At 38.8% G+C, this 71643-nt stretch overlaps 4 protein-coding genes across 5 annotated transcripts; 3 read left to right on the top strand and 1 right to left on the bottom strand.

Moving 5' to 3' along the window:
• Positions 1-33171: 33171 nt before the first annotated feature.
• Positions 33172-37933, top strand: LOC141586159 (zinc finger CCCH domain-containing protein 1-like). Its single transcript, XM_074407290.1, has 5 exons — positions 33172-33371; positions 33937-33998; positions 34102-34919; positions 35691-35797; positions 37481-37933. Exons 2-4 carry the CDS (start codon positions 33938-33940, stop codon positions 35793-35795), a joined length of 984 nt encoding a protein of 327 aa, XP_074263391.1. The 5' UTR covers positions 33172-33371; position 33937; the 3' UTR covers positions 35796-35797; positions 37481-37933.
• A 405-nt stretch (positions 37934-38338) lies between these two features.
• Positions 38339-44896, bottom strand: LOC141586158 (phospholipase A1 PLIP1, chloroplastic). The gene is made up of 6 exons (XM_074407289.1): positions 44717-44896; positions 41617-42245; positions 40898-41344; positions 39949-40008; positions 39462-39878; positions 38339-39282 (listed from the first exon to the last, which is right to left on the bottom strand). The coding sequence occupies exons 2-6, from the start codon at positions 42238-42240 to the stop codon at positions 38866-38868; spliced, it is 1965 nt and encodes a 654-aa protein (XP_074263390.1). The 5' UTR covers positions 42241-42245; positions 44717-44896; the 3' UTR covers positions 38339-38865.
• Positions 44897-51440: 6544 nt separating this feature from the next.
• On the top strand, positions 51441-56378 carry LOC141586157 (abscisic acid receptor PYL9-like). Of its 2 annotated transcripts, XM_074407288.1 has the most exons (4): positions 51441-51576; positions 51670-51826; positions 52725-52940; positions 55866-56378. In XM_074407288.1, exons 2-4 carry the CDS (start codon positions 51728-51730, stop codon positions 56052-56054), a joined length of 504 nt encoding a protein of 167 aa, XP_074263389.1. In that variant the 5' UTR covers positions 51441-51576; positions 51670-51727; the 3' UTR covers positions 56055-56378. The 2 variants fall into 2 exon arrangements, with proteins under 2 accessions (XP_074263389.1, XP_074263388.1); XM_074407287.1 differs by having other exon boundaries at positions 51441-51826.
• A 4093-nt stretch (positions 56379-60471) lies between these two features.
• On the top strand, positions 60472-67206 carry LOC141586156 (cullin-1-like). Its single transcript, XM_074407286.1, has 20 exons — positions 60472-60682; positions 61478-61635; positions 61722-61821; positions 62378-62563; positions 62697-62744; positions 62837-63040; positions 63123-63200; positions 63493-63582; positions 63675-63755; positions 63841-63900; positions 64018-64047; positions 64123-64209; positions 64295-64444; positions 64518-64573; positions 64668-64788; positions 64874-65035; positions 65140-65283; positions 65361-65579; positions 65696-65863; positions 66819-67206. The coding sequence occupies exons 2-20, from the start codon at positions 61502-61504 to the stop codon at positions 66918-66920; spliced, it is 2220 nt and encodes a 739-aa protein (XP_074263387.1). The 5' UTR covers positions 60472-60682; positions 61478-61501; the 3' UTR covers positions 66921-67206.
• Positions 67207-71643: the final 4437 nt, after the last annotated feature.

The following is a 71643-nucleotide window of genomic DNA, read 5'->3' as shown; positions in this document are numbered from 1 at the left end:
AATTCCCACCGATTTTGTTGTTCTCGATATTCCGGAAGATAGCCACACTCCCATCATCCTCGGTAGGCCATTCTTGGCTACCGGGGGAGTTATCATTGATGTGAAGAATGGGCGGCTAACCTTCCAAATTGAGGGCAACAATGTCGAGTTTAACCTTCCAAATTTGATGAAAGGTCCAAGTGTAGAAAGGTTGAGCACGATTGAGGTAATTGATGAAGTAGTGCACGAAGTATCCCGAGAGGAAATGGAAATGGAAGAGGTTTTTCAAATCTCTTTGCATGACGAGGCAATGAAGGAGGACCATGAAGTTGATGAGGAACTATTGAAGAAAGTGGAGGGCTTTCTCCCTCCAAAGGTACAACTCAAACCCTTGCCTCCCTCACTCAAGTATGTTTTCCTTGATGAGGGAGAGGCCTACCCGGTGATCGTTAATGCTAACCTAAGTGAGTCCCAAGAAAATAAGCTTTTGGAAATCTTGAAAACTCATAGAGGAGCATTTGGGTATAGCATTGATGACATCAAGGGCTTAAGTCCGAGTTTGTGCATGCATAGAATAGTTTTGGAAGAGGGGAGTCAACCCAAGGTTGACGGTCTTAGGCGGATTAACCCAAAGATGGCCGAGGTGGTGAAAAATGAAGTGTTGAAACTCCTAGAGGCCGGTATTATATACCAAATTACTGATAGCAAATGGGTTAGTCCGGTCCACGTGGTACCAAAGAAATGGGGGGTACAAATGGTTGAACAAGAGGATGGCACCACCCTACCTACTAGACCCGTGACCGGGTGGCGCATGTGTATTGACTACCGCAAGCTCAATGCTGCCACCCTAAAAGACCACTTCCCAATTCCCTTCATTGACCAAATGCTAGAGAGGCTCGCGGGCCATGCATACTATTGCTTCTTAGACGGTTATTCCGGGTTTTTCCAAATTCCCATCCACCCGGATGACCAAGAGAAGACGACCTTCACTTGTCCAATAGGAGTTTATGCCTACCGTAGGATGCCATTCGGGCTTTGTAATGCGCCCGGTATCTTTCAAAGGTGCATGATGGCAATCTTTTCGGACTTTCTAGAGAAAAGCATGGAGGTCTTCATGGACGACTTTAGTGTCCATGGAGACTCATTTGATCATGGTCTAGAGAACTTGACTAGTGTGTTGAAGAGATGTGAGGAGCACAACCTCGTCCTCAATTGGGAAAAATGCCATTTTATGGTAGAGGAAGGGGTTGTACTCGGTCACATTGTCTCTAGTAGGGGTATTGAGGTTGATGGTCCTAAGGTTGCCGTTATAGAGAACTTGTCACCTCCTTCCAATGTTAAGGGAGTGAGAAGTTTTCTCGGCCACGCCGGATTCTATAGGCGTTTCATCAAAGATTTTTCAAAGATAGCAAAACCATTAACCTCATTACTCCTCAAGGATGCCCCCTTTGTGTTTGATGAATCTTGTCTTGAGGCTTTTCATAGGTTGAAGAACGCATTGGTGACGGCTCCCATAATCCGGGCACCGGATTGGAGCCTTCCTTTTGAGATAATGTGTGATGCTTCGGACTTCGCGGTTGGAGCGGTTCTTGGGCAAGTTGTGGATAAGAAGCATCATGTAATTTATTACACAAGCAAGACTCTTGATCAAACACAATGTGGATATGCTACTACCGAAAAGGAAATGTTGGCAATTGTTCATGTCGTGGAGAAATTTCGACAATACTTTGTTGGGTCTAAGGTGGTGGTTTACTCCGATCACACCGCCTTGAGACAATTGATGGTAAAGAAAAATGCGAAGCCCCGACTCTTGAGATGGGTTCTACTTCTCCAAGAATTTGATTTAGAAATCAAGGATAAGGCCGGGTCGGAAAATGTTGTAGCCGATCACCTATCAAGATTGACCGTTGAAGATCATGGGATACAAGACAATAGTGGACCCATCAATGAATGGTTACGGGATGATGGACTCATGGAAGTTACCGCCAAAACCCCTTGGTTTGCGGATCTTGCAAACTACATTGTAAGTGGTTTCTTACCGGATGAAATGGAACCAAGAGAAAGGCGGAAGTTGAGAAATGATGTTAGGAGATACTTTTGGAATGACCCACATTTGTTTCGCAAGTGTGGGGATGGAATGTTCCGGAGATGTGTTTCAAGAGAGGAGGGCTTGGAGATTGTTGACCGGGTTCACAATTCCGCCTATGGGGGACACTTGGCCACCTCTAGAACAATTGCCAAGATCCTCCAAGGTGGGTTTTATTGGCCCTCCATGTTCAAAGACATCCACTACTTGGTTAAATCTTGTGATGCTTGCCAAAGGGTTGGGAACATTGGGAAGAGAAGTGAAATGCCCTTGACTAATATATTGGAGATCGAGCTTTTTGATTGTTGGGGCATAGACTTTATGGGACCCTTTCCCAACTCTTGTGGAAATGAATACATCTTGGTCGCGGTGGATTATGTATCCAAATGGATCGAAGCGGTTGCCGCCCCCACCAATGATAGCAAGGCTGTGATGAAGCTTTTCAAAGGCACAATTTTCCCAAGGTTCGGAACACCAAGGGTAGTCATAAGTGATGGCGGATCTCATTTCCGCAAGAGTACCTTCAAAGCTCTACTTGAATCACATGGAGTGCGGCACAAAACCGCCCTTGCCTACCACCCTCAAACTAGTGGGCAAGTGGAGGTTTCTAACCGCCAAATTAAAGCCATTTTGGAGAAAGTCACCAACAAGAGCCGGAAAGATTGGTCCCAAAAGCTCCCGGATGTCTTATGGGCATTGAGAACCGCCTTCAAGACACCCCTTGGCACCACCCCGTATAAGCTTGTGTACGGGAAAGCTTGCCATTTGCCGGTGGAGTTAGAGCACAAAGCTTGGTGGGCTCTTAAAGAAATGAATTTTGACTTTGATGCCGCCGGAGAAGTGCGCTTTCTCCAAATGAATGAGCTTGAGGAATTGAGATTGGAGGCTTATGAGAGCTCCAAAATTTACAAGGACCAAACGAAAAAATGGCATGATGGGAAAATCATGAAGAAAGAGATAAGTGTTGGAGACCTTGTTCTCCTTTTTAACTCCAAGATAAAGGTGTTTCCGGGCAAGCTCAAATCAAGATGGTCCGGACCCTTTAAAGTGATGAAAATATTTCCTTATGGTATTTTCGAGCTTTGGAGTGAAGAAGGAGGAACGTTTATGGTCAATGGTCAAAGAATCAAGCGCTACTATGACGGTGATAACAAAGGTCCCATTGAAGTGCTCTATCTCGGGGAACCCCTCTCCGAGGAAAGGGCAAATTGAAACTCTTGAAAGTAAATTAGTTTGGTGGTGTTCCACAAGAACCACCATTTGTAAATAGCATGCATATAGATAGAATTTGAGAAGTTTGGATTGAACATTCTTGATGAAGTTGAATTCGAGGGTGGAACCCCTAGCCTCGCCCAAGATCCCGACACGAGGCGTCGGTTTGAAAGTTGAAAACTCGAAAAAAAAATGGGCAAGAATAGGACATGGAAGTTTATTGTTGAGTATTAGAGGAAAAACGAGTTGAAAATAAAGTGATGCAACCCCCTGCCGGTGGACCGGCAGCCGGTGCCCTCCACCGGTAGCGCGTTGATATTTTTTGATAAAAATTTGAAGGAATTAAGCTGAGGAGAATTCCCTGCCGGCAGGCCGGCAGCCGGCCCACCGACAGGGAGATCCATACTTGTTGAAAAAGACGAAAAGTTGAAGGAGAAGAATCCTCTACCGGCAGGCCGGCAGCCGGCCCACCGGCAGAGGAATGCATACTGAGCCAAAAATGAAGGAAACATTGAGAGGAGGACTCCCTACCGGCAGGCCGGCAGCCGGCCCACAGGTAGAGGATCTCTTACATTGGTGAAAGTTGGAAAATTGAAGAAGAAGGAATCCCCTGCCGGCAGCCGGCTCACCGGTAGGGGAAGCACTGAACATCAAAAAGGGAGTATAGGGGAATCCTCTGCCGGTGGACCGGCAGCCGGTGCCCACCACCGGCAGCGCGTTGTATTTAATTTGACGAAATTTGATTTTCCAAAAAAAATTGGGCAAATTCCCTGCCGGCTGCCGGTTCGCCAACCGGCAGGGACTTTTTATAACGCACAAACATCAGCCCGTCTAACCCCATATCCTCCAATTACTTTCCCTTTCCTTCTTCACTCATCTCCCTCATTCCTCACCTCCATTAACCTAATCTCACCCAAATCCCCAACAACAAACCTCCTCACCTCATCCTACTTCATTCCTTCCCTCCTCCTTCCCTTGTAAACCTTCATTCCTTCTTCAAAAATGGCAAACAAGCGGACAAGGTCAGAAATGGCGGAAGCACAACGACTTTTGGTTGAAGCAGCGGCGAGTGACACTAATCCGGACCCCGACTTCCCGGATGTTGAGTTCGTCACACAAGAGCAAAAAGGTAAATTTATCTTGTTCAAAAATCGCCCCTTAACCCCGACTAAATTCATTTGTAGACCGGCTATGAGAAATATGGGATTAGATGGAGAAACCTTTGAATTGTTTAAGGGTGTTGGTATGAAAGGCTTGTATGATTTGCACGAGGAAACTTATCCCCGCCTCACATGGGAATTCCTTAGTAGTTTCCGTCTTGATAAGCACCGACAAACCCGTATGGTCGAGCAAATTCACTTCCGGTTGATGAACCGTGATCATTCCTTGTCCCTTGGTAGACTTTGCCGAATTTTCGGCCTCAACAATCCCCCTAAATTTAAGGCACCCGAGACCGCTCACTTTTCTCGGGTGTGGAAAGCCATTTCGGGATTAGATGACCAAACCGACGTGAAAAGGCCGGAGATTGCGTGCCACAATGCCCCCATTCGCATTTGGCATCGTTTTGTCGGAGGTTCAATTTTTGCAACCCATGAGCCGTGGGTTTTTCGGGTTACCGAATTGGAGATTTTGGGGTCTTACTTACTCACCACCCCGGCCCCCTATGAAATCAATGTGGGTCACCATTTGGCCCTCCACTTGCAAACGCTTTCTAAATCGCCGGGGCAAAAAGTCCCCCTTCATGTGGGTGGGATAATAACCCGAATTGCCAAGTGCCTTGACCGCCCGGTGAACTTGGACAACTTGAGGTGGATCCGGGGGGAGACCTACATCACCAAGCTTTGGTTAACAAAGAATCTAGAGTGGATTAAAACCAATCCTTTTGATGGGGTTGAATATTGGCAAGTGCAAAAGAAGAATTCCGTCCCAATTCCCAATGCCTCAAAATTCAAAATCAAGCCCGGAGAGGAATCCTACCTCCTAGAGATTGAGGAGGAGCCCGATGAGACCCGACCTCCCCCGACCAACACCATCACCTATGGTCGCGACAACCGGAGGGAAACTCCATCCACTCTCCACTACTCCATGCCCTCCTTTCGACCTCCTCCCACCTTCCAACCTCAACCTTGGGGGGGTAATTTCGGTGAGGGCTCCTCAAGCAACGTCCCTCCTACCCCGCCTCCTATGCATGCCGATTTGGTCACTTTCATGAGTGATATGCGGTTGGGTTTGCAAACCGCCGCTAGTGAGAGGCGGGGCATTGAACAAAGGTTGGATCGGATTTACTATGACACCTCCGTGGATCAATTTCCGATTTATGATGATTATATGAGAAGGAACTACGAGCACCCCTCCCATATCCACCCCTCTTACTACCTTGAGCCGGATGGTGGATACCACAAAGATGGGGGTTTTGTCTACGCCGACATCAATCTTCGGCCGGATTACTTTGCCGCCCCGATTTTTCCCCCTCCCGCTTCTCAAGAGGAGGGGCACGATGCTCAATGGTTCGGGGGTACACCCTCCATTTTCTCCAACCCCGAGGTTGGAAGTGCCTCCGGAGCGGTCACGGGCGGTTTCCTCTCATCCGACGTGGGTTTTGGCGATTCCACCGTTCCCATGAACACCGACGACTTCCTTCGGGAGTCCACATTTGGAGCGGTGGACGGGGATGATAATGATAATGATAATGATAATGATAATGATGATGATGACGGGGACCTTGAGTCCTAGGAGGCCTCCAGTTGGCCTATCTTTGCTCCCTTTTCAATCCAAAGCCTTTGGTATGCTCCTCATATTCAATCCAAATGTCAAGTATGTTCCCCAACAATCCAAACTTCTCATTCATATTTAAATTTTGTATGCATTTAGTTAGAAATTCATATAATTGCATTCATATAGGATTGCATTAGATTTCAATTTGTAATATATTGTCACATTTAGTTATTGCATTCATATAATATAGCTTGCATTGTATTTCAATATTGCATATAGGTTAGACCATGCATTGCATGCTTATTTGCAAAAACCACTAAAAATTTGAAAAATCAAAAATCACCAAAAACACGTATTTCATTTTCGAATTTCCTCCACACATTCTTTTCCAACGGAAATATGTAAATAAATAAGTGTGGGGAGGAAATTCCACCATTTTAAAAATACAAAAACATGTTATTTCTTTTCAAATATTCAAAACTCCAAAAACACGTTCTTTTAATTTCCCGACTTGCCCTCCCATGTAAATGAATAAGTGTGGGGAGGGCCCAAAAAAAAAAAAACCCAAAAATATGCATTTTAATTTCCGAAAACAAAAATACCAAAAATATGTTATTTTCATTTTCAAAAATTTCAAAACAACAAAAATATGTTCTTACTTTTTCAAAAATATTAAAAATACCAAAAATATGTTGTTTATTTTTCCTATTCTCTCCCTATACTTTGTTCCATTGAGGACAATGTAAATTTCAAGTGTAGGGAGGGAAATATCCACTTTGTGAATATTTGTTTATATTTGTATATACCTTTAAATTTGATAAAATTTCAAAAAATGCCTAAAAATTGAAAAATTTTCAAAAAAATCACAAAAACATTGCATTGTATATATATGTTGTTTGTTGGCTAACCTTTGGCATAGACATCAACCATTCAAGGCAAAAAGGAGTTCGAAGACGCTTGGTAAATTCGTTCTAACCTCTTACTCCTTTACCGTTCTTTCTTTTTGTATCTTGTATATTTGAAGGAGAATGGGATTTTGTGCCTTGGATGTTCCCTTGGGGAACTTGTGGATTGTTGGTGTTGATGTGTTGCTAGGATTAGTCAAAGTTGTTGCATGTTTACCTTACGTTCATTTCCAATTCTCGCATGCATATGTTCTTGTGTATACATGTTTTTCAATTTAAAGTTTTACATCCATTTGTATATAAATGTTTTGCATGAATGTGGTCTAGGAAGGGAACCAAGTACCCCCGGGATGAGTTATGCGTCCAATTGTGCCTTTCCCCTCCCCGTGACTCGCACCCGTGACCTCTTAGTTAGCCGAGGGAAGCGGGCTTGACCAATGAGTTTGGACTGACCTTGTGAGACCTAGGGCCGTAGGCTAGACCTAAGGCTCGACTTAGCTACTCAAAGGTAAGGGTAGAGCCTCCTAGAGTGGGTACATCCATACCTCGCCCTCATCTAGGTTTGAGAGTAGGCCTCCTCGCGAGGCGTGTCACATCAAGACGCATAAGTGTGTCATTTTGTCCTTAGACCGCGAAATTGCTTTACATTTTGTGCACGTGATATGAAGGAAAATCAGTTTATATGAACCTCACATAGCCAAGTAGCCTTGTTTTGTCCCTTGCATTATCTCCCTTTTTGTTTCACCCCCTTTGAGCTTTAGCCTTTTCATTTGGCAAACCCACCAAAATAGCTACATCCTATAACCACCCTTCCTTAATCAAGAATTGGTCGGTTTTGTAGTTGTGTCGTAGGAGGTGATTTGGGTCTTGATGGTGGATAGTGTACATGTCCATTTGGGTCGGAATTCGGTGTATATTTGACATCGTATATAAATAAGAGGTTTTGAAAAAGAAATGAAAAACAAAAATAGAAAAGTGAAAAAGTTGTGGAAAATCAAAGAAATTGAGTCATGCGTGTTGTATATATTTGTTGTGAAGAAAAGAAAAAGGCAAGCGACACCCCTCCTCATCATTAAACGGGGTAGAAAAAGCCGTTGCTAAAATAAAAGGGCAATTTGATGTTTTTCCAAAGTGAGTCGGGTTTACACAATTTTTGCATAATTTGGGAAACCGAGTTTTGTTAGGGTGTAGACGTTGCTCATTTGTTGAAATAAGAGGAGTATTTTCAAGTTTTTCCAATTTGAGTTGGGTTTTTGCAATTTTTGCACAGCTTGGGTGATCCTTGCTATGTTAGGGCATAGACGTGTCTCATGTGTTGCAATAAGAAATGGGTTTTTGGTGTGTCGGCTATTCTTGATTTGAACCCCACATATCCAAACGGTGCTTGCACCAATCCCGTTTTGACCTACTCCCTAGCCCCGTTACAACCCTTGCTTCATATCGTGTGCACTTTACTTTTGTTTGCATTTCGTTGGACATAGGACGATCTTACACATTAGATTGCGGGCACGTTTTCGCTAGTCGAGTTAGGAGAGTGATTTTGGTTACTTTTTGCACAAAAATCACCTTGTTCTTTCATTGAGTGACGAGTGAAAACCGCGAGGATGTCGTTGCCTGGGTCCTCTTAGTCGTGGGTCTTTATGGTTGAATCTCGTGTCGGTTCGGTAATTCTTTGCGGACTTGCCTGTTTCTCCTTTCCCCGCTCTTGAATGTGTTTCTTGAGCATTGGTCACACGAGGGTTGCTTGGGTCATGCTTAGGGGGTTGGCACCTACGTTGGAACTTCTGAGACGGTACTCCCGACCAAAACCATGTTCAGTTGCTTGAGAACTCGGCCACTTAGATGAGGAAAGTGGACATTTTGTTAGATGCATTCTATTGCTTGGTTACGTGCTTTCATGATAGTTGCATCGCATTTTTTGTAGCAAGACCCAACTTGCCTTGCAATAGGGCACTTTTTCCTCATGAGTGCCAAATTGTGAGTTGAAGGGGCGTTGAGTGCGCTAATACTCGATCGGCTTAGGTAGTAGCTTAGTTGAGTGATGCTTATATTGTGCACTCACTCTCCATATCTATTATAGTAGGGACTTGTGCATTGATTTTGGACTTACTCGAGGACGAGTAAGGTTTAAGTGTGGGGAGGTTGATATACGAATTATTTACACCTTATTTCCCTCTTTCTTTTATGCATTCCGGCTCATATCGAGACGGTTTCGTGTGCCTTTCCTTGCATTTTGTGCCCGATCCCCGTACTTGTTATTTTGTGTATCCTTTTGTTGGAACCGAGTCGAGTATGGAAGAATTGGGGCAAGAAAGGCATTCTAATGCCTTTACATGAAGAAAGGAGAGATGAAGGAGCTGAGGACAATCCTCTGCCGGCAGGCCGGCAGCCGGTCCACCGGCAGGGAATGGTGCTGTGAGGAGAAAAGAAGGAAAACAAGCTAGGAGATGTTCTCTGCCGGCAGCCGGCCCACCGGCAGAGGGCAGCTCTACATGAAGAAGTGGAAGAAAATCTCAAGAGAAGAATTCTCTGCCGGCAGGCCGGCAGCCGGCCCACCGGCAGGGAATTACGCAACATCTATTTATTTCAGTTTTTGAAGAACGCGCTGCCGGCACAGGAGGCCGGCAGCCGGCCCGCCGGCACAGGAGTACGCAGCACGCAATTGGGCTTTTTCCTCTTTTTCTCCCTTAATCCAATGATAGCCTATAAATACCCCCTCCTAAAACCCTCTTGCACATAACCCTAGATCTAAAAACTTTCCATATTTTGCTTTAATCTTTCCTTAATCAAGCCTTAATCTTTCCTTAATAATTAGCAATTACTTAGTGAAATTAGTGAGCATATTGTTACACTTGGTTTTGAAGATTGTATTTGGGATTTTGAAGGGTTTTCCTTCTTATTATTCAATCAAGCATTCATCTTTCCTTGTGTTGGTATAATTCATCTCCTTTCTTTTACTTGTTTATCATTTATTTACATTTCCCTTGTCTTTTATTATTGCCTTAACAATTATCATGTCTCTTCTTTGTGTTATTTGCTTTCCTTCTCTATTTAGCATAATTTCCCTTAATATGAGTGAGTAGAGACCTTCTAGGGTTTAGGGGGAGTGTTTATGGAATTTATGGGCATGATTGTTTGATTATTTTGGTCTTTGGTGAATTGTTTATCCTTCTTGTTCATGCACACAAGGTGTTTGTTGAATCGCTCAAGTGAAAGCTTTTGCCTTTCTTTCATTATTGCTTAATTCTCCCATCGAATGAAAGTTTGTGGGGGTCTTGTTGTTTGTTTAAGAGAAGGGTCATACTTAATGAGAATTAGTTGCCACCTTTAAGATAATCAAGACATTGATTTTATATCTTAGGATAAACTCTCACCATCGACCCCTTGATTTATCATGTTTGCCCTTGAACCATTTAGATGACCCCGAAAGCCCTAGCTTTTAATTAATCATATTCATTTTCATCAACTTGTTTGTTCAATTGCTCTAGTATTTAGAACCAAAACCTCTACTTTTAGTATTGATTAAACTTGACTCTTAATCAAACTTAGTAGCAACCCCCGCCGTTCTTGTGTTCGACCCCGACTAAATACTACGCTTTTTCGGGTTTTACAAATAGTTTTGATATAGGGAGTAGACGACAAATTTCCTACTATCACCTATCCTAATAAAAAGAACATAAAACAACTTTGGAATCCACCGTTGGACCCAAGAAGCTTGTCTTGATATTCCATCTTGATCCATGTAGCGGGAGTGAGCATCCGATTCTCCATCTTTGGTCTTCTCAAAATACAATTTAAAATTTACAAAATATAAACCTATTTACATTCTAAATAAAAACTGTAATTACAATTGAAAAATCCAAAACGGAGATACGAGATCTCAAAATACAACCAAGACCGTGTTCCATCATTACGGTAACACGTTCTACTAAGGCCACACTAAGTTACAATCGATTGTAAAAATTAAATACGTAATTAAAAGCATTCAAGGCATTCAAAATAACGATAAATAAAAAGCATCAACTAAAACTAAATTTATTCGTGACATAATTCCGTAATTATGTTAAATTTATCCAAACCACCTTTTTAACGATTAAAATTATGTGACAAAACCGCTTCTATCAGTTTAATTTTAATCCATTACAATCCGTTACTTTAAATTCGCTTTAAAATAACTATATGGTACGTGAGTGAACCGTTTCACTATCAAGCGAGTGTACAACATCCGTGTGATGTACATTTTATGGCCAAAAGAGAATTTAAAACAAAAAGAATAAAATTCAACGCTGCCAAAACGAAATCCCTCGATCCAGGGACAAAAGTTCTCGATTGAGGAACAAAAGAGCTCGATCGAATGATGCTGCCATTCGATCGAGAGGTTTGCCAAACAGTAAGTACTCGATCGACAGAACTCATGGTCGATCGAGGACTTATATTAGCAATACTGCTCGATCGAGTACGAGGACTTCTCGATCGAGCAGTGGGGTTTTAAAACAGGTCGATCGAGTAAAGCAAGTACTCGATCGAGCAAAGACAAGACAGAAAAGCTCTCGATCGAGTAGAAATCCACTCGATCGAGACGAAGCAAGTTCTGAAAACTTAAAACCCTCGTGAAAACAAATTTGACGAAACAAAACATATCAATATTTGATCAAAACCGCATCAAATCAATTCTACAATTGTCAAAACTTAACATATTGCTATAATCTCCGTATAAAATAACAATATGTAAAAAAAAAACAAATCGAAAGCAAAAGATCAGCCGTGTTGCCCGTGTGTAAGCATGACACGGTTTTCGAAAAAACAGAAAACAACCGAAATGAAAATTCCAGCCGCACGGTTTTCTAGACAAAACAAGATCGTCTCAAATTTTTTTTATGAAAAATCACAATGAAAATTTACGTGGCCTCGCTCTGATACCACTTGTAGGGTAATATCCGTATAAGACCCTTAAAATTTAGGACTATAACGTAAATTTAACATGCGATTTATGGTCATAAACGAAATTACAAGAGAAAACGATAAAGCATAAGAATCAACCTCGGGTCCTTGAGAATTCGGCCTAAGATCAGAAATCAACAGAGATTTCCTCCTAATCGTTGCACCCAAGACTGTCTGAGACTATGCCCTTGTACTAGAATGTCCTCTCTAATTGCCTTGCAATATTGAGAGAGGTTTTGCGGATTTTCGAGATGTGAGATCTAGGTTTTTCAGAGAGAAAATGCTCCTCAAAACCCTAATTTTCATGTAAATGAAAATGCTTAGGTCAAAAGGAGAAAGAGCCTCTCCTTTTGTTTGCCTCGGTCCGCGGGTCTCAAGAGGAGGGAGTGGGCTTTCCACTTTCTCCTCATTTAACTCGTGATCCGACTCGTAATTGCTAAAATGTATATGATGCGGTTTTATTATAAATTGTCATCGGTTATCGGTTATTAAGATATCAACTAGTAACATGACTCAGTCGATATATTAATACTTGTCCGACAAAGACAATATTGTATAATTAATAAATTCAATATACATTAATTAAATATAATTACTTATATTCAATTTACGAATTAACCGTTTAATTCGTCTTAGCCATTATTATTTAATCCGTATTAAATAATTATCTCAACATCGCGTTTGACTAATTACTAGTCAAAAACCCCGACTAACTGCTTAGTTATATTTGGCATCAATATGACTGTATTTTCATACCGTCACATCTCTCAAACGTATCCTATAGGTGTGACTTTTAGGAACCAGTTGATCACCGCCATCTGTATGACAATAACGTCAAACTTATCTAGCAAGCCAACCGTTATTGATAAACGTGGATCAACTGATAATAATACAAAAGTATGCCCTTTGATCCTTTTAGAGATTTATAAGTCCTTGCACTAACTGTAGAGGACACCAGCCCCAACAGAATCATACCTGGGTGGTATGGGGTTGGAACTCCATACCTCATTCCATGTGTTTGTTTCAATTCCGAGTGGTATGGGTTTGAAACTCAATTAAAGCCAAAATATGTAAAATATAATATTTTAAATATTATTTATTAATATTATAAAATCATGAAAATAAATATTTAATCTAATAACTATATAAAAGCTCATTTACAATATTGGCATAATTTTTATTTTCACATTTTTGTTTCTTTTAATTTGATACCTATGGGTATCAATCTCATACCCACCCGGCCACCCCCCTCCTTGGGTATGAGAAACCCATACCTCATGGGTTTGAGGTATGGGTATGAAACCCTTATGTTTGACAAACAAACACATGGTATGGGTTTGGCTCATTCCAAACCCATACCTCATACCTTTTGTGTTTGAATCAAACACCCCCTTAAAGAGTTCCTCTACTTTAATTAAGTTTAGTGTTCGATATTCACTCGCACATAAATTTATGTTGACCCATTTATATAAACAGATAGTCAAATTTCAATCTAAGCCCGTTAATTTTTTTAGGCATGTCAATGTTTGAAAGTGTAAATATATTTATGTGATGGAAGATTAAAAAAAATTATGGTTAATTTTAGGGGTGTTCATTCGCGGTTCGGTTCACCGAACCTCTAATTTAATTCGGTTCGCACACGGTTCGGTTCGGCAAAACTCCGAACCTAAACCGCACCGTTAGAAACGGTTATAAACGGTTCGGTTAACCACTTTAAACGGTTATTAGCGGTTCGATTACCGGTTAACCGATAATCGTTCTATATTACTTTTTTTTCAGTTTTCGTTAATTTTTGGAAATTTTTTCTAGTAGTTTACTTAAATTTTCATTATATATTATACCCAACAATAAAGTTAATAAGCTAAATTTTAGCAGTAATCAATTTAAGAAATTTTAAATTTAGATACACTAAGAAAATTAAACGAATTAACAGTTTTTTATATAATATTTTAATTTTTTGCTTACTTTTTTGTGAAACGGTTCGGTTCGCGGTTAACCGGTTATCTAAAATTGCGAACCTTAACCGAACCTTTTCCATAATAAAGTTAACGGTTCGGTTCAAAGAACCGCTTTGTCGAAACGGTTCGGTTAATCGAACCTTAAAAATGGAAGGTTTTTCGGTTTTGCGGTTCGGTTATTGCGGTTCGGTTTATTCTGAACACCCCTAGTTAATTTAGTAAATAGGCTATCCGTGTTTAGATAATTCGACCCAATTAAATCATGTGTAGTATTCATGTAAACCAAATACAATTATGGGTCATTGAATCTTAACCAAAGCCCGTGAATTTCGGGTTGTGTCATTGTTTGTCAATTCCAGTTTCTCCTCTATAACAAAAGTGTTAACTTTTTACAGAAAAAATGTTCAAGGTGCCCTCGTTATTCAAACCAATTCTTTATATTTATTTTCAGTAAAAAAACACAAGAACACAAGAAATTGACTGAATAGTGTGCATATAGTGGTGGAGCTAAGGGGGGCTAGCAGGGGCGGTCGCCCCCTCTAGCGGATGAAATTTTCGAAGTTTTTAGTTAAAATTTTCGAATTTTTTTTCGAGTGTACCTTTTAAAATTAGTCTCCCCCCCTCTCCCCAAAAAATTTCGCCCCCCTAAGTTCAAATTCTGGCTCCGCCACTATGTGCAAGTTGGCTTTAAAATAGTGTGTAGTAATTTACTATTGAAGTATGGTCACGTATTAATCTCTTTTTTTAACATTATGTTTGTTCCGGGTGTAATTCCAGAGCAAGTATCGTTACCACCCGTGGCTCGTAGAATAATGTCTTGAGTTGGATTCCTCGCGTCTCTATCGTTCCTCTCGGCCTCTCCTGCAACAATGAACGAACTGAGGGCTTGGCTTTGCGCCAAGCGTACTCACTCCGACGCTCAAGTCAGTAAACTCAAAGGATTAAGCTGTGTTACTTGGCTAGATATGTTGTAGAGAGATAAGGGAGATATTACCAGATGAATAGTGTATTTTGGTTCAGTTTCTTGGGTCCTTTCCTCAATGAAGGTTGAGGAGTATTTATAGGCTTTCACCTTTTGTCACGTAGTGGCCAAGTGGCCAAGTGGCTAGCAGTGGAAAGATCGATCTACCCCTCGGCCGAGGGACCTATGGCAGGCCGGTGGGCCATGTTGACTCACCGCCGAGGGGTCTTGGATATGAGTACGCGGATATGTGTCCCGGCGACTAGTTGTCACGCCGAGACCCGGGCTAACTGGCCGATGGGCTGCATCGGCTAGGCTGTATAAGTCGTTGACTTGTTGTGGACATCTTTGACCTTGCTCAGTATGTTGACTTGGTCAGCGGTGCGAGAATATGCCCCATCAATTTGCCCCAGCGTAGTCTATGCCGTGGTATGGGCTCCGATGTACTTTTGAGCGTATATTCTGCGCAAGTAACTTTCACAAATTTTCTGTATCGGCTTCTTCTTGTGTACCGGCGTGGCTCTTGTTAGGCCGTATTATACACCATAATCCCCCCTCCACATGGATGCATAAAGGGTATCCGATGTGGAAAAGAACATGACGCTGGCCGAGACCAGGGCTGAGAGTGCCGGTTGATTTTGATTGCCCCGCCGTGCTCCTAGCTTGGTTGATCGGGTGGCCGGCGGAGACTAGATACCTAGGAATTTGTTGAGGAAGATGATCAGTCGAAGAGATGTGAATAGGCGTGTTGAAGACGCTTGGTCACATTGCATTGATTGACGTTCGACTGTTGCAACGATTGACATCCCACGGTTGCATGTTTGACACGTGTATGTTCGCTGATTGGTTGACGCTTCATGGGCTGTGCCCTGATTGGTCCTTCTTCATGGGCTTTTCTCTATAAATAGGGCAGTTATTCCGTGATTTTGGCCTCCATTTTATTTTCGAAAATTTTTCTCCAAAATCTTCATCTCTCCAAACTTTCAAGGGTTGTCTTTGTCTTCTTAATCTTCGGAGTATTTGATCCGGCGAGTGTTTTTCTTTAAGGTAAACAAGCAAACTTTTTATTTTTCTTGCTAGTAATTTGTTGTGAATCATGTCTTCTGCTGATGTTGGACCTAGTAAACCTGCGTCGGGGGCCCTAGGTCTCCTTCTCTCGAAATTGATCCTCAAATTGCGGAGGAATGGGAGGATTCTGACTCTTTTGGCGATCTTGGTGATGATTTTGGTGATGATGTGGAAAGGTCTCGTCCTAGTAAGGGGAGACAGTACGTCATGGATCACGGCTATGTCTGTAAGATCCGTCTTGACCGTGCTTGGTCCCGTAAGCTTGCCCGTTGTTCCGGCGGGAAACTTTTCGAGGATCATTTTTTCTTTGGTAGGGGATACGAAATTGTTATCCCTGAGGAGGGTCAGGCCGTGTGTTGTCCTCCGCCGGGCTGTACTGGCGTATACATGCGGCATTTGGAGTACGGGCTCCGGTTTCCGCTGAATGGGTACGTTGTGGCCATAATTAAAGCTATGAACGTTGCCGTTGCCCAATCGCACCCGCTGCCATGAGGACCATAATTGGTTTTGTCTGGCTTTGTCTTTTTAAGGGAGAGGCTCCGACGGTGAATTTATTCCGCCGACTTCATCATCTTAAACCGTCACTCCCTGGCCGCGTCGGATGGTACAGTGTGCAGACGGAACAGGGTTATGTCTCTGTTGACAAACTTTCTTCTTGCAAGGACTGGCAAGGTCGGTGGGTGTACGTTAAAGTGCCGGATGACTATCCGCTGCCCCGCTCCTTCCAAAGACCAGGTTAATTTGCGGTGTGAGACTAGGGCGGAGCATGACAGATGGGTCACTCGGAAGCATCTTAAAATGGATGCCGGCAGGTCGTTCTCAAGGAGGACGAGAGGTCAAATGAGGCTCTTTGAGGTGGACAAGAGTGGGGTACCGAAAAGATGGATTCCCCCGACGCAGATCATTCTTCAGGATGAGCCGCTTTGCTATGTCGGCCTCATATCGGCCCTAGCACGGGGTGAGTGGGGTCGGTGTGAGGCCCATCGTCGCTCTCAATGTTCCTTTATTTTCGAACTTCGATTTATTTCCTTTACTTGATTCTTGCTTTGTTTCTTTCGCAGATCATTTTGGACCGGACCTATCCGAGGATCTTCTTCGGAGAATGGGGCTGCACAAAGATAAAACCGTTGCTAACTTGCATCCCAAAGCTCTAGCCAATGACCGCAGGACGTCGCCGAATGATCTTTTGGAACAGCGGCTGAAGGTCTTGAGCAAGGAGGAGGCGCAGGCGAGGGTTGTTAGCGGCGTAGTGCGTCGGACGCGGAAGACACCGGTTCCAACTCCCATTCCCTCCCCTAAGAAGGTGGAGATTGTTGATATTCCCGATGAGGGGGACTCTGACGCAGAGGGATCTCCCCTTATCCGTAAGAGAAAAGGGGCAACTTCTACCGCTGGCAAGGAAGTGCCTCCTCCGGTCAAGAAGGCCAAACATGGTACCTATCTAGCTTGTGGCTTAAATTTAGCCGTGCCATTAGGTGTTTCTGACAAGTCAATGTTGGTACTGATGTTTTAACTGAATTTCTGCAGACCAGCCGCCGTCGGCTATTGCTCACGTTGGGCAGCAGGCGGTGGGGTCCTCTGCGCAGGTTGGTGATCAAGGCGCCACCGTCAACCCTTCATCCCAGAAGGCTTTCGTCTCCCAGCCGCGGGCTAGTGGTCATATTGTGACCACCGTCCCTTCATCCCATAAGGCTTCCGTCTCCGAGCTTATAGAGGAGGGCACGAAGCTAATTAGGGAGCTGGCGAGGTGGAACGTGGCCACCGGTGCCCGTCTCATGGAGCAAGAGAAGGCCGTGGCTCGGGCTGTTCATGAGCGTAACGCCACTAAGCAGGTGGCCGCGTCGGCGAAGCTTGAGCTCCTCAATGAGCAGAGGCTTAGGGGAGAAGCCGAGAAGGCGCTCCTGGCTGAGAGAAAACTTAGGGAGGACGCTGAAAAGGAGGTCCTTGCTGAGAGAGCCAAGGCCGAGGCTGCGGCGGCCGAAGCTGCTAAGCTGCTGAGGAAATGTGACCTTGTTCAGGGGCGTGCCGACCTCTATCTTCAGCAGAGGAATGAGTCCATGGGCCTGTTTAAGGCTCAGGCGGAGGTGGTTCGGGGCAAAGAGGCCATCATCAAGCAAAAGGAGGTGGACATCGAGATGCTCCAAACCGTCATGCTTCCCAAACTGTGCGCCGAGTTCCGGGATTTGGCCGAAGATGCTGCTAGGGAAGTCATCGGGGAGCTTTTCCCTCTTGATGGTTCTTTCCCGTGGGGCAGGTTCGACGTGCTGCTTGATGATAGGCTCGAGGCTAAGGAGAAAGCCGCGGTGGAGAAGGCTAAGAAGGCGGTGAAGACGAAGATGGAGAGGGAGGCGGCCGCGGAGAAGGCAGCTCTTGCTGAGAAGGCCAGGGTGGCTAAGGAAGAAGCCGAAAGGATGAGGGCAGCTGAGGCTGCCGAGGCTAAAGCTGAGGCTGCTAGAAAGGCTGCTGGGTTGCCTACTGAAGAAGATGCGGCTACCGAATCGATGGCGGCGGAATAGGCTTAGGAGAGCAAGTTTACACAGATTCTGATTGACTCCTCACGTCCTACCATGTGCTGCTTGATGAGAACAAGTTTACAGCAGATCTGCTTCAGCTGTTCGGGGGCCAATTACTCAGCCCTTCCTCCCCGCTATCTCTTGGTACATGAACATAATTGTAACTTTTGTTTTTTCTTTTTTTTTTGTACACCTTTGGTAGGTTGTGTTTCGGCTCATCCCTGTGGGGACGGCCGTCGTCTGTATTCTTTTCACTTGTAATCTTACTTGTAACTTATCTTCTAATAATAGTGGCGCCAATTGTTCCGGGTCTGGCCAATTAGTTCGTTTCTTTCGCCTTCGGCCTGGCCGAGGTCTTTATCTCATCTTCCTTTCCCTTGTGCTAATAGTTGAGCATCTCAATCTGTACTTGGCATTTTTTGTTTTATTATGTTTTTTTTTTTTTTTTTTGCCTCTGTTTCCGCCTCGGCGTGGCCGAGGCGGTTTTAGAGTGTGTTCCTCAACTGTGCAACGCTTCTAAGGCGTTTTGATCACTTCGCGAGTATCGACTGCGCTGGTAGAGACCGTCGAGGTATTCATTTCTTGAGGATGATTGTCATTCTTGCCGGTGTGACGGTATCAGCCGGCGAGTTTTCTTCGTTATTGACTGCCGCTCTTGTCGATATGACAGTGAGCGCGTCGGTTTCTTGATAGCGTGTTACGTGGCGTCTACCACTTGGAGTGATCGCGACGGAGTCTACCTCTTGGGGTGACTGCCGTGGCGTCTACTACTTGGGGTGACTGCGACAGCGCCATGTATTTCTTCATTTTCCTGCAACGATCGCCGCTCTTGTCGGTATGACAATGTGAGCCGCGTCGGTTTTTTGATAGCGTGTTACGTGGCGTCTACCACTTGGAGTGATCGCGACGGAGTCTACCTCTTGGGGTGAGTGCCGTGGCGTCTACTACTTGGGGTGACTGCGACGGCCCGTGTTTTCTTCAACGATACCGCTCTTGTCGGTATGACAGTGTGGCGGCGTCGGTTTTTGATAGCGTGTTACGTGGCGTCTACCACTTGGAGTGACTGCGACCGAGTCTACCTCTTGGGGTGACTGCCGTGGCGTCTACTACTTGGGGTGACTGCGACGGCGCCAGTATTTCTTCGCAACGATGCGCCCGCTCTTGTCGGTATGACGGTGTGAGCGGCGTCGGTTTCTTGATAGCGTGTTACGTGGCGTCTACCACTTGGAGTGATCAAGACGGAGTCTACCTCTTGGGGTGACTGCCGTGGCGTCTACTACTTGGGGTGACTGCGACGGCGTGTATTTCTTCGCAACGACTGCGCTCTTGTCGGTATGACGGTGTGAGCCGGCGTCTGTTTTTGATAGCGTGTTACGTGGCGTCTACCACTTGGAGTATGCGACGAGTCTACCTCTTGGGGTGATCGCCGTGGCGTCTACTACTTGGGGTGACTGCTGACGGCGCTGTATTTCTTCGCAACGACCGCTCTTGTCGGTATGACGGTGTGAGCGGCGTCGGTTTTTGATAGCGTGTTACGTGGCGTCTACCACTTGGGTGAGCTGCGACGGAGTCTACCTCTTGGGGTGATCTGCAGTGGCGTCTACTACTTGGGGTGACTGCGGCGGTTGTATTTTTCGCAACATTGCCGCTCTTGTCGGTATGACAGTGTGAGCCGGCGTCGGTTTTTTGATAGCGTGTTACGTGGCGTCTACCACTTGGGTGATTTGCGACGGAGTCTACCTCTTGGGGTGACCGCCGTGGCGTCTACTACTTGGGGTGACTGCGACGGCATTTGTATTTCTTCCTTGATGCGCCGCTCTTGTCGGTATGACAGTGTGAGCCAGCGTCGGTTTTTGATAGCGTGTTACGTGGCGTCTACCACTTGGAGTATCTGCGACGGAGTCTACCTCTTGGGGTGACTGTCGTGGCGTCTACTACTTGGGGTGATCATGACGGCACAGATTGTATTTCTTCAACGACTGCCGCTCTTGTCGGTATGACAGTGTGAGCCGGCGTCGGTTTTTCTTGATAGATGACTGATGTGAAAATTTTGCTTTGATGGAAGGCTTGGATGGTTTTTCATTAGGTAAAAACATGCGTTGGGGTGTCCACAGCTATTTTGGGCACCTCCGTCGCTACATAAATTTTTACGAGATTATCAATGCCCTAATGGCTCATCACAGGTACCCCTCCCCAGTCAGCCACTAGTTGCATCCATGAGGTCGCCTTCCTGCTGTAAGGACGGGTTTTTTCCTTTCTCGGACTTCCTTGCCTCCTTGAGGGATTGCATGTTGCATCCTCGGGCAGCTATCTGGATGTTGATCACCTCATCCTTCTCGTCTTTGGAGACGAGCTTATGCGCTTCCCCCCGGTCCGAGACGTACAGCAGTGTTAGGGCCCGGATGGACATCACTGCGTCGGCCTCGCTCAGGGTGACTCGGCCTATGAGAACGTTGTAGGCGGACGAGCCGTCAATGACCACGAACTCGGCTAGGACGTTTTTAGCCGCGTTCTTTTCGCCGAACGTCACCGAGTCGATTGATCCCGTGGTACCAGGCCGGCCCCGGAGAAGTCGTATAGGGGGTTGGTGCGGGGGCTCAAGTCCTTGATCTTCGGTAGCCGAGGCCGAGAAAGCACTCTCTAAACATGATGTTCGTGTATGCGCCTGTGTCAATCGGGCACCTCTTGACCAGGTGGTTGGATATGTCCGATTGACTACAAGCGGGTCGTTGTGAGGGGCGATGACCCCTTCGTAGTCCTTTCTTCCGATAGTCATATCGGGGATGTTTGCGGAGGGGATCCCTGAGTTGGGCACAAAGTTGATGGCCTGGTATAGCTCGTTTAGGTGTCGTTTGTGCCCATGAGCGGATCCTCCGTTCTCGTTGCCCCCGATGACAACATGAATCACCCCTATCCGCTCGAAGACGGACTTCTTATCTGAATTGCCAGGCGTCGGTCTTTTGGCCTTTTACAACGTACTTGCCGAGACTTCCCTTTCGGATCGGTTCCTCTATGGCATTCTTGAGATGGCGGCGATCGTTGGTTAAATGGCGGTGTGGCCGTGGTACTCGCGATCTCGGCTCGTGTCACCGTCACTTTTTGGCTTGGGGGTCTCTCCCACTTCCGGCCCTCGTTTTTGCTCGGGAGAAGACCTCGGCGGGCGATACGACGAGAGGGGTTTTCTCACTATACCGCCTCTGGTGGTACGTTCCTGAGTTCCATCCGGCGCCCGCCGAGTCATGCCTCCGGTCGGATCTGTCCGACCGTGATCTGTTATTCTCACGGCGTCTTCCATCGGACCGCGAACCGTTGTTGTCGCGGCGTCCTTCGTCCTGACTGTCCTGCCTGTGACTCTTCTTTTCTGAGTGCTCGGCTTCGCTGGGGCCTACCCAGGTCTTGTGGTAGTCTTCTACTTTGATGGCTTGGTCAGCCAACTTCCTGGCGGCGTCCAAACCTAGGCCTCCGCACTTGATGAGCTCGTTTTTTAAATCTCCCCTTGGGAGGCCCTTCATCGCTGAAGGCTGCGCCGGATTGATTTCTCGAATCTGCTGGACCTTTCCGTTGAACCTCTTTACATAGTTTCGTAGAGACTCGTCTCCCTCCTGTCTGATAGTCAGGAGGTCAGATGTCTCTACGGCCCTTCTCTTATTGCAGGAGTACCGGGCTAGGAAAGCGCCCTTCAGGTCGGCGTAATAGTACACCGAGCCATCGGGAAGCCCTTTGTACCAGCTCTGAGCCATCCCATGCAAAGTTGTTGGGAAAATTCGGCACCAGACCTCATCGGGCTGCTCCCATACCGACATGTAAGACTCGAAAGCCTCAGCGTGGTCGGCTGGATCACTATCTCCCTTGTATGACAGAGGTGGCAACTTGAGCTTATGCGGCACCGGGACTTCAAGGACGTAGGCGTTGAGGGGCTGCCTAACCACGTGTCGAGCGACACGCGGCGATCGGCTCCTTCCATCCCTAACCTGGCTCCTCCCCCCGTAGCGGGAGGGGCTCCTTCTTCGACTCGGACTTCTTCTCCAACTCTGCTGAGTTGGACTCCTCTGGCTTCTTTGGGGTGAGCCTCGTTCGTGTGGCGGGGACGCTGTCCTCCCGCGAGTGCGGGAAGGACTTAGGTCTACCGCGCCCACTTTGGGCTCCCCCGGCGTCTTGGCTGGGTCAGCTTCTCCTAGTGCTCCGTTCAAATTTCTCGGAGTCACGTTTTGGGCTCTGGTCTCCTGGACGGTTTCCGCCGCTCTTGTCGGCGTGACAGTGTGAGCAGGCGTATTACTGATTAGGTCCAGGAGCACTTTCAGTTTCGCTACGTCAACCACCTGCCCCATGATGGTGACCTGGTTGGTTGGCTGCGGCGTGTCGGGAATAATTGGCATCCCGAACTCTGGTTGGATTACTCCGCCGGTGGAGGGCTGCACGACTCCAGAGTTGTTGAAAGCATCATCTTGGTAGAACGCGGTTTCGTCGGTCACGACTGCGTCTTGTTGTTTCGACATTTTCCTAGCTTTTTGGGTGGGTTTTTGTTTTCTTTTGTTTGGGAATGAATATGACTAGCTTCTAGTGTCTTTCCCCACAGACGGCGCCAATTGTTCCGGGTGTAATTCCAGAGCAAGTATCGTTACCACCCGTGGCTCGTAGAATAATGTCTTGAGTTGGATTCCTCGCGTCTCTATCGTTCCTCTCGGCCTCTCCTGCAACAATGAACGAACTGAGGGCTTGGCTTTGCGCCAAGCGTACTCACTCCGACGCTCAAGTCGATGAAACTCAAAGGATTAAGGCTGTGTTACTTGGCTAGATATGTTGTAGAGAGATAAGGGAGATATTACCAGATGAATAGTGTATTTTGGTTCAGTTTCTTGGGTCCTTTCCTCAATGAAGGTTGAGGAGTATTTATAGGCTTTCACCTTTTGTCACGTAGTGGCCAAGTGGCCAAGTGGCTAGCAGGTGGAAAGACTGATCTACCCCTCGGCCGAGGGACCTATGGCGGGCGGCGGCCATGTTGACTCACCGCCGAGGGGTCTTGGATATGAGTACGCGGATATGTGTCCCGGCGACTAGTTGTCACGCCGAGACCCGGGCTAACCGGCCGATGGGTCGACGGCTAGGGCCAGATAAGTCGTTGACTTGTTGTGGACATCTTTGACCTTGCTCAGTATGTTGACTTGGTCAGCGGTGCAGAATATGCCCCATCAATGTTATATTACCATTTAAACTGCTACCAGTCTACCACGTATAATCCAATTTTAAAAACTGCTATCAAAGTAATATTTATTTAAAAATTGCTACCAATGTTGCTGGTTCGGATTAAAACTTACTACCATATAACCACAAAACTTCTATATGCGCATAAGAAGACAATAATACTCTTATTTTACGCTCCCCTCATTCATATCATCCACTTACCCAACATATCCCCTCTTTAGCCTAATTTGTTTTTTACTTCACTCATTATTATTCAACATAAACCTAAAATACTTCCCAATTAAATTGGTGATTCTGAAAATCATCTCAATCTTTGAAACTTTTTCCCCAGATTGAATTTCATATTAGGGTTTACATCCAATCTAAATCCATAATAAGTTCAATCTCAGGTACGTTTTTACTTATTCCCTAAATTCAGTTGGTCGTTTTTAATTTTATTGTTTGCTGGATTCACCTTTTTTATTGTTTAATTTCATTGTTTTAACCACATTTCTTTATTAAATTGCATCTTTGTCTTATTGTTATATTCTTAAAGTTTTTTTGAACATACAATGGTTATTTAAAATAGAGAAAGTAAATTAAAGAGAATAAAAAGATTAATTACCTGAACTTGAAAAAATAAAGATAAAATAAAAAATGGGAATCAGATTAATGGAGTTGAGTAGAGGGGTAGAGTATGAGAGTTAAAATTGACGAAGTTGAAAATTAATGGAGGTGTTTATGAATGAATTAAATTAAAAGAACATACACGGAGAGAGTAAGGGTAATAAAGGAAGTAAAATACAACTTAAGATAACAATTTGAAATGGATGGTTGGGATCTTCTCATTTTGCTTCCTTACCCGAATTGATAGTTAGTTTTAATCCGAATCAACATTATTGGTAGCATTAAAGAAATATTATTTTGGTAGCACTTGGTAAAATTTGGATTATATGTGGCAGGAGTTTGTAAAAAAACCCTTAAAACTATATATATACTCTTAAATGCTAACAACGTGCTTTGATATGGTTACATTATATGCTCTCTTATGATCATAAAAATGTGACCGTCTTAGTCTGAAAATGTAATAACTTTTAATGGTGACCACCTTAGTCTTAAAATGTTAAGATATATGAATACAAATGGTGACATTTGTACTCTCTCATGGTACAAGAAAATGTGGCCACCTTAGTTTGGGAATGCAATATCCCCTTTGTCCCGGTCTTTTGTTGTCCTATTTCATTTTGGGTGTTTCAGTCAATTGTTGCCTTTTTTATTTTAAGAATAAACTTGATGCGCAATTTGATCATTCACACACAACTTGATCCACTTGCCATTTAGTAATTCACCCCCCTTCTATTTCGTTGGTCTTTTGGCCAAAACCCTAACAACAATTGATCGAGACAGAGGGAGTAACTTTTAATGTGACATGTTGACCACCTTAGTCTTAAAATGAAAACATATAGTCTGTTAAATGATAACGCTATACTCTCCTATGGTCACATAATTTAGAGATGAACAAAATTGTATATTTTTTTATAACCGAAGTATAGTCACATATTCGACAAAAATGGTAATATTTGTAAACGTTTATGGTGAGTTAGGTAGCACCAAAACGGACACATGACGGCTGGTTAGATTTTAGAAGGGGTGTCCGTGTTACCTAGATGGTGAGTTGGTGACAGGGGCGGAATCAGGGCTAGGCTACTTGGGCTAAAGCCCGAGTAGTTTCTGGGTCCAAAAATTATATATACTAAATGAAGTAGAAGGGAGACAGAAATAGTTGTATGGTTTGGTGGTCTTGTACTTAGTTTTCACACAACTTACCTGGGTTCGAATCTCCCTTTTAATATATTTTTTCTGTATTTAATGCTGCAGCGGCTAGTCATTGGTCATTGACTCATTTTGCTGTAGCTAATCTTTCTTTTATTTGTTTCCCATCTCTTTATGGCTAATAATTGATATACAATATAGAAAATATTATATAATTCATCCGGTATAATATATTGTAGGGAGCATTAATCAAAATTTATCTCATACTAGCTTTTAAACCCGGGGCACGGGCGATCTTCAAAATCGCATTATAAATAGTATTTAATTGTAATTGTCATAATTTATATATATGAACTCATTTATGTGCATTTAATCGAGTACAGACAAATAACTATTTGTATATCAAACATCAGATGATAGATAATATTTATATTATAATTGAGTCAATCGACCAAAGTGAACTAAATTGAATCTCTAAGAACTGAAATTAAATCCAAAAGACCAGGCCTAACTAACCATTACACCCCTTCTTATTCCATAAACCTGCAAACTCTAGCAGTCAACTACTCATATCCCAAATCGAATTTTCTCCTCCTCATCCACCAATCCCCCACTCACCCGTCACGGTTCACGGCCCACCATTCACCAAGTCACCATGCCGTGAGTCGAGTTTGAGTCATTATGGTTTTCTTTTAAATTCTTGGAAGTGACAGTTACCCCTTAACTTTGAACAATTGTGAAATTAGGCTTTGTAAGTTTCATTTATAGCAATTAACGCCCATAAATTTAACTAAGAGTAAAATGCAACCCAGTTTTTTTTCCTCATTAAACTATCGCAAAAATTATTTCAAAAGAGCAATATTTTTTTATAATTATTTCAACATTATTGATTACTATACAATATTATTCATCTGAGAACAACTTACATCCTTCCATAATAGACAAAATAAAAATCTGATTAATTTTCATGAAAAACTATTACATTGATGATAAATAGTCTACAAATTGTCAACATTATTAAAACCCTTTCTTATTAGTATATTATTACAAAAGACGTAAATTTGAATTTTTTTAATTTTTATATTGATTAATTTGGGTTAAATGATCATTGGGTGAAATATTTATATTTCTTGCGAACTTGAATTTTGATTCTGTGACAACTCTTACTCTTATTGGATTTCGCTTGCTTGAACGCATTATGACTATTCACTATCATTAATGAAAGACCGTATCTCTTAAAATTTTGTGATGACTATTACTCACTTCTATCCAAATTAAATGTTAATTCACTTTTTGAGAATCAAAATTCAAAAATTTGACCATAAATATTGTAAAAACATGAACTTTGAAAGACGGAACTTATAAATATACAGATTCTTTATGAAAAAAATATTTTATAAAATTTAAATATTTTGTAAGAAAAAAGAGTCGTGTATATTAGGATAGCGCGAAAGTAACGATTAGACCTCATTACTTTGGGAGTTGTGACATTAGCCCTCTTAAGTTTCAAATATAGTGAACTGGCCTCGTAACTTTGAGTTAAAGAAATTAAATCCATTTTTTTTATTTCAAACCAAAATTGCACCGAAAATCATTTCATTCATATATCATAGTCTATACTATAACTTATCACACATAATAAAAGGGCTCAAACCATTTTAATCACTAATTCAAGTATAACGACCCATAATGACCTATACCCATGGGAGTATGTTTGTTACCGTCTCATCTATACTTGATCAACACTTGAATGCCGCTTGATATAAAATGCAAAAAGTTGCATGATATTTTAATTGTCTTAGGGTTGAATAACAAAATGTTAAATTGCTTTTGCTATTATTTTGTTATAGATTGTTAGATCTGGAGGCTAATTTACGTAATGAATGATTCAACTAAACGTCTTTGTTATTTGATAACGTTTTATTTTAAGCAAGATTATAGGATTTAATTTTGGGGCGTTATCTGTTGTAATTTATAATGTCTTACATTAGTTGATTCAATTGTGCTAAGCGGGATTTTAGGATTCCATTTTGTTAATTGATAACATTTTATAATTGTCTCTTTTTAGTTTCTAAGATTTATTTGGACGGATGTTATGCCAATTTAGTATAATGCTATAATAATCTAGTAAAGTCAAATATAGTTGTATATAAATATTTCGTCTTATTTTAAAATTCGAATATCTTCTTTTAAAATTCGAATAATTCCAAATCCCAAAATGGGTTGATCAATTACTTAAAAATGGCAATTAAGAGATTTATTTTTACCCTAAAAATTCCATAATTAACTTGTTTCCGCGATTAACTTCGATCATTTCCTATAAACAAATTTATTTGATTTAATCACTAATTTTAGCAAATCAGTTTATATTTCCAAATTTGAAAAAAAAAAATACTCATATGGTATTGTCCGTGAATGATGGCTACTTGGTAGCGGTAGATGATGTTCGTTCGTAGTTTCTAAAGACATAAATATAACAATGACTATAAACGACATAAGTTTGTCACGCCTATTAGTGAAATTTGAGCGCGTACATCTTTTTTAGCTATTGACTTACTGAGTTAATCTCCTTTTATTATTATCAATCAGTAATACCGTAAAAATATGATTATATCTAATTAGCGTAAAATAATAAAACAGTTTAACAAATAAAAAAATATAAATGGATTTCATAAATTCTCCTAAAATATAAAATTACTCCATAAAAATCACCTAAAATCATATCAAAATTGTTTTCATGATTAGTTTAAAATGACTCCATAAATATCTCCTAAATATCTCTTAGACTTTTTCACACTTTTTTTGTCAAAATTTTTGTAAATTATATTAGGCATTTAAATATTTGAATGACACGTGACAAGAAATTTGGGTGTGACACGTGGCGATTAAAGGAATAGCTGGTTGTTGCTTTAATATAATATATGATTTGTACATTACTAGTTTGAATGCCCGTGCGTTGCAACGGGGTAATTAACTTATTTATAATGCAAAAAAAAAAACTTTATAAGGGTTTAATATTTACATTCTATGTCTTATGACTTGTTTACATATTATTAAAATATCTCTTTCAAAAAAAAAAAAGATTAATATATACGTGAGTTAACTCTTATTTATAATCATATAATCATCCCACCTTATACTAATCTTTCGATGTGGGACAATTCTGCTATTTATAAGTAATATATTCACAAAACTTGGATTTTTTTTTTGATGTGGGACAATTCTACTATTTAAACGTAATATATATTCATCAAACCTGCATTGTTTTTCAATGTGGGACAAATAATATATTCAGAATTACACCATCTTTTTTGCACTTAGTTCGACATCCAACCAGATCTCGAATACCGAATACAGACAATTGCTACTCATTATATCTAATAGTTATATTTAAATTTAATAATATGATCAAGTACTCTCCATTAATATTTGTACGTTGTTTTTCTTCAAAAAAAATTAACATAATTGAGATATGGAAATTTCTCGTGGTACCCTTAATTTTGTCAGATTTTTCATGTTACCCCTACTTTTAAGAATCTGTCTATGGTACCCTTGAGGTTCCATTTTTTTGCCCATGGCACCCCCTAATGTAAATGTTGTTAAATGGACGTTATGTTTGATGCCGTGGCAATAAAATAACAATTAAAAATAATACCTCATTTATTATTTTATTGGTACGGATATCTCTCTCTTTTAAATGAAAATTTAATTAACTATATCATTATAATATTGGAAATTTCTCATGGTAACCTTGAACTTTGATAGATTACACATGCTACCATGGACGTTTATTTTCTATTTTTTTTATCATAATTAAAATATGTGCAAATGATAGGAACATATACTCTAATGATAGAATTTTTTTTAACACAATTCTAATTATATTATTTAAAAGTAGTATATTTACCACACCTACATTATTTTTCAATATGGGATATATAAAATCTATAGGTAGAAAATATAATGATATAATCTTTTAAGAGCTCTCTAAGACAATACTTAAAAGACTCAAAAGATTTTGGGTTGATGCCTAAGTTCCAAGGATGCCTACTATTTATAATCATAGAATCACCCACCTTATGCTATATTTCGATGTGAGAAAATTCTATTTTTTATATGTAGTATATTTATCACACCTATATTATTTTTCAATGTGAGACATATAACATACTATGAAATACACCATCTTTAATATGTGCAAATTATATGAAATCTATATATACTCTAATGATAGCATTTCTTACCATGAATCTAATAATATTATTTTCATAATTTTTTTATCGACATTATTTTGCCAAATGAAATGTAAAAGTTTTTACATAAAAATTAGAAACATCACTTGAATATAAAATAAGAAATACAGAGTATATATATTATAATAACTAAAAGATTTTCCAAAGATTAACTTAGGCTAGAAATCATTATTGTAGAGACAGTAGTACAAACTCTTTTAAGAGCTCTCTCTGATAATACTTAAGAGAATCAAAAGATTTTGGGTTATGACTTCTATTTATAATCATAAGATCACCCCGCCTTATGGTAATCTTCCGATGTGGGTCAATTCTAATATTTATACATAGTATATTCACCACACTTACATTACTTTTCAATGTAGGACAAATAACATACTAAGTACACCATTTTTTATGCACCTACTTTTACATCAACCCGATTTAATAATGAGAAAATACAATACAATACAATACAATCAACACTCTAATGATAACATTTTCTTGTCACAATCTAATTATATAATTTTCATACGATACTTATTTGTCAAATGAAATATAAAGTTTTGATATCAAAATTATAAACATCACTTTTATATAATATAGAAAATGTATATATATGGGACAGTTCTATTATTTATACATAATATATTCACCACACCTATATTATTTCTCAATGTGGGACATATAACATACTAAAAAGTACATATCTTTTATATTTATAGAATGGACTTATGGGGTGGGAGGGGACGAACAGATGCCAGCCTATTGTATTTTGTATACTTTGCTTGCCCTAGAATTTTTGTATCTTTAGGTTATTGTATTGCCTCTCCTATATATGTACGTTATTGTTAATTAATGAAATACACACCAATTACACAACTTCTACATATTTAACTAACTCGTGGTCTCGTGGACGGTTTATCTAGCTCACTTCTACACAACTTCTACATATTGTATTACTCGTAATATTTTGTAATAGTTTAATGATGAACAATTGTATGTGTAATTCTAAATAATTAGGATTGCTCCTTATTGTTATAGTGTAATGAGACGACGATTGAATGAAATGTTCTTCTATTTTACCTTAAAATTTTGGGTTAATACTTAAATTTCAAGGATGCCTCCTATTTATATTTATAGAATCACCTTACCGTATGCTATTATTTCAATGTGAGATACATAATTTAATTATTTAGACTTATTATGTTCATCATGCCTACATTATTTTTCAATGTGAAAGATATAACATACCAAGAAATACATGTCTCTTCTTAAAAAAACCACTATTGTATATATATTATTTTTCTTTGAAGGTAAAACCACTTAATCTCGATCATTAGATAGAAATCTCTACATCGTATATATAACGATTCATTAACGCTCTATTACTCCATTCAGAAGACAACCATTAGTAAAATTTTTATTTTTGTTTTTTATATCATATCGTAGATAATGATAGAAAATCTTAAGAGCTCTTTAAAACAATATTTATGAGACTAAAAAAATTTTGGGTGGATACATAAGTTCCAAATATGCCTCCTATTTATAATCATAGGATCACATCAACTTATATTAATCTTTCGATGTGGGACAATTCTACTATTTATATGTAGTATATTCACCACACCTACTTATTTTCCAATGTGGGACAAAACGTACTAAAATGTACACAATCTTTAATATGTGCAAATAATATGAAATCTATACTCTAATGATAGCATTTTTTACCACAAAGCTAATTATATTATTTTCATATTTTTTTTAACGATATTTTTTTGCCAAATGAAATGTAAAAGTTTGATATACAAATTGGAAATATCACTTGAATATAATTTAGGAAATATACATATTATAATAATTAAAAGATTCTCCACTTTATTTTTTACATCAAAAATTATACTTTCCTAAATTGATTTTTGATGATGTGGACGCTCTAAGATCGCTCGAAAAAACTCTCTTTTATATACACTTTATTTTTTACATCAAAAATTATACTTTCCTAAATTGATTTTTGATGATGTGGACGCTCTAAGATCGCTCGAAAAAACTCTCTTTTATATATATATAGATATAGATTTCGGAGTGGAATATGAATACATCAATTTAAATAAAATTCATTAAAAAATGTTTCACGAGCTCAATTTAAATAGTTTGCAATTATTTTTTTTGAATATTATGAATAGCTCGCCATTAAAATTGTTAGAATGTAAAAGTGACGCGTAAATTGTAATATCTACGGAAAAAACTTTATAAAGGTTCGACTTACTAGCCTATATATTGTACTTTTGTATTCCAAATCTCAAAAAAAAAAATAAAACCAATTTATATAATTTTAAAGGGGGCTGATTTATATCGACGACGTTTTAGTAAATATCGACGACGTTTTTCATAAAAAAGACGATGACTGCCCTTTTGACTTTCTCTCTCTAAAAAAATTTCTCTCAAACTCAACTAAATTAAAAACAAAAAACAACAACAACAACAATTAACAATATGTCAGCCTAATTAGTTCATGACATTAATTTTGTAAATAACATATTGTTAATTGTTTGCGTAAATCAAATTTATACCCCACGAGGTTGAACCATGGACCAAACTTTGAGATCTAACGTTGACCATGGACCAAACGTTGGAAATCAACGTTTGTCGTGGTCCAAACGTGGGAAACCAACGTTGGCCGTGGTCCAAACGTTGGAATCCCACGCCGGACCACTACCAACGCTGGTTTTCCACGTTTGGACCACGGCCAACGTTAGTTTCCCATTTGACCACCAAACGCGTTGGTTTTCAACGTTTGGTCCGTGGTCGATTGTTGAATCTTAACATTTAGTCCATGAACTAGTTCATTTTTTTTTAAAAAAAAACCGTGTTTAATACGTTTATTTGTCGATTTTATAAATTTATTTAAGTTTTCTAGTCGATGTGCGTTAATTTCTAACATCTTTTAATTGATTTAATGCAATGAGAGATCGAAATGTAGTTGATTTTTAGTAGAATTTGAGAGAAAATTGTTTAGAGAGAGAAAATAGTGTAATTATGCAAAGGGCATTATCGTCTTTTGGAATGAAAACGTCGACGATATTTACTAAAACGTCGACGATATTTACAAATCCGGATTTTAAAATCTAGCCCTAGATAGATAACATTTCTGGTTCCGCCCCTGGTTGGTGACAGTTCAAATAGAGACGAAATGACATATTTGCCAAATGGGTCACTTTTACCATATTTATTTATTAACATAATACTCCCTCCCATCCGCATAAGCCAAAATTCTGATTCTTTTGACTATTCATTCATCGTAGGGAATCTTTGATATTATTCTTAATCTATAAGACAAAATATAATCATGAGATCTTGTTTGATTTATCGCATGAATCTTATAAGAATATCAAATTTTTATAATTTTTAATAATGTGAACTAAAGATATGCACGTTACAAAACGCAAAAGTGTGATAAAGAATCAGAATCTTTGGCCCTGATTTTATAAGATGGGAGGAAGTATGGTGTACAATTGACCCGTCTTTCACTTGTGACGGATAATAATAGGCAGTTGCCTAAATAATCATAATCGGATTAGAGAAATAACGTAATTTTAAAAAAATGGTACGAGTACTATATATAAGGCCGTGTATTTGTTAATTTACCCGATTATCCCTACATATTAGCATACAAAAACTACAAACTCGAATACCCCAAATTTAAGCCTTCACCCGGTTCACCGTAATTATTAGAAGGAGAACCGGAAAAATACCCCAAGTATCTCTCTTACTTTTCCGCTATTTTCACCACCACCAGTTCCGCCACCGCCACCGCTGTTTTGTTTCACTTCTCCATTTTCCTTTCTTTGTAAGTCTCAAAGCACAATTTCGATTTTTATTTATAATTTAAATTGATAGTGTATTGTAAAGTTAGCAGATTTACATAATTCCCTAATTGATTTGGATTTCGTTTTGCTAATCATCTAAACCCTACACTATTCGCTTTAATCTTTAGTTTGTTGTAGTAGTTCGAAGTGATTGTTCGCGGTATAAGTATAAGCTTTACGGATTTCATTACCCTTCGGAGTTCGGACCTTCCAAACTCTACATAGTCGTTTTTCGAGTCGAGCCGATTTTATGCTGTCAAATAAGTATAGCTTCCTAGTATTGACCTTTCTGTTATACGTGTGCTTTATTAGTTTTTTTTTTTGTGATCTGCAGTATTCCCTCCATCCCCGTCCCAATCATTTACTTACCTTCGATTAAAATAATTGTCATAAAGAATAAAAAAGGTTTGAAATTAGCTTATCATCCTGGTTTTGGAGGTGATACTTATTAGGGTTTGGTTTCAGTGTTCTTGTGGTTCCAGTTTTGGGGAAATTATGAATGATTTGTAATTAATTGTGCATACGCTTTATCTTGTGTACTAACAGGATGGCGGAACCTACCGAGGATAAGCAGACGGAGTTAAGTGAGAAGAACAAGTCTGAACAAGGTAAGCTAAGTGTTGATGGGTAGTTGTAGACTTGTAGTATGATATGCGCACCTGGGTGTGTTTGGAGGTTTAATGATGTATGATCTTTGTTGCATATGTGCAGTATGCAGCTTTTTCAGAAAACCAGGGAAGAACAAAAACATCCGGAAAAGGACTATTGATGAAAATGAGGATGATGATGAAGATGTGAAGACTGCGAGTTCCTTGGCAAAAAGGCCGTCCAAACCAGATAACAAACTTTACTTTTCAACTGCATCATCCAAGCAACCAGCAAACGATTCAGCTGAGGAGTCGAGAAATGATTTTTTCCAGTATGAGTCGTCTAAGATGATTCAAGTTCAAAATGACAGCAAAGCAACTGCAACCCTTGAAACTGAGACCGATTACTCTAGAGATGCAAGGGCTATTCGCGAGAGAGCTCTTAAGCAAGCAGAGGAGGCCTTAAAAGGCAAGAACAAGGCAACTGGGGATGAAAAGTTATACAAGGGTATGAATAATTACACCGATCACAGGGCTGGGTTTCGTCGTGAACAGACTGTTGCTTCCGAGAAAGCTGGTGGGGCCCATGGACCCCTCAGGGCATCAGCTCATATTAAAGTCTCTACCAGATTTGATTACCAACCAGATATTTGTAAAGATTACAAAGAAACAGGATACTGTGGATATGGGGATTCGTGTAAGTTTATGCATGATCGAGGTGATTACAAGTCTGGATGGCAAATGGAGAAGGAGTGGGATGAAAGGGAGAAGGAACGGAAGAGGAATCTGGCCATGGGAGTGCATGATGATGAGGACGATGAGGATGCCGAGGAAGAGGATGATGATTCTTTGCCCTTTGCCTGTTTTATCTGTAGGCAACCTTTTGTGGATGCAGTGGTGACTAGTTGCAAGCATTATTTCTGTGAGCATTGTGCTCTAAAGGTGATTGAAACTTTTTCTCATCATTCTGTTGTTCATTCTTAATGACTTAATCTAGGTTGGTGCGTTAGCATTTGGTGCTCTTATTTATCACTTTGTGCTAGTTGTTTGTGATTTTTTTTTTTCTTGCGTGAAGTCAGATTATGTATTGCATTTTGCCACTGGTGGTAGGTCAGATTCTAAATGGAGCCTATTTTTGAAAGACGGTTTTGCATATCCATTTTGAACAGCTTTAAAGATAATATTATTGCTCATGCTTTATAGCCACAGAACCTTTCTTAATTTCTATTTGTGGACCAAGGATCTCCACAATGGTTTGGTTTTAAGTGTAAGTATGAATGCCCCAAGTAGTTAATATTAAGTCTTGGACTTGATATGCATGCTCATACAACAAAAGCATTCCTTCACGTCCTAAAACACACCCGCTACTTGTGAGTTTCATTACCACAAACAGTCTGTGAGCCTTTTGTTTTTCCTTGATACCCCAAAGTCGGGGAAACATTAAATATTTGTCCAATATTCCAAGTGGAATATGCTTGCTAATATGAACTGTTTTAGTGCAATTAATTGAGTTGTGGTCAAAGTTGGAAGAAGGTTTTCGGACGCAGGTATCTTCCGAAACCTCTGTGTGGTTTTTATATGCCTCTTGCAGTTATACTCCTATTATTGAATGATATACTGCTATTGAATGATAAGGAACCTTGTTGGTAGGTAGTTCTTTTTTTTAGGTTTTTGCATCATGCTAATAACTCTTTTGCCTCTCTGTCGATGCAGCATCACTCTAAGAACAAAAAATGCTTTGTTTGTAACGAGCCCACCGGTGGAATCTTCAATACTGCCACAGAGATACGCAAAAGAGCAGCTGCAGACAAAAAATGAAGGTTTTAATACATTCCTACAATTTAGTATCTTTATCTCGAGTTGATAACTGAGGTTTGAGGCAATCTGTTAGAGTTCTTATTGTCAAAGGCATTTGGGCAACCAAAATTTTTAGCTGTTATGATTGCCTTCAGTAAAGTATATGACCTTGAGATGTACCCTGCTTGGAATGACAAGTGGTAAAATAAGATTATCTTGTTGGAGTGTAAGCTTTTGACATCATTGCTGAACCTATGTGACCGATATTAATTAACTTGTTAGCTACGTAGTTATGGATGTAGTAAATTGTAAAACTGTGGTTAAGAGCTTTCAAGCTTGTGATGATTAGAGTCTAGATATCAAAGTCAAGCTTGAGATTATGCAACTTGAAAATTGATGACTGAGGAGGCAGAATGTTTGATAGTCTATATCAGATTTTGGCAGCATTACAGGATTTTATGCATTGCAAATTTGCAATTGACCCTAGTCTTATAGCGATTTTAGGAAGTTCATGGAACATACTATACCTGCGGACTGATTAATGATGCATTATTTCAATGCTTGGCTGTGCCTGTGTGGTCATATTTATATGCTCCGAATCTAGGAACTGTTTGGAACAAATCAGTCTTTTATAAAAACTACATATTCCCTAAAATCCAATCCAATTTCCCCATATTTCAAAACATGTGAGGGGAATACGGCAACACTGGAAGATATAATTGGATTGGATGGGCTTATAAGAAATTATTGGATTGGATGGTGAGAATATATCATTTGCCAAGTTATTTTCTCCAAGTTCAGGTGGAAAAAAACTTATATTTGTGCTCAAAAATATCCGTGTGAAGAATATTTGTTTATCTAGCTTTAGTGGTCTAGCCTAGGAACAAATAACATTTCTATAAGCTACTCCATCCAACACAATATAAGTACATTACAAAATATTTGCTCGACACTTAATAAACAGTGCATGTTCTATTAGTACTTCTAGTCATCGCTTCAAGGATCTAGTTGCAACTCTCTGCAAAAACTGCTTCTGTGAGTATTGTGCATTAAAGGTGGTGATTGAACTTTTCATTTGCCGTCCATTCTATAGATTAAATGCTTTTAGAGGTTTTCAGTGGAATTTTGTTCATCGTATCTGCTACTAGATTGTTTCTCGTACGAAGAAGTAGGTGGATTTAACAGTAGCTCCATGAAGCCTACTTTGAAGAAGTCAGTTTCCGTGTAGCGAAACTTTTAAATTAGTTTAAATTTAAAAGATTTAGGAGGGAGTTACAACTTTGGAAAGAAAGTTATTTGAGATGTTGAAAAAAACAGCCAATTTCGACATATTTGAAATTCCTTAAGAACAACGGCATGAGAGACAGCCACATCGTTGTTTTTATTGTGGTCTAGGCAGTGCCCATCAAGTGCTGACCGCCAAGAATGCTGCTGTTCTTATATATAGAATTCCTGATGTGGGTGGTCGTAATTTTGCACAAGATTTTCAGATGTGGGCATCTCACGTCACCGCCTAATTTTTGTTGTCTCAGATGCCTATTAATTCATATACAACCCCGTATAATCTTAGACTCCTTATATTTCACGTGGAATTTGGAACCTTGTATAATTTTAGACTCCTATTAATTCTGTGGAACCTTGTATATAGTTCTTTTAATTTTTTCGAGTGACATCGAGCTAACCAGTTATTTTCCTGTTCGATGCAGCATACTCTACGAACAAGGCATGCTTTGCATGTGCCAGCCTGCAGCTGAAATTTGTGACAGTCATAGAGGCTCATATAAAAAAGGCGGCGTCCAATATTTGAGGGTTAGTCCTGCTCAGTCTGATAGAATTTGTGTAGTATACTCTTCGAACAAGGATATGCTTTGCATGTGCCAGCCTGCAGCTGAAATTTGCGAGTCATAGATGCTCATATATAAAAGGCGGCCTCCAATATTTGAGGGTTAGTCCTGCTCAGTCTGATAGATTTTGTGTAGTATTTAGTTGAAACTTTTATTTCCAATTCTCTAGCTGCTTAGCGATGATGTAAGGCAATTGGTTTGAATTTTCTGTTTTGAGAACATTTAGAACTAGATTTTCATCTGTACTTGGGTTTCGAACTGATGAATGAAAAGACAGATTATGAAACCAATCATATCAGATTTTGGCCGCTTTTTCCCGATTTGCATGCACTTAGATTGACCAGGGTTCGTTATTGTATTACTATGGTAATTTATGGGAAACTGGAACATGCTATTGTGATGGATTGGATCATGAGTTATGACGATGTAAAGCATGATTAAAGTCTTCTGTTTCGAGAATGTTAGTAGCTGGCTTAAGAAATGATGAATGCAAATACAGATTATTAAACAAATCATATCAGATTTTGACCTTATTTATCGACTTGCATGCACTAAGATTGACTGTGATCTGTTATTGTATTGTGATCTGTTATTGTATTGTAATCGTATCTATAAGAAATTCAAAACATATTATTGTAATGAATTATTATGCTGTTTGAAAAGCAGATTAAGATTAAAGCGTTTTAAATCCATTTATCACTACTGTTCGCTTGCATGTGATATTTTCTTGAAAGAACTCTGGCTTTTGTTCCCGGTATACATTGCTAAGACAAGCTTCCAGTAGCATTGGCAGTGGCACCACAGTGAGGTAATAGGGCTACAGCACTTGAAGGTTAGATGTCTCTTACAAATTGTGACTTATTATATATTACATGATATCTGAAGCTGTCCTATCTCTAGGTGGTGGAATCTGAACTTCATCTTGAATTCTAGTTGCTCATTTTTTAGATGTACATATGATGTGTAAGTTCCAAGTTCAGACTATATATAGCTGATGGGTCACTTAGTCCTATCTTCAGGCAGGTTCAGGAAATTGAACTGCACAGGAGTGCACAGCCCGAGTTTTATTTCTATGTCTACCGAGTCTGATATGTACGTGAGAAATCTTGGGTCCAATAGAATATCTATAGCCACCATCTACTTCAACGCTTCCAAATTTCCCGTTAGTTTCTCTTTTTTGCTTTTTCTTGAGTTAATGTCTCACTCCAGTCCCATTTTGTGTATGATTTATTACGAGATGACCAACTTCACACACTGCTCATAACCTCTTCCCTTGCTGATCTATTCTCGAAGTTGCCTTTGTGAGTCCAAGCTTGATGGAGAGAAGTGGCTATCAGCGGCCATACCAGATGCCTCTCTTGCCTGACTTTCCGGAAAGCAAACTTTCGGTATTGCCTTAAAACGTCACTCACTGCCGTTTTGTAGTTATTCGAGTCATGATCTCTTATGATTGTACCCTCAGAGCCATAAGCCTTGGGATCACTTAGAGTCTCCAGTGGATGGGGAGTATTTAAAAATGTCCTGAATGCAATCATTGCAGTTTCATGTCGAGTGTTGTCAAAGGTGTAGAGGCCACACCCTGGTGGGAGCATTGGATGCGATGGCGACAACTTCTCTCTAGGTTGAATGATAAAAGTTTGTCCCACTGGAGAGTACAACATTTTCTGTAATAGCACACCAGCTGATAATTGTGAGTTTATGTTTGTTTAAACTTTTTAAAATGCAAGTATTTTGGTATATCATGCCTAAGATTTCAATGATTATGAAGCCATTTTAAAGGTTATTTTCATCACTAGCTCCCCTGGGAAGACATCCTTTAAGTAGCGAAAGTAAGGTTACTTACATGCTTGTTCAGACACGGGTGGGAGCGGAAAGAGCCATTCAAACGCTTGAGAACTTGTGCTACTTGTTTAGGGTAGTTGCATGAAAATGCTCTTGGAACAATATCCCGGTGCAATATAACAGACTGCAACATGCTCTTGTCTAGTCCCAACTGATCTAGGATTTTGTCCCCTCCACAGAAAATGAATGGTGACCCGAAAGTAACCACTGGAAGAAGGGTTGAAGGCTTGACCGTTCTACTTGAGATGAGCATTATGTGGACTAATAAGGATAGGCTCCCTCCTAATGAATGACCTGTGAACTGAAGCTTGGCGTGTTCGCCGTGAGTTCTTATGTGATTCTCGATTTCTGGAAGGAACTGCTTGTATATGCCCTTTGCTGCTTCATAGATTCCTCGATGGACGAGTGCATCTGTCTCCTGTAATTTGACAGATTATGTTTTTTTTGAGAATAAGGCGTGGATAAAAGACGCTGGTCTTAAGTATTACCTCAAATTTGGTGGGTTCGAAGAACAGGTTTGCCTGCCAAGATGCCAGGGATTCGGAGCCCTGCAGCCCAACGACAAGAGTGCTCAGGTCAGTTACTTTGGTTACCTTTCTCACTTAAAATTTCTATACATGCTAATTCGGTTTTCAAAATCATTTTAATCTTCTCTCGATTTAAATTTTAAGTTTTTATAAAAGAAATCCGGAATTCGATTTTAAAACCTCTAAGTTTACCTTGACTTTCCATTACATTTTCGCTCTCCCTTTTGTTTTCCATTTTCCCTTTTCTATTCGCATTTTGAGGTGTGCGTTCGCCCATGGACGGTTCTAAAGGATATTCATGTCAGCCGACCCCAAATCATTTTGGGATTAAGGCTCTGATGTTGTTGTTGTTGTTGTGGTAATAGTAATATTGTAGCTGCTAGAAAATGCAAAACTGGCCTACAACCTTAAGTCAAGATGCATAATATACCCACCTGGCCCGAATAATTCTTTTGTCAGGGTTAGTAGTAAGTCGAATTATGCTGAGTGGTTGATTTCACATTCAATCCAGGTTTTCATGTCATGTCTTGTTTTAATCACCTTGTAAGGGGTTTTGAGTTGTCACTACAAAATAAACTCGCATTTTACGACGGACAAATCCGTCGCAAACTGATAAAGCCGTCACAATTTCGTATTTGTGACAGAATTCCCATCGCCAATTCCCATCGCCTCAATTTGTCACTAAAAGTGGTTTTTGCAACGGGCTTGCCGTTGCAAAGACATTTTGCGACGGACAAGGGTGGTCCACTCAATGAATCAAGGGCAATGAAAGGTCAAGTCGGTGACTCTCTGCGGCGGACTGAGATTACCCCAACCACATTTTGAGTCGGTATGGGCTGTGGTTATGACTCTATGATTAGGCCGAGATAGCAGATTTAACACTGATGTTTGAAACCATGGTGTGCAGTACCTGTATCACAAAGTAGCGAATGCGTGTGGCGGGATCATCGCAGATGAACCACTCACAAGGCGAGGAATGCAAGGACTGTAGTTCCTTAGCGACTTGTTGTTTTTCTCTTTCTCTTGCAGCAACTACGGCTGTCATCGTTGAGGCAGCCATTTGAGCAGCTCTTTCCGAGCTGTAGGCTCTTGATAAACTCACTTCTCCGCATGTGCAGGAGTTACTTTGCACATGAGACGCTGCAGACGCTGCAATCTCGTAGGCAACTGAGTTCCGAATTGTATGCTCTTGTTTTGTTGCCCGTCTTTTCGAGCTGGGTTCTAGAGTTGCCGAGTTTTCTCCTTGTAGGTCAGTTGCGTCCCTCTCTAATCTGGCTTTCACTGCTGTAGCCTCCGCTTTCTTCTCCAAGGAAGACGTTATCATGCGTAGACTCTGGTCTAGCAGCACATCATTACCCTGAAAACTCAACCAGAATTATGGAAATCATTTACTAGTTTTTTGAGTTGAACAAATGTTTGGAGTTGTGCAAAACTGTGTTACTCAGACACGCCGACATGTGTCGGTGTCTGACACGTGTCGGCGTGTCGGACACGGCTATTTGGGGTGAATTTTCCTGTTTTGTGGTCTAAATTGATGTGTCGTGTCGGACACTGACACGTGTCTGACACGCGACACGGCAGTTAAGTGAAGTGTCGGAGTAACATAGGACTGCAAAACCGATGAATTACCTCGAATTTTGAGATGGTGTAAGCCATGTGACAGAGGTAAGCAAGCTTAGAAAACCTCTTAGCATCCGACCAAGACGCTTCAACTAGAAACCTTGAGAATGAAACTGCGTCGAATCTCTGGGCATAGTCAACCAAGCAACCATCTTCACATTCACCACCTTCTTCTGGGTTTTCACAGGTAACTTCCTTTTCTTGTCTCCCTTTCCAAAGAGTTCTCAACTCGAGCAGCCTCGTCATCCAATTCGCTTTCTTTACCCTTTGATCATCCTTTTCTTCTTTACCTTCAGTTTCCTCGTCTCCAATGTCCCCGTCTACAACTGACGTGACGGTTTCAACGTCTTTTGAAAGTACTGGAGTTGAAGAATGATTGGAGAAAATCCCGAAGGAGTGGCTTGGTTTTAGAAGACTTGATCTAGAACCGGACGATGCTCGAAGCAGCTTTGGGGTTTGGTTTGGGCTAGAGGAGTGAAGGAGATTGTTGTCAGAGAATGATTTTTTCAAAGTGGCTTGCTTACACAACTCCTCTCCGGAGGATGATCGGCGTAGGCCGCAATTATCTCCGAGGATGCCTTTTCGTGCTGTGACGATGTGGGAGGCTGACATAGTCATAGAAGAACATGCCATGATCTCTGTTTTCAAACATGTGAGTTGGATTATATATATTGTTCTATTTTTAATTAAAAATGCGTAAAATGCAAAACCCAAATGCCAGTATTAAATAGTCCATTTTAATAGAAATGAATATGCATGCATGTATTTATAATACTATGCATGTATTTTGCAAATTCTGGATGTTGCCACTCTGTCAATTTACTGTTGGACGATCGTCTTAAATGAGAATTTGTGTAATAATAATAATAATCAATTAATAGACTATATCGCCAGTTGTATGGCGTAGAATTCGAGCCGGTTCTATAGTTTTCGAGTTTTGTTTTAAATAATGAGTTATAACATTAAAAAAAAAAAAAAAAAAACTTTAGCAACGGAAGGTATAATAGTATTTGTGAATAATAATAATAGTAACTAATAATTCAACATTTTGATAGACTAATCATCAACGTTTTTGTAGTAGGGATGCAAATAAAATATTTAGGCGAATTATAAATTACGGTGAAAAGAACCCGAACTATTATAATATCCGGTTTGCATGCAACACATTTTTTGGTGAAAGAAAAAGGTGGGGAGTAATTGTTTCGGCCGAAAGTTGACAATTGACATTAGAAAAGACACTAGTTTAGTAGTTTATCAATCAAATTAAATGTGGCACATGTATTATTCAATCTCTACGGAAATGTGAACCAATTCAGAGAAACATGAAGGAACTAAAATTGTAAAATGTGGAAATAAGTACAGGAAAATGGCTAACTCATTTAATGGTGTACGCATCGGAATTTAGTTATATAGTACAGTATATCAAAGGATGTTGAAACGCGAATTTTCCTTTACGAGAAATAATTCTTTGTTTTGTTTAATTGTATGTTCTGTTTTAAAAATAAAATAAAATAAATGGAGTAATTTATCAAATAAATTTTTACTTCTAGATTTTTAATATTAGAAGGGTTTAAATTTACGTTATTGCTCTTTCAAGTACGAGTTTTACTCTTTCACGGACTTTTTCTCATAAAGTTTCCACACCTTACCCTTTGTCAAAAAAACATATTCTTCTTTCCTCTCTCTCCCTCTTCCTCTAAAAAATTACTCAATTATAGTCAAAATTCTCATATTAATCAAGTAATAATTCCTAATTCTAACTTTTCTAATCACACAATAATATTTTTTTTATCAAAGTAGGTTGATGTAGATAAAATTGGGGTAGATAGAATTAGGGTTTATGGAAATTTTTGTATCAATAATTTTGTTAATCACCCTATCCTTTTCTTTATTACGTCAACTTCAAGCAATTGGCAACCAAGGCCTTTGTTCAATTTGAATAATGATCGGTTTTAAGTGTGGAAAATATTCAATTGAGGGCTGCAATTTATTGATGGCCTTGTAACATTAATCAGTTGGTTATGACTTGGGATGATGCAGGTGGTGCGGTGGTGGCGGTGGGGTGGTACAAGAGCGAGTGGTCTTGCCGACAAGGGAATGGCCGGCAGTTTGGGAGATGAGATGTGTTAGTCCTGTGGTCTAGCTGGTGGGGAAGCTTTATCGAAATAAGATGAAAATAGGTAGAAATGACAAGGGTATAATGGTCATTTATGTCCATGATTAAGTAATTCATGTCCATGAATGAGCATAACCCAATTTAATGTCTCAATATGTGAAAGAACATGATAAGAAACGGAAAAAACTAACTTCAAAATATATGCAACAAAATGCTTACATGCACATAAACCAGAAGAATGGACTCCATAAACTTGAAAAAAAAATACTACCAAAGTAGAAATTTGAAAGAATTTTGTGCATACGAACCAAAAAATCTAATAATGAATGCGTTCGATAACTTATTTAATAAACTAGTTGACATATGCGACACACGTTTGTCGAGAATTATAAACATGGTGTTATGAAACAATGGAAGGCAAAGCTAAGGAGCAACATTTAATAATAAGCTAGCTGATATATGCGACATTTATATGTCGAGAATTATAAGCATGGTGTGTAATGAAACAATGAAAGGCGAAGCTAAGGAGCAACATTTCACCAGAACAAATAATTAAATAAGCTAGCTGATATATGTAACACTTAGAAAATTATAAACATGGTGTAATGAAACAATGAAAGGTAAAGCTAAGGAGCAATCAACGACATTCCACCACAATTCCAATGAGAACTTATTTATTAAGCTAGCTGACATATGCAATATTTATATGTCGAGAATCATAAACATGGTGTAATAAACCAATGAAAGGCAAAAGCTAAGGAGCAACATTCCACCATAATTCCTCCTCCGACTAGTTTAATAAGCTAGCTGACATATGCAACATTCATAGGTCGAGAATTATAAACATGGTGTAATGAAACAATGAAAGGGAAAAGCTGGAGTATTTAATAAGCTAGCTGGCATATGCGACATTTATACGTCGAGAATTATAAACATGGTGTAATGAAACAACAAAAGGCAATTCAAAAGCTAAGGAATTGAACAACATTTCACCTGAATTAATCTCTTTTTATTTCGATAATGATCTCCTTGATGTGGATCTACATAACATGCTTAAGCATTTGTCCATGAAAAAAGATCACATGATGAAAGAACTTGAAAAATCATGATTTCAATGTATGTGCATTAAGTATTAACAAAAAGACGTGTGTGTACAATTTACAAGTGAGATCCGAAAAAAATGTGGAATTTCATTTGAACAAATAGAATAAAAAAACATTGTTATATATAGTTAGAAATTGAGAGGATCTGTTACAAGAATCTTATAACATGGACAATGTTATATTGACTTATTTGCCCTTTGTACTTTATTTTGTTGCAACTTCTTAATTAGCCTCCCTTAGTCCTATAGGACCATACATTAGTGAAGTCATTAGGCTATTAATTTTTGGTTGTCAATGTAGTTATTCAGGTGTAGTTGAATGTTGTTGTTAGAGTATAAAACCAACAATTAAATTCGATATTAAACCACCGTGTAAAATTAGTTTAAATTTTTGATTGAGTTGGCTTCTATTAAAATATTAGGTATTAGAAGATCAGCTAGTCTTGCTTGTGATGGGCTAATCCCGTCATAAACTTGTGACCTCTCACAAAAAAGGAGAGGGAACAAGGTGGGGCACCCCCCATGTACTTCCCACTCACCTCTCAATGGGCATTTTGTGAGAGGAAACGGTATCCGTCACAAGCTTCTGACGGATATCGCCCGTCTTCAATGAGATTTAGTGTTAGAAGATATGCATTGATCCATACTTCTAGTTTAAAAGGCACTCTTATAAGGCATGGGCGTGATAGAGTATAAAATCAATCATAAATCTTGTATTTTGGGAGCCAATTACCATCCCTTTCTTTTGACCGAGTTGATTTCTTGACAATTATCCTTTTTAAAATATTTCTATGAAAACAAATTGTACACAACAGTAAGGTATTAAGGAGTTCAAAATTTCAAATGTACATGGATATATATTTAAAGTGTGTTATTTTACTAATTTTGTCTTTTATTAATGAAAAATTATTTCATCTTTCAACAAATCTCATTGAAGACGGACGATATCCGTCACAAACTTGTGACGGATACTGTTTTCTCTCACAAAATACCCATTGAGAGGTGAGTGGGAAGCACATGGGGGTGACCCACCTTGTCCCCTCTCCCTTTTTGTGAGATGTCACAAGCTTGTGAGCTGTGACGGGATTAGCCCGTCACAAGCAAGACTAAGCTGTTCATCTTTATAGTTCAATGTAGCTTTCAAATGAAGGTTATGCTATACTATTATCTATTTATTCTCGCTGATTTTAAATTCTGATTTTGTCACCGAATGAGGTATTTAGGAAATCATATTTTACGATTATTGGCCTAAATTTTTTCTTATTACATAAAAAAAAGAGGGGGCAAGATGGTCTTTAGGACATTAGATGCAATTGAATACACAAGTTTGTTTTGTTAGGAAGAGAATCCAAGAGAAAAGAAAACAAAGGCCAAATGTGCGGTTGCATGAGGAGAGTTAAACAATAAAACTCCACATTTCACATCATCGTATGTATCACCAATTACCATGCACCTCCTTCTTTGCTCTTCCACCCAATCTCAACCTTCCTCTCTTAATATTATGTTATGTGCCCTTATTTTCATGCATTTACCTTCACTTTGTGTTACACACATGTCATGTTCACCAAGTGTATGTTTGGAATCTTGGAGGCTAAATTGGTGTATAACCCTAATTATTGAAACATGTATTCACACATTATAAATATGTCTAGATATGTATGTGGTTGTTAGAATTCCGGTTCGATTTTACGTTTGTACGTCTTTACGATCTAAGAAGGTCTGAATGTTTGATCGATCTTCATTTATACTCCCTCTATTTTATTTGTTTTCTTCCCATTTCTCTAATATACGTGAGAAGTATTTTAATGAAATGGAAGAAAACAGATAAATGGAGGGAGTATATACTAACGTTTAATTTGATCGATCTTCATCTAAATGTCTAGATACAGGATTGTTAGAATCGCGATTCGATCTTATAATTTTACGGTTTCACGGTTTAAAAAGGTTTGATCAATCCTAATTCTATGATGATATTCATGCTAATATTTCATAATTAAAATTTTATTTTTTTGAAAACTTTTAAAGGTAGGATTATAAACGAGTAAACGACCGTACATTTCTACAATTGCAATCTATTGTACAAAAAAAACCATTTTTTTTTAATATAATGACATTATAAAACCTAAGCTTACATGCAACATACAATGATTTTAAAGCTGTTCTACGTTGTCGAATGGTCTTGCATACACGAGAGCAACAAACTCAGAATTGTGTCATTCTAAATTATCCTAAGTTTACGGGTCAGAGTAAGTGACGGGTAATGTCATTTACAAAACGGATAGGAGGGACAAGGTGGGGGCACCCCCATGTGCTTCCCTCCCTCCTCTATTTGGGTCATTTATGAGAGGAAATGGTATCCGTCACTCCAAAGTGACGGATACGTGTCGTCTTCAATGAGATTTTGTGATCCAAAAACCCGAGTTCGAACCCACTTGGTATATCAAAATCTAAGGATGGATGATGAAAGAGTACAATTAGGTATGGGCTTAAAAGCAATACACTAACGTGTGACAAGCCAGACCATTTTTGTATTGCATTAGTGGGCTTTTATTTCACAATTGGACCACAATCATCACGTCATTGCTCTTGCAGTAGAAGATCGTAACAAATGACCGGGATGGAGGAAGCAGTATTTAGGAATGACTTGAATTGGAATATGGAGTTTTCGTATGTATGTTACGGACTTACAGTCGAAGTCTGACTTCCTAGTAGTTAATTTTATACTTCCACCCTAATCATATATTTACCTTCTAATTTAAATATCTTTTATACTAAATATAAAAGGTAAATAAATAATTGAGTCGGAGTTATTACTTCTGAATGAGAACTAATAGTTTAGTCGGGACATATATGACATGCATATGATCACGATGATGACATACAAGTGTATACTAGTCTATAGGAACAGTAGTCTTTCAAGTTTCAAGACGGCTCAACTTATTTTACAATTAATTTACTTAGCATTTATGTCAAACGGGTCGAATTATTAATATAAATATAATTTTTTCTGTTTTATTAGATAGTTTACATTAACTTTATTTTGTGAGAAGAAAATAAAGTAAATATAAATTATTGACGGGGACGAACGGAATATATAATAACATGCATGACTTATTGTCCATTGATACACAATCTACCGTTAAATTAAAAAAGAAAATTAGTTGGCGTCACCGGTTGACACCCAATCTCGGCGTCACCCTCTCACATGCAATAAGTGGGGACCCCTACAATAATAAAAGCATGTGAGAGGGTGACACCCAATTTCGGCGCCACCCGAGCAATAACATAGGTAAGCAAACAAAAATTAGGTAAAAAGTATGGAATGTAAGCTAATTTAGCACGATGCATGCACGTTTAATGAGTCGTTTGGTTATATACAGGAATTTCCATTGCCTAGGGAGTGAAAGATCACATGAATTTAGAATTCATGTAAAATAGAAAATGTTGTTTGGTTGCATATAGGAATTGCAATTCATGTAGGCATTCTCACTTACCTAGGGGGACCTATGTAAGCAACTTCCTCCATTATGAATGAATTAGAATTCTTGGGAAGTTCCAATTCATATAAATTGGGGTAACCAAACAAATTACCCATTTTTCAATTATGGAGGAATTAGAATTCATGGAAAGTTCCAAATCTTTTACTTTTCAGTCCAATTTCAACACACTATATGACAAGTAAAATAAGTTGAGCATGATCTAAGCTCAAAATTTCATCACCTATTATTGATCTCATTGGTAGAATTGATAAATTTTTATATCAAAAAGCCTTATTCCCTAGGGTAAAAAGTTACTTGACAGTAATGTTAAATATTCTACCTAGGGAGTCTTCTATAAATATCTACCAAGGGTGGATCGTTCTTTTTTTTTCCGGTCATTTGATTATCTCTTTTATTCTGGTGTCTTGCTTATTTGTTTACTCTTCTTATTCTGGGACGCTTTGTTGTACTTTGATCAATCATATACATTTTGCTTGATCACTTGTCATCTGACAACAATAACTACAAAAGGTTATCTCATATTTCCTTAGTCTTTGTGCAAAAGCTAAATGTAAACAAATGAAGGACGATGAGTATCTTCCTCTTATTTTCTTCTATACTTCTTTTGTTTTGATGCCTCACTATGACATTATCCATCTCATTTCCCAGTATCTCCAAGACTCCAACATCTTCCTTAACTCTTCTTCGGTTTTCTTTCCCACAATAGAGGGAATTATCTTTATGGAGTATTATTCATCTCTTATTTTTATTAAAAATATAATTATTATCTATACAACAAATATTAGGGATGAGCATAACCGTGTACCCGATACGGTTTTAAAAATCGCAAAAATCACTATACGGATCCGATACGGTTTAACCATATATACGGTTTTCGGGTACCCGGAAAAATCGTGTATACGGAATCCGTATATACGGATACGGTTTGGTGACAAAATGCCCAATTAAACATTGTAATTATTCAAGAGCTAATAATTGCCTCTAATATGACCACCTCTTATAAGGGGCTGATTTTTGTTTATTGAGATAAGTTAGTAAAAAAAGTCTTAAAAAACATTAAAAGAGTGGAGTTGAAAGAGGAACTTTGCATTTTTGAACTTTTTTTATACAAAAACTTCAAACCGTGTCAGAAACCGTATATACGGTTTCGTTTTTGCCCGACCCGGATACGGTACGGTTTTTATAAAACCGTATCGTATATACGGATTTTCGTATCGTATATACGGAAATCCGTATAACTCAAACCGTATACCGTATCGTATCCGTATTATAAAACCGTATCATATATTTTTGCTCACCCCTAACAAATATGATACCGATTGGTTAATCGACACAAGGGAGAATATTCCCTTTGCTCTAAAATTAGAGGACGTGATACACTTCCTCTTTCAAAGAGGACATTCAACCTATACTTCATATTAAAGACACATTCTCTTAGAGGAGATGTAGTGCTAAAAGCCTAAGATAATAATGCATGGTTCATCCTCTCTATTATTGACTTATTGTTGATAGTCTAATTATAACAAATTCTCAATGACTTTAAGAGTTGCCTTTGATAAAAAAAAAATCGACAAAATTTATAAAAAGTTGATGGTTTTTGAAATATTTCTTATTTAAAAAAAAAGCATGGTTGATTTTATTCATAAAATGATATAGCTAGCTGCCTATATTTTTAACAGACTTAACTTTGCTATTGTTAAGGGAGTGAGAGCCCAGATACTATTTCGGCTGCCCAATAATTTCTTGTAAAAATTATTTTGATCTAATAAAAATTACGTTTATAATACATACCCACCTCATAAACACCAAGTTGCACATCATCAAAAGCCAAAACCTTTACCTTCGAGTAGGGGCTCATCCTTAGATGTGATTCCAATGTATTTAACCAAACTCTTTAAGCAAATTATACTATAAGAACTTATCTGATCCAATTATATAAAAAAAACGATTATTTATAATAAAAAAACAATTATTTTATATTAAAAAGTGACCAACTTTTAATATTAGATAGTAAGTTTTTAACTGATCGCTCTTTAACCTAAAATGATAGTAGTTGTTTATAATAAAATGGTCACTTTAATACATCGTAACATACGACATTTCCCACCCAACTATTTTTGCATAATTAAGAATTATTACTTATCTGTCACCTAATAGGATCTACTAATAATCGCATTTAGAGACTTAATATTCTCAAAACCAATGGAATTAGACTTAATATTCTCAAAACCAATGAAATTTTTAAGAGGTCACTTATTGAAGACCCTATACATACCCACCTCATAAACACCAAGTTGCACATTATCAAAAGCCAAAACCTTTACCTTCAAGTAGGGCTATTATACTATAAGAACTTATCTGATCCGATTACATAAAAAAACGACTATTTATAATAAAAAAACAATTATTTTATATTAAAAAGTGACCAACTTTTAATATTAGATAGTAAGTTTTTAACTGATCGTTCTTTAACCTAAAATGATAGTAGTTGTTTATCATAAAATGGTCACTTTAATACATCGGAACATACGACATTTCCCACACAACTATTTTTGCATAATTAAGAATTATTACTTGTCTGTCACCTAATAGGATCTACTAATAATCGCATTTAGAGACTTAATATTCTCAAAACCAATGGAATTAGACTTAATATTCTCAAAACCAATGGAATTTTTAAGAGGTCACTTATTGAAGACCCTACCAATACATACCCACCTCATAAACACCAAGTTGCACATCATCAAAAGCCAAAAGCCCAAAACCTTTACCTTCAAGTAGGGGCTCATCCTTAGATGTGATTCCAATGTATTTAACCAAACTCTTTAAGCAAATTATACGATAAGAACTTATCTGATCCGATTACATAAAAAAAACGACTATTTATAATAAAAAACAATTATTTTATATTAAAAAGTGACCAACTTTTAATATTAGATAGTAAGTTTTTAACTGATCGCTCTTTAACCTAAAATGATAGTAGTTATTTATCATAAAATGGTCACTTTAATACATCGGAACATACGACATTTCCCGCACAACTATTTTTGCATATTTAAGAATTATTACTTGTCTGTCACCTAACAACTCTCACCACTTTGTCACCATATATTTCCCCCTTGCCCTATCCTCACTAAAGGACCCCTTAGAATACTATATAGTGAAAAATGACACATTATCATGATAATATACATCCACATATACAAGAAGTGAGGAAGATAATGGTTGTACATAATTAGGCAACATAAAAGCTAAAAAAAAAAGTCTACTTTTATAAACTTGTTTGTATAAAAAGAAAGAAAAAGAATTATATATTTTTATATAATTTCTTATTTTTTTTATAGGAGTATATAAGAAGGTGAAAGTAGAGTTATTGTAAAAACTTGAATTGTGTGAAGAAAAATGGAGTCTATGTACATTGCTAGGCATCATAATCAGAAAGTTGGAGCAAATCAATGTTCTTCTGCTCTTACTAAGCGCATCAAAGCTCCTGTTGATCTTGTAATTCTCTTTTTTCTCTCTTTTTTGAGTTTATGTATTTGCTTACGATTACTGGGTAAAGTTGTGTACATCTGACTCGGTTTTGTAAAAACCTTATGCAAGTCAAATGGGAAACTAACATATGTGTAAGATAATCTTGTTTATGTCTAGTACTCCCTCTTATTCACTATATTCTTCCCCTTTACTTTTTACCCAAGAAATAAGGAAGCGAATTTGGACCACACAAAATACACTACCCCACGTGCCATTGAATTTGGACCACACAAATCACCCCAAAAAAGGAAATATGGAAGAAAATCTGAATAATCGAATAAAGAAATAATGAAGAAAGCCCTAAATAGGAGGGAGTATAAGTTTATTTTCATGCTTTATGTATTGTTGTGAATTGTGATCACGAGTTAAAGTTGTGTACATGTGACTCGATTTTATAAAAGCCTTATAGCATGATCTTGTAGCATTTAGCATATCAAGTTATTCATGATATAATGTTGATTTTTTGTTTATATATATATATGGGTGAGGAAATTTGTTTTAAAAAAGTATTGCATAGTTGATTCATTACAATTTTTTTTCTTAAATTAAAATTTGCCTAGCTAATCACTCAATTAATCTTCCCTTTAATTATTTATGATACTCCGTATGTTTTATAACTAAGAAGAATTAATTACAACATAAGAATCTGACCTCTAATTTACGGAGTGTATTAATTTGAGACATACGACTTTAAACGACTCAATATGAACCGGCTTGACTTGCTACTTGCTAGTACCTAAACCAAATATAAACCAAAGTCATGATTTTTCATAAAATAGCCTAGTAGAATACAGAGTACTTTGTATTTGTGCCTAACCGAGTCTCAGTAACATAGATTATTTAACCGTGTCTTACTTTTATTAAGGTATGGTCACTGGTTCGAAGATTCGATCAACCTCAAAAATACAAGCCATTTGTAAGTAGGTGCACTATGAGTGGAGACCTTAAGATTGGAAGTGTTAGAGAAGTGAATGTAAAATCAGGTCTTCCTGCTACAACTAGCACTGAAAGGCTTGAGCTTCTTGATGATGATGAGCACATCCTCGGCATCCGAATCGTCGATGGCGATCACAGATTAAGGGTATAGTTCCTCAACTCTCTCCATTAATTTACCAAGAACAATTTATTTTATTACACGTCAGTGGCAGACCCAGAATTTACCGAATTTCATTTTTTATTTTCATTTTTCACAAATAATGGGTCTAAATCTGCTGGGTTTGAAACTCGTCAGCATTAAATTTGCCCTAGCAGCTCATTTTACACTCGATTTTTTTTTTTTATAATTTTTTTAACCAATCAAGGCAAGGAAAACTTTATTTCAATTTATAATGTTAATTTTTGTGAATTTGAGATGTTTTTTTTTCCTACAAAGGTATGCATGAATTATGTGTAAAAACTTTAAATCACACCAATTATGGAATGTTATTCCTTAACGTAAGCAATGAAATATGATTCGTTCGTTCACTAGATAAAACAATTATACGTTCTCTATTGATAGTGATTTTAACGCGTACTTAAAACAAATTGATCCATCTATTCTTTTGTCATGTCAAATTAGTTGATAAGTCACTATCATTAGCTTAATTAGTCCGGTAGCGCCTCGGTATATTATAGAAAAATGATAAATACAGCCCTTATTTAAGGTGCCAAAAAAGGAATGAAAACCTTAAATCAAGCATTAATGACATCAATTTACGCGTAATTGTATTATAAATTTCTAATTTAATTCCATTTTGGAAGTAATTTAGTTCTTAAATACAGCCCTTAGGACAGGGCTGTATTTATCATTGTCGTAAATTATAAAGGCGATTTCCTTAAGCGTGGGCAAAGGGTTGGACGTATGTAATAATTTTCTCTTAAATAAAAGTCGAGATTTTAATTTGTTTTTCAACTGACCCTTTTTTCAAAAGTAGATGATAATTAATTCGCTAATTTATTGAATTGAAAAGGGTAGTATTGAAATTTGTCGAGAAGCACCCGAGCAAGTTGATCGGTTCCTCAATTAGTCCGGTAGGGCCTCGGTATATAAATTATAAAGGCGGTTGCCTCAAGCGTGGATGCAATAATTTTCTCTTCAATAAGAGTCTAGAATTTAATTTGTTTTTTTCAAGTGACCCTTATTCTTGAAAACGAGATGATAATTAATTCGCTACTTTATTGAATTGAAAGGGGTAGTTTTGAAATTTGTCGAGAAGCGCCCGAGTAAAGTTGATTGGTTCCTCAATTAAATGGTCCTCTACTTTAAAGGGAATAATTAAAGTGACATTTTACCTAGATAATCTTGCAAGTTTCAACTTTAATTACTTAAGAATAAGAAGCATATAAAAGAGAAAAATTGAGAGATTGCATCAAAAAAAGCTTCTTGGTCCACTTACTTAAATAGGAACCACAACACCCCACTAGTGGGTAAATGGACGGTGTGTAATGTAGTGCTAAATTTTTTAGGATATACATGTGATACAGTTTTTATATTGGATTCCTCTATGTTTTATATTCTATTTAATTACCCCATCTCCTTAATCCAATTTATATTTCTATCTCTTATTCCTATTTTAATTACTTATATGAAAATATAAGTTAAAATATCACAACAACAACAACAACAACAACAACAACAACAACATCAGAGCCTTAATCCCAAAATGATTTGGGGTCGGCTGACATGAATCATCCTTTCGAACCGTCCATGGGTGAACGCACGCCTCAAAATGCGAATAAAAAAGGGAAGATAAAAAACAAAAGGGAGAACGAAAATGTAATGGAAAGTCAAGGTGAACTTAGAGGTTTTAAAATCGAATTCCGTCTTTCTTTTATAAAAACTTAAAATTTAAATCGAGAGAAAAGATTAAAACGATTTTTAAAAACCGAAATAGAGTTAAAGATCCGGAATGAACCAGGTAAAATCTATAAGAAAGTGGTTGTTGAGAAAGTGTGTAATAAAGGAGAGAGAAATAAATTAATTAATTTCTTTAAATTAAATAAATAAATAAAAACACTAAAACTGTCAAAAAACATCAAATACTAAAAATCCACATGTATCCTTTCCCTCCATTGTGCCCTCTCCGTCACCATACTCTCCTCAAGCCCCAGAACTCTCATATCGTGTTCTATCACTCTCAACCATGTCTCTGTCTGCCTCTTCCTCTCGCCTCTAGGGACCTTTTTCTCGTTCTCCAAGTCTCCACCTCCCTAACCGGAGCGTCCATAGGTCTCCTTCTCACATGGCCAAACCATCTTAGTCGGTTTTCCATCATCTTGTCCTCTATTGGCGCCACTTTAACCTTTTCCCTAATCACCTCATTCCTTAACCGATCTTTCCTTGTATGTCCGCACATCCATAAGTTAAAATATCACAATTTAGATAAAATGTTGTTGCAATTTACATACATTCAACGGGACTAACATGTCAAATACATTTAATATAATTCTGATAAAATACGTTTGTATATTATCTGATATTTAAATCTAATATTTATCAAATATTCAAATCTCCAAATATGACTATTTATATTGTCACGGTATTGAACACTTAATCACGCTCAATTATATGTTCATGTATCTAATAATAGCGTCTGCTATTACAACCCGAACTAGTTGATTTGTATTACAAATGTCGATTAGTTCAGCTGAAAAAGTTTATTAACTAAAATAGATAGAGATCGAGTTGGGTAAAGGTAAATCACTTGGAATATAAAATATAAAATCAGTTTAATTACATAGCGTCATAACGTATCTTTGTGCTATGTGACATCTGATTGAATCTCGCGCACATTTTTAAATTTCGTAGAATTATTTAGGACCAGTTTAAATTACATAGCGTTAGCGTCATAGCGTATGTTTGTGCTATGTGATGTTTAATTAAATGTCCGTATAAATTTTAAAATTTCGATCTTGTAAAATTATTTAGGATCAGTTTAAATTACATAGCTATAAGGTCACAATATATTTTTGTACTATGTAATGTTTAATTAAATCTCGCATACATTTTTAAATTTCGATCTTGCAGAATTATTCATCGATAATCACAGTTCATCCGGACATAGTCGACGGGAAGATGGGGACACTGGTAATAGAGTCATTTGTCGTCGACGTGCCGGAAGGGAACACACAAGAGGAGACATGCTACTTTGTTCAAGCCTTAATCAATTGCAATCTCAAGTCTTTAGCTGATGTCTCTGAAAGAATGACCAAATAACACCAATATATCGTAAGCAAGATCGGAGTGATCGTTATAAGCTTGTGATGTGATTTTTCGACGTTGTTGGATCGTTGGAGCTTTTTGAGGAGATTAGTGTTGCTAGCAATTGTTGCATCCCAGGCTTCCATTATCCTGTTAATATGTCTATTATTAGGATTCTAAGAGTATATATCTTGCTGTTGCTGTTTTTATTAGTGTGCAATGCAACTAGTAGTGTTTCTCATGTGCATATGGTTGGGTGAATGGGTGATGTATATGTAAAGAGAACCTGATTCTGCTTGTGTTACTATCATAATATATAAACCCTGTAGTTCTATACTATTCGGTCCTCGCCATCACAAATTCTCATTTATGACGCGTCATCGGCCTATAACGTTGATCTGGTTAGGTCACTCAAATTTGGGAATTTTTTGCTAAAATTGGCGATTTTGACTAATTATTTAACGAAATGGGTCGACTTTGAAATTAATTACTCAAAATGGATCCACGCTGTTATGATAATTGAGCATAAAATCGACATGGGGGCTGGCGACTTGGCCTAAAGTCGTCATGCACCTTGGCGACTTGAATGGGCAGTGTTTGGGCCAATTTTGACGAAATAGCTGAGTATGTCTCAGATTCAAGTAGCCATGGGGGCTGGCGATTTGGCCTAAAGTAGCCATGGGGGCTGGCTACTTGGCTAAATTTTTTTTTTCCTGATTTGGGACTATGAAACTGGGAAGGGGAGGGGAGTCGCGGAAATATGTCTTCGAAGTAAGTCGCCAAGCGTCGTGGCGATTTGACCCTTGACCATAGCTTCGTAAATTCCAAGCCTACGTGGACCCATTTTCGATAATTATTTTGGAAATCGACCTATTCCGTTAAATAATTAGTGAAAGTCGCCCATTTTAAAAACGGATTCCAAATTTGGGTTAAATGCCAATTTGTAAACTCGAAAGTCGAAACCATGCATAGTAGTCTAAAATTTGTGACATGGTTTTATGATAAGACGGTTTTATAAGAGAGATTATCGTCGGAGATGCAAGGATTGAAATTTAGTGGGTTGTACTAGGTTACAGACTGACTAAAGTGTTGGCTGTGTAGTACAGACTACAGAGTATGTAGTGCATGTAGTAGATGCTACTATTACGACGTTTCCCAGAAATTATGAAACGTTCTTGTTACTCTAATTGTTAGCCACACAATCTTGCTGAATTCATGTGATCCATATCAACTGCTGTTCAATTTATTGGCCTACACATGGTGCATAATTGTATATTGTCTGACGTTTTTTAATGCAAAAGGAGCTTAAAATTTAACGAACCTAACCCAAATAACATTATACTCCAACTAAATTGGAAAACAAAATGCCAACCTGCAATATCGATTCTGGTAATATACTAATATCGATTCTGGATATCACACTCATGTAGTCTTATACAGTAGAGTGTAGATAATATATATGGTCTATTAAAAAGGAATATTCAGTTAGTGGGATTTGAACCAAGGGCGCTAGGTTGGAAACCACAATGTCTATTGCACACTTAATAAGATAACATTTACCAATTTTTTTAAAATTTGGGGTAGCAACCGCCACCCCTTGCTACTAGGTAGCTTCGCCTCTGGGTTTGAGTCACAATACTATTTGCTGGCACTCGACCATATTTTCGTTAAATTTAACCTTGTATTTTTTGACTTTAATTTACATTTACACAAGTAACACAACCAAAAGGTTTTAACTAATAATTTTTACAACTATCCATATTTAATACAACTTTTTCTCATACTTTACCTCCTCGGACCTCATCCATTGTTTTACAACAAAATGAGAGTAGGATTTTCGATTTTTGCTATAGCGGACTTGTTTGACCTTTATTTGACTTTTGCCTTTCTTACGGGCTATCAACGAAAGTTGAGCCAATTTTAAGCGGTATTATCACCATTTTCATTAACATTCTTAAAATCTCTCTCTAAAAAAACCTCCCACCTCTCTCTAAAAAAAAAAAAGAAAACCCTAAATCCCCTATTCTGTTTCCGCCGCCTCTCCTCACCATCCACCTTCTCCCTTCTCCCCTACCCATCGCCGGAGATGGGGTCTTTCCTTGACCCATCTCCGGTGATAAAATATCTCTCATCGTTGTTGCGGTCCCCGTTGGCTTGATTTCGCTCATCCCTTTCTTTGGATCGTTTGTCCGTCCTGTTTGTCCGGTGGGCTTCGCTGGTTTTTCGTGTGGTTGGTCTGAGGTCGGTCCGTTCCGTGTTCCTCTGTCCTGTTATCGAAGTGGCGCATGCTTTCCAGGGGTGTTCCCCCCTCCCTCGCCCCTTTCCCCACCCCTGGTTCTGGTTCCGGTGTCTTGAAGACCATCGGTCGTTGTTGTGTCTGGTCGAGGAGCATAGCTCTTCTTGGTGGTGCGTTTTTCTGTTCATGGTGGTGGATTTGGGACGATCTGGTGTTTCCCCTTCCCCTCACCCCCTCCCCCACCAGGTTGGTCCCTTTTCCGGTTTCCTGTTGATGGTCTGTTGTATTTCTGTCTGGTTTGCATGCCTGCCGATGGTCCTGGGGGGGTTCGCTTGGAATTTGGAGTCTCAGTGGTTTCGTGTTTGTTGGGTGTGTCGTGTATGTCGTGGATGGTCTGATGGGCCCGTCTGTTTTTGGTTGGAGTGAGATTTTGTTTGCTGGGGTCTTTTCTTTCTGTATGAGGGGTGTTGGGTAGGATGGTTTTTGGGTCTTCGATGGTGGTGTTGGTTGGGGTCGGAGGTGGTGGTCTCCTAGTCCTTTAAATGGTGTTTCCTTTATTTTTTTCTGTCTTGTTTTTATCTCCTAATAACCTCCTCCTATAGGAGCCTTGCTCGTCTCTTTAGTGGTAAGTCAAGTCCATGTTACGGTGTTGGTGTTGAGGTGCTTCTGTCTCTGAGGGTTCGTGTCTCACATTGCATGTTGGATTTCTCGGTACGTCTGTCCTACGATCAATGGGTGCGATCTCTAAGGTGTAGGAGATTTATCTCCGTCGAGGGCAAATTTCGTCTTGCCTCTCATCTTTTCTTTCTACGGTCTTTTCACAAAAGCGTAAGTACATCTTGTTATCGTCAATCCGGCGTCAGTATGTATCGACGATATTTGGAGGTCTTCTATGTTAATGATGATGATACCAGCGTTCGTGACCAAGATGTCGTCCCGTGCCATTCTACCATCGTTTATCTTGCTTATCTTAATATCGCATCTTTTCTTTTATATAAATGTTATGTAATCTCGATGTAGGGCTTTGTAGTGCTAGATCTGGTTGTTAAGTGTCTGGTGCTACCTAGTCGAGTAGCTTACTCTGTATTATTTACAATAATGTAAGTTATTCAACCTTTTGTCAAAAAAAAAAAAAAAAAATTAAGCGGTATTTGAGCGATGGAGGTTTACCACTTGACTTGAGTTATTAACTAATTGGAGTCAAATCCTTAGGGTCTGTTTGGATAGGAGGATTTGGAGGGAAAGAGAGGGGAGAGAAAGGAAGGGATGATAAATCCTTTGTTTGGTTAGCAAAATGGTGGTGGAGGGATTTTGAGGGGAGGGAAAATGAATCCCTCCACTTCCCCCCTCCAAGCCAAATTATTTCCTCTCCAACAAAGGCAAGATTTGGAGGAAAAATGACCTCCTCCATTCTCCCTCCCCTTCCCTTCCACCCCTTTCTCTTCCCTCCTTCTCTCCCCCCCTCCCCTTCCCTCCACTTTTGCTATCCAAACACACCCTTAGACTCTGGGTTCTCATCCAAAAGAAGGGGGGGGCGGGGGGGGGGGAGTATTAGTGCTGAAACAAATTTTCCAAAACATTGTTATTAGAATCATTATTCAATCATACCGTTCGATGATCTAAAATAGTTTGATCAACCCCGGTCATACTCTTATATTCATAGTTGTAAAATCGTACGATTATGTTCATTCGTAATTTTCTACAGGTACGATCATAATAGGATCTTATGATTCGATCCATCATTAAAAAATACATATATATATTAGTATTAGGTAAAAACATTGTAAAGCCGAATATCCGTGTAAGATGTAGAAACACGTTTATATAGTGATGATCAAAATATTAATTATCAATATTTTATTAAATAAGTGTTTTTTCTTTCAAATTTGTTATTACCAAATAAAAAACTATTGTAGTACGTTTATAAAATCTTACAATCCTACGATTAACCGATTTATTGATCAATGTAGAGCCTGAATCCTAATAATATCGCTCTATAGAAAAAATAACACTAATTCTCATAGCAACAATTCTTATATAAAACCGTTTTACATAAGCATTATTATAAAAGCAGACGATTATTTACCTAAAAACACTTCATTAATATAACTTCTATCAATCATCAATAAGATCATTAAGATATTTCGTTATATAATTTATAAAGTATAATAATGTGATATATTATAAAATCATTTTAAAGAAAACGGTTCGTGAAAAGACCATCTCGAGTCTCGGGACTCTCAAGTCTCAAAACAAAAAGAAAGAAAAACTCCACGGAAATGAAAAAACTCCATCGAGTTTAATTTGAAATTAAAAAAAAATCCCTCTTTCAGTCTCTCTCATACTCAATCGATTTTCTAGGGTTTTTCTCGATCTTTTTCGCGAATTCTATCTTCATCATTTCCAGGTTAGTTCTTCATAATCCTGAATTTATCTCTTCGTTAGCTTATACGAATTGCGTCTTTATTTGTTTAATTTATGTTTATGTGACTAATCAATTAATTTTATAGTGTTGTTGTAAATTTATCTACATTTCTGGTAATATTTTATCATGATTATGCTGGATTTAGGTACCGTAATCGCGTTAGAGACCTGTTTATATTATTGCTGGATATGATTGTGTATTAAATTAGGGTTTTGAAGCTGTTGATTGCGTTTAATTGATTAAAAGTAGTAGCAATTGTGTTTGATTTACGATTTCTTTGACGGACGATATAGCTGCTTGTCGTTTGTAGTTGTCAAGGTTTTGTCACGATTATTGCAGAATTTGGGGTGTTATTAATGCTCATCGAATTGCCTTTTCGAGTTAATTTTCCTTCCAACATTCCATCATGGTGTGGAGCATCTAATTTGTCATGTCCGATACAGACACGTTTAAACGATTGTAGAAGGTTGGCTCTTACAGCTATCTTATGTTGGATTGCTGATATTAAGCATTCTATTGTTGAACTGTCGTTTTCGGATGCACCATTTGAGTTTGATGTTAGTTCAACATAAGTGGTGCAAAGCATTTCAGCTGTCATTTTAGATAAGTTGGACTGCAATATTGGAGGTCTGCTTTTATGGCTATTTCAGGGTTTTGTATGGTTATTGTTTCACATACGAGGAGGAATTCCTGAAATTTGATTGTGCTATGGTGATTATATTTGATTTTGAGGTGATCAAACCTAATAGTAACCCAGGTTTTGCGGTGTTGTGATAGTGATTGAGTGAACTACATCAAAAGATGGCCGATCGCAAGATCATAGAGCTAGAGCAAGGATGGGAATTCATGGAGAAGGGGATCACAAAGTTGAAGAGAATTTTGGAAGGATTGCCTGAGCCGCCCTTCAGTTCCGAGGACTACATGATGCTTTATACGTATGTGCCTTGTGTTATTGGGATATTTGGTTCTGATGATTTTGGTTACTTTGCCACACATTACTGACTCTTTTTTACTCTATCAGGACTATCTATAACATGTGTACTCAGAAACCCCCACATGATTATTCGCAACAGCTGTATGACAATTACAAACAGGCATTTGTGGATTACTTGAAAGAAACGGTGAGAATAATATTCTTCTACTGTTTTGCTGATAGCATGCGTTAATTTGTTCTACCTTAAATGTTTAAATACATTGGGATGTTCCTATATGTCTTTTCATGGTATGGATCTATTTATTTAATATGGAAGGTGTGGGTTTGCCTAGCTCTTACAGTAAGAACTGCTCATGCACAATTGTAGAAAGCTACACGGAACTTTTACTCCGTATTTCATTTGATTGTGTCTCCCTAGTTTTGATGTCTGTTGCATTTATAATTTTTTTTCTTTATGGGAATTATCTCTGTAGCTGCCCTTTGCCATATGCGCTGATCACTGATTCACTGCGCTTGTTTGACCGGAACATCATTTTAACATGGAGAACTTCTATCTCTTCCAAAGAAAATCATGAATAAACTAATATATTAGTTATGTTTTACTTATTTTCTTCCATGCTAGTTCGCGGGTCTATGTGATAGTTATCTTCCTTGTTGCTCAGTTTTTTTTTTTTGACTTGTGAGCATCTCTTCCATGTCGACTTATTGCGCTTGTCTCACTGTTCTATTCTTGTGCCCTTTAGGTTTTGCCTTCGTTGAGGGAGAAGCATGATGAGTTTATGTTGAGGGAACTTGTGAACAGATGGTCAAATCATAAAGTGATGGTTAGATGGCTGTCTCGTTTCTTTCATTATCTTGATCGCTATTTCATTGCTCGAAGATCTTTTCCTTCATTGAATGAAGTTGGATACACTTGCTTCCGTGAACTGGTACGTGGAGTAGACATTACTTTTTATCGAAAAAATAACCGTTTAGTTCTGATTATGTTTCCTTTTTTCCCCTAGTTTAGTGCATTTGTTCCCAAGCTGAAAATGGTTATTTATTTTATTATTTATGTTACAGGTTTATCAAGAAATATCAGGCAAAGCCAAGGATGCCGTTATAGCTTTGGTATGTTTTGAGCTTGATTATTTTGTTGTGTTTCTTTGTTTCTTAGTACCACATATCTACGTTGGTATTTTGACCCTGTATTCCTGGTCTAGATTGATGTCGAAAGAGAGGGCGGTCAAATTGACAGAGCACTGTTGAAGAATGTACTGGATATATACGTTGATATTGGAATGGGACCAATGGAATACTATGACAATGATTTTGAGGCGCCTATGCTTGAAGATACTGCTGCTTATTATTCGAGAAAAGCCTCATGCTGGATTCTGGAGGACTCGTGTCCAGAGTATATGCTGAAGGCAAGTCCTACAATTATTTCTTAGCATCATTCTGATTTTTGAGTGTTTCAAGTTATGCCTTAATCTCTTTATGGTCATGCAGTCTGAGGAATGTCTCAAGAAGGAAAAGGATAGGGTTGACCATTACTTACATTCTAACAGTGAGCAAAAGCTTTTGGAGGTGAGTTCTAATTAAGCAGGTTCTCATTGTTTGTTGGTTCTTAGACTGTATTGCGATTTGTTTCTCCTTTTGTATGTCTATAGAAAATGCCCCTACTTTTTCTACAGTAGGATATGGCTGCATATATTTACCTAATCCCCTTTCATTTCTTCATAAGTTGGAGCTTTCTAGGCATTGGGATAATGCTGTAAATTTTCGTTTGTTCTGCCCTCAAGTTCTCTTAGTGTTGCGTCTTTTCTGTTTTTACTTGCTTTTGGGGGCTTCATTGGTGACTCCTTATTTTGGTATGCAGAAAGTGCAAAACGAGCTGTTATTGGTGTTTGAAAACCAGTTGCTGGAGAAGGAGAATTCTGGATGCCGTGCACTACTCAAAGATGACAAGGTACTCGACTTTGTTTTTTTGTTATAAAGTTATACTTCTCTGTTTCTAGAGCGAGAGTTGAAATTAATTTGTTTCCTGATAAATGTGTTTAGGTGGGTGATCTTTCTAGGATGTATAGACTTTACAGTAAAGTTCCCAAGGGGCTGGAGCCCATTGGTAGTATCTTCAAGCAGGTATGTTGAGTATTATTTATTTCATTCTGCAATTGTTGATTTCCTGGCATGGGTTTTCTGATAGGAAAGTGTGTCTTCCTTGCAGCATATTACCGACGAAGGAACAACTTTAGTGCAGCAAGCCGAGGATGCTGCACTGAGCAAGGTGGGGATTTCACAACTATAATTCACATCTTGCTTTTGATTTTACAATATGGCTACCTTTTAGGCTTTTATAGAAGATACAATTATGATTTCAACTCATTTTGATGCACCTTTGCAGGCTGAAAATAGTGGAAGTTCACATGAGCAGGCAAGTCACCTACATAGTGATGTTGTGGTTGACCTTGCATGGATTTGTTTGTGCTGACATTTGTTTGTTCATCAGGTTTTCATTAGAAAAGTGATTGAGTTGCACGACAAGTTCATGGCTTATGTGACTGATTCTTTTCAAAGCCATACCATCTTTCATAAGGTACTTTTATAAGGACTTTGCAAACCTTTCTAATTGTTGCTCATTTTTTTTGTCTGACATTCGCCATGCTGTGATACGATTGTAGGCTCTGAAAGAAGCTTTTGAGGTGTTTTTGAATAAGGGCGTTGCTGGTAGTTCTAGTGCTGAGCTGCTGGCAACATTTTGCGACAATATTCTCAAGAAAGGTGGTAGTGAGAAACTAAGTGATGAAGCCATTGAGGATTCTCTTGAGAAGGTAGACTGCTGTTTTCTTTGTCCTTTGTATGTATCTAAGTGATCATCACTGAAAATGGTTGTGATTTTTATAGGTGGTTAAGCTTCTGGCTTATGTGAGTGATAAAGATTTATTTGCGGAGTTCTACAGGTGAGCTATTTATTTTTGTGTTGCTGTGCTTCTAAAATTATTGTTCTTTTTACTGGAAAGAATTCATTTTGTTTCATGTATTTATTTGCAATAGAAAGAAGCTCTCTCGACGGCTTCTTTTTGACAAGAGTGCTAATGACGATCACGAGAGAAGTATTCTGACCAAGTTAAAGCAGCAGTGCGGTGGACAGTTTACATCAAAAATGGAGGGCATGGTGAGTTACCCCCTGGTTTCTTCTTTTCCTGGAGGCAACAAATATGGTCCGGACTTTATCAACCTCTTCGCTTTCTTTTGTGCAGGTTACAGATTTGACATTGGCAAGGGAGAATCAAACTAGTTTTGAGGAATATTTGGGACAGAACTCAGATGCTAATCCTGGTCTTGATTTGACTGTGACTGTTCTTACTACTGGGTTCTGGCCAAGTTATAAGTCCTCTGATCTTAACCTTCCTGATGAGATGGTAATATGGATTTATGAATATTTTAACTTACAGTTCCTTGATGAATTTTATTGTTATTAGGTAACGGAACTTGTGTTAAAACACTTGAGCCTTTTTTTTTCCAGGTGAAGTGTGTCGAAGTATTTAAGCAATTTTATCAAACAAAAACCAAACACAGGAAGCTTACTTGGGTTTACTCATTGGGAAGCTGTAACATTAGCGGGAAGTTTGGTCAGAAAACAATTGAGTTAGTTGTTGGAACTTATCAGGTAATTCTTATAAATGTCTTATTATTGTGGTTCTCTGCTTAATGATATAACTCATCAGGTTATTGTACTTTTCTCAGGCTGCTGCTCTGATGCTTTTTAACACGTCGGATCGACTGAGTTACACAGAAATTGCTGCTCAACTGAATCTGGGAGATGAAGATTTGGTTAGAGTGCTCCAGTCCTTGGCTTGTGCAAAGTACAAGATTCTTATCAAGGAGCCGAGCTCAAGGACTGTGTCTACCACTGACTACTTTTCTTTCAATTCAAGCTTTACCGACAGAATGAGGAGGATAAGGGTACGGATGTCAAACATTTTTTTTTTAATTTTTTATTCACTTGTTTCTGTCATCAGTAAGTTGGTAGGTTGTGTATAATGATTTGTTAATTTGTGCTTGCTTATTGTTTCATATAGATTCCTCTTCCGCCAGTGGATGAGAGGAAGAAGGTTGTTGAGGATGTTGATAAAGATCGGCGATATGCCATTGATGCTTCTATAGTTCGTATAATGAAAAGTCGGAAGGTGCTTGGGTATCAGCAATTGATCACCGAGTGCGTCGAACAACTAAATCGCATGTTCAAGGTACGGTGTCTATTCTTTGGAATTTAAATGTTAAGACCTGATAGGCTAGTGCAAGTTCGAACAGATATTTGCTTGTGGAAAGGATTTATTATCCGATATGAAGAAACTGGATCAGATGTGAAGATGTTTGTGGTTACAGGGGTCTATTAGGATATTGAGAATTTGAGATGGTTTTCTAATATATACATCAGGGGTTTAAGCATTGTTAAAAGGGGTGATAGGGGTCAAGTCAAAAGGGATGATTATTACCCTTAGCATTGTTTCTTGACTACTGATCCGTGCGGCAAAATGTTTTGCTACCCTTCCCTTGGTGCAAAATTACTACTTATAGTGGGGCGAGGACTCTAGGTGTCTAAGCGCTTAGCTTGTATCAGGGTCACCTGCATTTTGGTTATTGCTCTTCATGTAAAGAATGGAAGTCCGCAACTGATTATTTATCGAAAGGTTACTGTGGTTTGGAGTTGTTGGGTACAAGGTACAACCTGGCATTAGCCATTAGGGTTTAATTTTGGTACAGTTAGAGACGTGAAGAAGAGAGGGAGGGAGGGGGTTGAAAATATGGGTGTTTATGTGTTAAGACTGATTTTATATTGAGTTGTGGTGCCTCACTCCTTTCCCAGCTCCCCTCCACTTCCCGCCAAGGGTCCCAACTCCCAACACAACTTATCAACCGTTTGAGAAGATTGTCCTCCCTTTCGCTTCAGATTAACCGTGCCTTTTTTTTTAAAGTAAAATGGCCTGCCGTCAGTAGTACTGTATGCACCCATGTCGGTCACTTGCAGCAGAGTCTGACCAACATAGGGATAGTATCCATTTAATGGTCTTTTCTCTTTGCCTGGATTTGCTTACCTTTAAGCAAACAGGACTTTTGATGACGAAAATAGCAAAGTTGTTTTCTACGGTTTCATCCTTGGCTTCCATTAACTCCTTTTATGTACTCCTATATGATGTGCAGCCTGATTTCAAGGCGATTAAGAAGAGGATTGAAGATCTGATAACCAGGGACTACATCGAAAGAGACAAGGAGAACCCTCAGCTTTTCCGATACTTGGCTTGATCTGTTGATCCTTTGCTATGACGTGATAACGTTTTCGGGGCACATGTATTAAGGTCATGATAATCATTTTGGGCCACATGTATTAAGATCATGATCATGGTTCCAGAAGTAGATTCGTGTATAGTAAATATGTTTTCATTGAGCTGGTAAAATTCTTAGATCAAATTTTGCAATTATCGTATCACTTCCAATTCCATAGAGTTTGGTTGATCGAAAAATGCTGAGCTTTAACTGTACCACATTGTGCTTCAAACATGCTCCATATAAAATGTATCTCGATTCCTGATGTGGCGATGCCTACAGTGTAGTAATTAGTCATTTTACAAATTACAATTCATGTTTTTTGATATTTGTATACTTTAGGTGATCCTCATAACAAAATCCGATCTCCATGATGATGAGATGGACTCGAGGCTGTTGGGTACAAAAACCTGTGATTAACTGTAGGGTTGTTAATGAGACGAGACAGCTCGCGAGTAACTCGAGTTCGGTTCGGTCAAAACTCGGCTAGGGCTCGGCTCGAGAGTTTAACGAGTCAAGCCGAGCAAACGTTGGCTCGGTTCGAAAAGCTCGTGAGCGGCTTGAACTTGTGTAATTATATGAGATATTACTCATACTTTATAAAAATATTTTGTCATGATTATACATTTGTATCACACATAAAAAAAATGTCTAATTGATTTTTCAATATTTGTATATAAAACATTCATTTTTCAATGTCTAATTTAAAGAAATTAATTTATTTATTTTTCTCTCCTTTATTACACACTTTTTCAACAACTACTTTCTTATAGATTTTACCTGGTTCATTCCGGATCCTTAACTCTATTTCGGTTTTTAAAAAAATCGTTTTAATCTTCTCTCGATTTAAATTTTAAGTTTTTATAAAAGAAAGACGGAATTTGATTTTAAAACCCCTAAGTTTACCTTGACTTTCCATTACATTTTCGTTCCCCCTTTTTGTTTTTCATCTTCCCTTTTTTATTCGCATTTTGAGGCGTACGTTCACCCATGGACGGTTCGAAAGGATGATTCATGTCAGCCGACCCCAAATCATTTTGGGATTAAGGCTCTGATGTTGTTGTTGTTGTTGTTGTATATAAAACATTCGAGCCTTGTTATTGAACATATCGAGAGAGAAAAAACGACAATTCAAAAATTATATAAGGTTCGAGTTGAGCTCGAGTTTGGCTCGAGCTCGCATTAAAACTCGCAAGCTTGATAACGAGCACAATTTTTTCAAGCTCGGGTAAGCTCGAGATCGGCTCGAACTCGAGTTTTACTTTATGAGCACAAGCCGAGTAAGGCCAAGCTCGGACTCGGCTCGGCTCGTTAACACCCCTACTTAACTGGTTATGTGAAGCACAAATTTTCATTATAGACGGGAGATACCCATCTATAGTTATAGACGGGTCAAATATCCACCCACTTTAAGCATAAGACAAGCAACAAGTTGCATGGTGGGGTCCAAAAATATCACCACTTTAAGCATATTTGACCCGTATAATGACACTAATTGTATGTTGAGATTATTAATCGCGAGTACAGCAATGACTTGTTCCATACCCAAACGTCCTCATATATCTCAAGTTTCGCCTGGTTGGAGTATTCTAATACGGAGTAGTTTGTTATATGGTACTAGGGATGTTGTCAATATCGGCTATAATCAATCACGTATTCACGTTAGATAAAACTGATCCTCTTTAAAGCCTTGCAAGATCCAAATGCCCCCTTATGATATCAATTACAATCTATTAGGTCGGATAAAATTGATTTTGTTAATTGATTGGAGGCTCAGGAAAGAAACTACCCGTAGAGAGAGAAAGTTAATTTCCCCCAAATCAAAAACCCCCAAATTATAACCTAACCTGATCCACCGCGTACGGCCACCAACCCACACTCTCGCTCCTCTGCCGACCGGCCATCCGCCGGAGATGGGGCGGTGTCTTTGCTCATCTCCGGCGGAATGATTCCCCCACAATCGTTTTTCTCTACCCCGACTGCGGTTCACCTTGGTGTGCGATGTGCGGTCCATCCTTGTCTCAACTCGTCTGTCGTTATTGTGGCTTTAGCGCAATCTTTTCTTGCATCACGAACTCCAGCATTCAAGGCGTATCCCTCAGTTATTCTTCTACAGTCACCCGTCGGTCTGAACTTTCAATTTATTGAAACGGATTTCGCACCTGTTTCTTCGGGCTTGTTGTTGTCAAGCTTGAAGTGGTGGAGCTTGTTGTTGTTGCTTTTCGCCAGTTCCGCTGTTACGACCTTCCTTCTTCATCAATAATGTTTTTCGTTCTCTGTGTATGTGTTTGGTACGAGTGGTCATGGGAAGGTTTGGTGTGCGTGACTGGTGTGTGTTGCGTTATGATCGTCCGATGGGTTTTCGGACTTCCATGGCTTGGGTGTTCATGGATGGCGTGTGACGTAATTTTGGTTGTTTTCTTTTTAGTAAAATGTGATGGTTTTGACCGTCTGTTGGGTCTGCCTCTTATGCCCCATCTGTGTCGGACTTCCGTCCCTTCGTACCCTTGTCCTGTCACCGTAAACCGTATGTGCAACCTAGGGGTGATCCCCCCATTCCCCCCACCCCTGGTATGGCCTGTCTTTTCTTGTTTTCTTGAGTCTCTAGAGTTTTGTCTTTATCAGCCCTTTGTTCGGCCTTGTTGCTTATATGGCGGTGGTCCTGGGAGGTGTCGTTAGGTGAAATTGGGTGTCTTTTGCGGGGTTCTTGTGTGATGGTTTTGACCGTCTGTTGGGTCTGCCTCTTTTGCCCCATCTGTGTCGGACTTCCGTCCCTTCGTACCCTTGTCCTGTCACCGTAAACCGTATGTGCAACCTAGGGGTGATCCCCCCATTCCCCCCACCCCTGGTATGGTCTGTCTTTTCTTGTGTCTCTAGAGTTTTGTCTTTATCAGCCCTTTGTTCGGCCTTGTTGCTTATATGGCGGTGGTCCTGGGAGGCGTCGTTAGGTGAAATTGGGTGTCTTTTGCGGGGTTCTTGACCAATTCTCTACGCCTTGTTTGTTGCCTTTATTTGGTAAGGGTGTGTGTTGGCCCTTGTATTAGGGGTTTCTTCTCTTTGGTGTTCTTCCGACATCTGGGTGGTGGATGTAGTCTAGAGGTTTACGAGCTCTAACCCCACTGTTAGTTGCGGGTTTTAATTGGTTTTCTCTAATGATTGCTGGATGTGTTGTGCATTTCTGGGACTGATTTGGTAAGGGTCTGTGGTGGCCCTTTTCGTTCCTTTTTCAATCGGTCTAGTGTGAGACTCCTGGATGGCTTTTGTGTTCTTTCGACCTCGTCGGGTGAGCCTTTACGGGCTGGTTTAGTGTTGGGGTGAATCATTGGATTGTGTCGATATGAGTTTGGTGTGGTGTTGGTTGGTCTTGTGGTGGTTTTCCTCTTCATGAAAGGACTTTGTTGGAATGTCAGGGGATTTAATAATCCCCTTGCCCCTACAATCACAAAGACTAGGGCGCTCCTTTCGAGTACTTACTTTGATTTTATTTTCTTAACTGAAACTAAATGTAAAGTAGCTTTGGTTGATCCTATGTTTCGTTCTTTTGGGTTTTCTCGGAGTTTTGGTGTTGATGCTCATGAAACCAAAGGAGGCCTCTGGTTTGGCTTTAGACCCGATGCCAATTTCGATTGTATTCTCGCATGTCAAAACTTCATTATTATCAAAGTCATGCAATGCAATGGTAGTTTTTGGTACTTATGTCTTATCTATGGCGAACCGGTCACTCATAAACGTGAAGCTGTTTGGAATGATCTTAGTCAATATATTCGCTCTTTTGATAACCCATTCCTTCTTATAGGGGACTTTAACCAAGTTGACTATCAAGAAGATAAATGGGGGGGTAGTAAAGGTCGGATCCCGGGAGCTGCTTTTTTTAATAAATGGAAGGCTGAGCATTTTCTAATGGATATTCCGTTTAAGGGGCCAAGGTTTACTTGGTGTAACAAGAGGGAAGATCATAGTGTAGTGTTGGAACGACTTGATAAGGGTTATGGCTCATGGGATTGGAATGATATTTTTCCGAATTCTGGTATTACTCATCTTCCTATTCAAGTTTCAGATCATGCGCCTATTATCTTTGAAACAGAGTTAATCACTTGTAATGGTAGAAGACCTTATCGTATGGAGGCTTGGAACCTGGATTATGAGGAATGTATTCGCTTGGTTCTCAATGAATGGCCCGAACCTGTCTCAGGTTCTGTTACCGTCAGAATGATACGTAAGTTATCAAGAGCTAGAAATTGTATGCGTTTGTGGTCTATTTCCAAGAGGAAAGAATGGAATAAGAAATGGAGTGATTTTGATGACACTTTGGTAAAAGGGCTCCATGAAATTGAGACGAAGGGAGTGACTCGAACTTTCACTACTGCATATGCTAGTCAAGTGGAGTATGCCAAAGTCTCAGCTAAATATTGGAAACAGAGGGCCAAATTGAAATGGAATGCAGAGGGAGATACATGCTCTAAGTTCTTCTTTAATTGGGTTAAGGGAAGGGCAAGCAGGAACTACATTGCTGGGATTAAAATGGAAAATGGGGAGTGGAATTTTAACAGTGAGGATATTAAGGGATTATTTGTCCAATTTTACTCTAGGCTTTTTAAGGAAGGAGAGAATCAGATCACTTTTGATGAGTATCGCCCTACCGTGAAAAATCTGTTCAGTATTAATAAAGGGTTCCTTTCTCCTGATGACAGAGATGCACTTA

This window comes from Silene latifolia, chromosome 6 (assembly GCF_048544455.1).
Source record: "Silene latifolia isolate original U9 population chromosome 6, ASM4854445v1, whole genome shotgun sequence".
Lineage (NCBI taxonomy): Eukaryota > Viridiplantae > Streptophyta > Magnoliopsida > Caryophyllales > Caryophyllaceae > Silene > Silene latifolia.
Note: the sequence above shows the minus strand (reverse complement) of the source record. Positions and strands in the feature narration are given on the sequence as shown.

What these genes read in the sequence shown, in the direction of transcription:
- LOC141586159 (XM_074407290.1), top strand. Translation starts at nt 33,938, where the DNA reads ATGGCGGAACCTACCGAGGATAAGCAGACGGAGTTAAGTGAGAAGAAC. An exon ending in GAAGAACAAGTCTGAACAAG is followed by an intron (nt 33,999 to 34,101) that starts GTAAGCTAAGTG and finishes GCATATGTGCAG; the next exon opens with TATGCAGCTTTTTCAGAAAA. An exon ending in GTGAGCATTGTGCTCTAAAG is followed by an intron (nt 34,920 to 35,690) that starts GTGATTGAAACT and finishes CTGTCGATGCAG; the next exon opens with CATCACTCTAAGAACAAAAA.
- LOC141586158 (XM_074407289.1), bottom strand. Translation starts at nt 42,240, where the DNA reads ATGGCATGTTCTTCTATGACTATGTCAGCCTCCCACATCGTCACAGCA. An exon ending in TTCGCTACTTTGTGATACAG is followed by an intron (nt 40,009 to 40,897) that starts GTACTGCACACC and finishes GTTGGGCTGCAG; the next exon opens with GGCTCCGAATCCCTGGCATC. An exon ending in TCGAACCCACCAAATTTGAG is followed by an intron (nt 39,879 to 39,948) that starts GTAATACTTAAG and finishes GTCAAATTACAG; the next exon opens with GAGACAGATGCACTCGTCCA.
- LOC141586157 (XM_074407288.1), top strand. Translation starts at nt 51,728, where the DNA reads ATGGAGTCTATGTACATTGCTAGGCATCATAATCAGAAAGTTGGAGCA. An exon ending in TCAAAGCTCCTGTTGATCTT is followed by an intron (nt 51,827 to 52,724) that starts GTAATTCTCTTT and finishes ACTTTTATTAAG; the next exon opens with GTATGGTCACTGGTTCGAAG. An exon ending in ATGGCGATCACAGATTAAGG is followed by an intron (nt 52,941 to 55,865) that starts GTATAGTTCCTC and finishes TCGATCTTGCAG; the next exon opens with AATTATTCATCGATAATCAC.
- LOC141586156 (XM_074407286.1), top strand. Translation starts at nt 61,502, where the DNA reads ATGGCCGATCGCAAGATCATAGAGCTAGAGCAAGGATGGGAATTCATG. An exon ending in GTCCAGAGTATATGCTGAAG is followed by an intron (nt 63,041 to 63,122) that starts GCAAGTCCTACA and finishes ATGGTCATGCAG; the next exon opens with TCTGAGGAATGTCTCAAGAA. An exon ending in TAGTTGTTGGAACTTATCAG is followed by an intron (nt 65,284 to 65,360) that starts GTAATTCTTATA and finishes TACTTTTCTCAG; the next exon opens with GCTGCTGCTCTGATGCTTTT.